Source organism: Quercus lobata, chromosome 7, assembly GCF_001633185.2.
Source record: "Quercus lobata isolate SW786 chromosome 7, ValleyOak3.0 Primary Assembly, whole genome shotgun sequence".
Taxonomy (NCBI): domain Eukaryota; kingdom Viridiplantae; phylum Streptophyta; class Magnoliopsida; order Fagales; family Fagaceae; genus Quercus; species Quercus lobata.
Genome location: NC_044910.1, coordinates 18,872,128 through 18,944,216, shown reverse-complemented (window position 1 = coordinate 18,944,216; position 72,089 = coordinate 18,872,128). Strand labels below are relative to the sequence as shown.

General features: G+C 37.6%; 2 protein-coding genes across 5 annotated transcripts; one reads left to right on the top strand and one right to left on the bottom strand.

Moving 5' to 3' along the window:
• The first annotated feature begins 1,262 nt into the window (after positions 1 to 1,262).
• LOC115952662 (protein EMBRYO SAC DEVELOPMENT ARREST 30) lies at positions 1,263 to 16,930 on the top strand. 3 transcript variants are annotated; one of them, XM_031069850.1, is made up of 11 exons: positions 1,263 to 1,374; positions 1,535 to 1,764; positions 1,849 to 1,945; positions 2,164 to 2,234; positions 2,316 to 2,404; positions 2,500 to 2,743; positions 5,323 to 5,435; positions 5,726 to 5,816; positions 6,088 to 6,216; positions 14,289 to 14,842; positions 15,862 to 16,930. In XM_031069850.1, exons 2-11 carry the CDS (start codon positions 1,588 to 1,590, stop codon positions 16,310 to 16,312), a joined length of 2,016 nt encoding a protein of 671 aa, XP_030925710.1. In that variant the 5' UTR covers positions 1,263 to 1,374; positions 1,535 to 1,587; the 3' UTR covers positions 16,313 to 16,930. The 3 variants fall into 3 exon arrangements, with proteins under 3 accessions (XP_030925710.1, XP_030925711.1, XP_030925709.1); XM_031069851.1 differs by having other exon boundaries at positions 1,512 to 1,764; XM_031069849.1 differs by having other exon boundaries at positions 1,470 to 1,764.
• Positions 16,931 to 38,635: 21,705 nt separating this feature from the next.
• Positions 38,636 to 52,887, bottom strand: LOC115953485 (syntaxin-132-like). Of its 2 annotated transcripts, none has more exons than XM_031071166.1 (14): positions 52,727 to 52,887; positions 52,589 to 52,634; positions 50,460 to 50,570; positions 50,220 to 50,276; positions 45,497 to 45,545; positions 44,593 to 44,681; positions 44,433 to 44,506; positions 41,745 to 41,787; positions 41,593 to 41,653; positions 41,457 to 41,482; positions 41,296 to 41,373; positions 41,110 to 41,190; positions 39,110 to 39,175; positions 38,636 to 38,970 (listed from the first exon to the last, which is right to left on the bottom strand). In XM_031071166.1, exons 2-14 carry the CDS (start codon positions 52,604 to 52,606, stop codon positions 38,797 to 38,799), a joined length of 927 nt encoding a protein of 308 aa, XP_030927026.1. In that variant the 5' UTR covers positions 52,607 to 52,634; positions 52,727 to 52,887; the 3' UTR covers positions 38,636 to 38,796. The 2 variants fall into 2 exon arrangements, with proteins under 2 accessions (XP_030927026.1, XP_030927027.1); XM_031071167.1 differs by having other exon boundaries at positions 52,842 to 52,875.
• Between the last annotated feature and the right edge of the window lie 19,202 nt (positions 52,888 to 72,089).

Below are 72,089 nucleotides of genomic sequence, written 5' to 3'. Positions count from 1 at the left end.
CATTAAAAGTTCTGACAACAGACTTAGTGTTTAAAGCCCTTTTTGTAAGGAATTTTGCTGCAATGGTATACTCCTTCACACTTTTATCTTCACTTAGTTGGAAATCTCCCCCTTCTCTATGATTTAGTGATAATTCGCCCCAATGTTTCATAAGGTTCTCCATGGCGGAGTGTGTGATAACCTAAAAAAACCTAAATGTGTTTCCCAAACCCCACGAAATAATCCCCACTAGCCTCCAAGTAAACTCTGTTACTTGAGGAACTACAACGCCTTACTAGAAGGAACAACATTTCTACTGCCTAAGGGAAAGAGGAGCACCACCTTTTCTTAATATGGTAATGAATAAGTGTGTAATACTCACTTAATGAGAATGGTAATTATTTAATTTTCTTCCCTAAAGCTCAAATGAGAATGATAATAAATAGGTGTGTTGACACATGTAATTATTATGGACTTTGACAGAAGGACACTTGTCATCACAACATGCATCCTAGTAATTCAAACTTTTATACAAACAATATAATAGATAGATGGTTGTATGAGTGCAATGACTAAACAAATGGAAAAAAGGAGAAGCAAAAGAAAAAGAAAGAAGGATTGGACAACCCTATATAGAAAAACAAAAATAGTGTTTTAAAGCTATGGATAATTTCTACATTTATAGTGACAGATGACTTTCATATTTGGTAAATCAAATTTATAATTTTCAAATGAATAGTAAATAGCAATATATATAGAGAAATATTATATCCACAATATTTTTACAACAAATTATAAGTGACAAGTTATTACAGTTTGTTATTGGTGTGGTAAAAAAATAATTTCGATAATAGGTTCAAATTAGAACCAATAACGATTAATCACCTATAATTTGTTGTGAAAATGTTGTGGACGTATTACTTCTCATATATATATATATATATATATATATAAACATTGGAATGCCTTTCTTCTTCTATAGATTTGTTTTGTTTTGTGTCATTTGGTGAGGGTGATGAGTGATGAGAGATTCAGCAGAGAGAGAGAGAGATTGAGAGTTGGGTTTAGTTTATATTTTTTGAGTTGGGCTTTGGATCATCTCAAAATAAGTTCAGTCCATTGGGCCCAATAAAAAAACGTGTTTGACTGAAATCAGTTTGAGAAATGAGAATAAATAATTACACAATTAATTAATAATAAATAATAAATGAGAAATGAGAATATGGATCTTGCTTTCTTCTTCTTCTTCTTGTTCTAGGCTTTTATATTTATTTACTATTATATATATATATATATATATATATATATTCACATCGACTTACACTAACACACACCCCCAAAACCAAAAAGAATTGAAAGGAAACAAAAAGAATCACATTTGATTTCAGTTTTCAGGTACTCTCTTCTCCTCTCCTCTCATATTATTATTGTTATGTTCTTGATCTTGTCTTTTTTTATTTATTTATTTATTTAATTATTATTAATGTTAGATAGAAGAAATATATATGATATGATATGATATGATATCATAGCTATTTGGGTCTGGGATTGATAGATGAGGGAGCTCAGAAGAAGAAAAAGAAGAAGAGGAAGAAGCAGAAGAAGAAGATGTTAATAAAATCGAAGAAGACGAAATGGGTTACCCTTTCCCTCCTCACTTTATCCGTCGTTTCTCTGTTGGCCCACCTTTCTGTCACCAAGTTTTCCACTGTCAATTTGGTCCAGTACAGTGCTATGGCCGCCTTGCGTGCCGATTTTGCTAATGTCTTAGGAACACCAACACAGGTGTGTATGTGTTTTCTTTTTCATTCATTCATTGCTTCCTTCCTACTCTGTCTCTCTTACTCATATATATATAAATATTTACAGATTATTAGAAATAAAAAGAAGATATGGGGGCTTGTCCAGTCCTTACAGCCTTTGCAACCTTATGCAAACCCCAGAAGCAGCAGCAGCAGCTATCCTGGTAATTTATTCTGCTCAAACACTCCCCTATTTCATCATAACTATCTTTTGTTTCATGACGATGGATAATCTAATTTAATTATACAATTGAAAATTTAGTGAATATAATAAAGTTGGATACTTCAAAGGCCATGATTTATTTATTTTTACTTGTGTCTAGAATCTAAGCTTCAACTTTACATCTCTAAATTGATTAATTATGTTTTCTTTTCTTTGCAGTTCCAAATGAGCAGAGTAATGGTTTCATTTATGCAAAAATTTTTGGTGGGTTTGCCCAGATTAGATCCTCGGTATGATTCATTCATTAATGTATAAAAATTTCTTCTAAAAATTTTCTATGAGGAGTTCGTAACATTTCTCTTATTTTCTAGATATGCGATCTGGTCACCATATCTAGGCTTCTAAATGCTACACTAGTCATTCCAGAGATTCAAGAAAGTACCCGCTCAAAAGGCATTAGGTATCCTGCATGCTTACTTGATCAGTTGTTTCAAAATTAATTTTCTATGCAATTCATTGTGTAGGTGCTTGATCTTACACTTTGTTTTCATACAGTTATAAATTCAAGAGTTTTTCATATCTCTATGATGAGGAAGAGTTTATAGCATCACTCAAAAATGATTTAATCATTGTGAAGAGCCTGCCTGACAATCTAAAAGCAGGAAGGAAAAGGAATGAATTTCCTAATTTTAGGCCCAAAAGTTCAGCTTCTCCAAACTATTATATTGAAGAAATTCTACCAAAGTTAAAGAAAGCCAATGTTATTGGATTGGTGCTTAAGGATGGTGGATGCCTGCAGGTATTTTAGATGTTGTTCAATAATCAATATTATCTTGAGTCAGTTTGCAATACATGTCTTCTTCTCACTTTGACTAGCTATTAGCTTACTTTTGTTTCACATTTTGATTAGTCATTTCTTCTTCATTGTGCTTGTCAAGTATGTGAGACATTAGGGCCAATTGTTATCAGGACACCATCATAAGAAAAAACTAGTTAAGATTCTATAAGGTGTCTGCCTGTTCTATCACTGAACTCATTTTGAAACAGGTCCATGGTCCACCTGTTCTATTCTTGAGGGTCATTTTTCTTCTTCTCTTTTTATTTTTTTATTAATATGTGGTCTGATAGCTGTAGTTGAGTAAATTTGAAATCTAGCATAGTCGGATGCTGTGTTAATTCTGGGATTTAAATTATGTTGAGATTGCTTTTAGTAATGGGGCAAATGATTTGTAAAGTGATTTCATGTTTTTATCTTATGGTTAGATACCATAGACTCTAGAATGAAGGGTTTGAATATCTAGCTGGCCTCACCTGTGATTTTGGTCATATCTTGAGCTTTCCCTGAGGTTTAAACATCATCTATTGACCTGCAAATTGATTTTATCTTTACCTTCCTTTCTCCCAAACTTTCTTAAGTGATCTTGATCTCCCAAGATATGTGACAAGCTACATGTTGACATGCATGAATGGCTTATGAAAAATATTGATATTCATGAATGGGTGGAGGATTGGTTGTGGGTTTGGAATCCACTGGCCGCATGAGTAACTTTCCAATGAAAAATGCTGATATTCTTGATGTTAGTGTAACTCTTCATTGATATCTAAATAGGGTAAATTTTGTTCTTTCACCATTTCTAGTTTAGTATGATAAAGACTGCAGGGACTTGCTGGGGAAAAGAAATGATCAATAAACTAGAGGGAAGGTTAGAGTGCAGCCTGTGTGTTCTTTTGCCAACTTGATTCAATAATCAGATTTTCCTGGAGTTTTCTCCCAGAAATATGGCCATCCTTGTCCCCTCACTTCAATCCCACGATACATTCTCATTTGATCATGGCAGGAGAGCAATTCAAAATAGAAAAACTTACATTGGGTCTTGGGATAACCAGGCTTGAATGGAACAAGTTTAAAAAGAAGCATTAGAACATGTCAATTACTTGAAATTATAGTTTTGGTTCGAGTTACCTGCTGTAACTCTACTTGTCTAAAAAACTTTAACTTGGATGATTTTTTTAACAAACCCACCATTGATTATATTGTCTCTTTGTACTCTTAATGATTACAAAATATCAAGATGGTAGATTAAGAACTATCTCATCTATAAAATGTTTAAATTTTAGTTTTATTTTAAAAAAATATATGAAACAAATTTTTTTTGATGTATGGGTTGCATGGTATATGACATCTGAGTAATATGAAGTTAGCTATGTGTGTTTTGTACAAAGAGAATGTGTGATCCAACGATAAGATTGTCAAAATATTGTAGCTAGAGAGTTGTGGGGCTTGGTGTTTTCTTTATTTGGGCCATTATTCCTCATTGCCTCATGTGGAGTATTTGGAGAGAAAGGAATGCTCGTACTTTTGAAGGAGATGAGAGATCAATTCATGACCTGAGGTGGCTCTTTCTCTAGACTCTTTTTGAGTGGACAAGTGCTTCGGGGCTTTTTATTATTGATTGTCTAGCTGCTTTGATTGGTTGTTGTAATTTTCAAGCACTCTAGGTTTTTTGTTCTGTCCTTAGAACACTGCCTGTGTGCTTTGGTTTTTTGTGTTACTTTCCTTTTTAATTAATAAAGTATTACTTATTTATAAAAAATAATATTGTCAAAATATTAATATAATTGCTAGCCATTTAGGGTTTAGTTACACCAATTGTATCTTGAACTATATATATAAGAGATGTAGAGAGGAGGCACCTAATGGCACTAATTGAATTTTTGACATCTAAGATGATGTTTTATGCTCCTCATGGCTGTTGATATTATGGAGAAAAAATGATAGAAATTGAAGTTATGTGATCGTTTAAGATAGAATTGATTTTCATGAACTTCAATGTTTTCCTCTCTCTATCTCTCAACACAGGTGATGCATTTTTTGGGCAATTTCCAGTATTTGATTAACCTTTTATTGTCTCTCTTGGATATTGCTTTAGCTGAACTAAAAAGATATAATGTTAAACTTGTAAAAATAAAAAGTGAATGAAAAGTCTCTCCTTCAGTTGGTTATGAGGATGTTGAATTCATTGCTTTGTCATAATCTTGTTTGATTATTTATCATTTTTACCTCTATTGAGTTTCACAGGTCCCTGGCCTTATGGTAAGTTATTTGTCGTTTGGCACTAGTGGTCCTCCAGTCCATCTATACTAGTTCTTTGAGTTATCATTTCTAGCATTTGTGATGGTTTCAATTTGTAATATGTCACGGCGATTGACCAATTTGGGTTAGGAAGTCAAGAATGCATGCCTCTTTTTTGGGGGGTGGGGTGGGGTTGTCTGAGAGCATGCTTTTAATGTTTTTCATTGCTATGTTGTTGGTTGTTTAACTGTCTTCATTATTGAGCTACAAGAATCTACTTCAAGCAATCTTCATCTTCTTTTCAGTCCATACTTCCACCTAGCATGGCTGAGTTTCAAAGGCTTAGGTGCAGGGTTGCCTTCCATGCACTTCAATTCCGGTCAGATATTCAGATTCTTGGACGTCAGATGGTGGAGAGGTATCTTGCCACCTTCAAAACTGCTTTGACTTTTATGCCTTGGAGTTAATATTGACCTATAGAAGACTGCAATTTTTTTACATTAAAACTTGTTCTGGCCTTTGCTGTTATGGGGAAATAACATGATAATGTTATGTGTGCGAAAAATGCATTAGCTTGCTAGCAGAGGGTTTTCAATCAAAGGTTGCTCAGAAATTATTATTGTGATTGTGCATATTCTCCCATAACTACACAGGTCTCAGAAATTATTTGCCTGCAGTTCAGGAATATGATTATGTACTTCTCCACAGGTTGCGAGGATGGGGCCAACCTTTCCTAGCTTTTCATCCTGGCTTACTAAGAGACACCTTAGCGTATCATGGTTGTGCCGAACTATTTCAGGTTAGCTGTTTTAGCCTTTTTCTCCTGGATTGGATGTTTCTTTTCTTATGTATCGTTGTTGAGAGTCAAAGTTCCATTTTCTACTCCCAAGTCTATGTATTGTTTAAAATTTTCCTTGTTCATAAATTAGATAAGAAATTCATTATTTGGACTTTTTTTATTTTATGGGAAAAATATTTTTATGTATTTCTTATGCATCTCTACCTTGTTTGTGATTCAGAAAAACTAAACATATTCCCATATTTATCTTGTTAACTTTGTACTCTTGTAGGATGTTCACACTGAATTGATTCAATATCGGAGGGCACAGATGATCAAGCGAGGAATTGTTAATGAGGAACTAAGCATGGACTCTCACTTGCGTAGAGAAAATGGTTCATGCCCCCTCATGCCTGAAGAGGTATGCTTTGTATTAAAAATACTCCTGATTATTCCAAGAACTCATTTTAGGTCCTTATTGAAGTTTCATAGCCTCTCAAAATAAGATTTGACTTTGGACTTAATCCAAAGTACAAGCTCACACATTATTTCATTGGTTTAAATTAGTGTTTGCACTTGACTTGTGTCCCGACAACCAATGTCCTTAAGCATCCTAGGCAAAGAAAGTTTCATAGATGATGATCTTTTTTTTTATTAAATTCCAGGCAGATGATAATTTTGAAATATTAGGCATATTGTAAATGTAACATGCAATGGATTAGCTTTTTGACATTTATTTATGGTAACCAATTAAGGGTTCTTGGATGTTTATGAAAATAAAATCATCCAGTTGTAAAAGGGTGGGTTTTTTGTGTGGACGGTAACTTGGGGAAACATTTTAACTGGGGCAATCTAATGTGGAGAGGAATAATGTTGGTGGATTGGAGTTGCATGCGTAAATGTAGTGGTGAAATTGTGGATCATTTATTATTGCATTGTGTTGTTTTCCAGGAGTTGAGAAAATTCCTGTTTTCAATGTTTGGGGTTTAGTGGGTGATGCCTAGGAGGGTTGTTGAGATATTAGTTGGATGGAGGAATAGGTTTGGTGAACATGGAAGCTCCATCACTTTGAATATGGTTCCCATATGTCTAATGTGGGCAATATGGTGAGGGAGGAACAATAACACCTTTAGGCCTGTTTTTTCGGCATAAAACATATTCTGGAATTTTTTATTTTTTATTCATTTTTGGGTGTGTGAGTTGGTTGAAAAACTTAGTCAAACCAAAATCATTTTCCATTAACTAGGAAAAACACTCTTTTTGGTACTAAAAATGATTTACGCTTTCAAAAGAGTATTAAACATTTTCAGCCTCAAGAGAACAGGAACCTCTGAAGTGACTGAAATATTACAAAATAATAATAAATAAAAAAACCCCCCAAGATGCCATTGAAACCTCTAGAAAGACCAAGAAATCCTTGAAACATCTAAAATGACCAAAAATACCCTAGAAATTTATAAAATGACAAAAATATTCTAAAAGTTTCCAAAATAATCAAATACCCTCAACCTCCTAGACGTCACCGGAACCTCCAAAAATCACCAAAATACCCTTGAAACATCTAAAATGACAAAAATGTCTTATGAAAGCCTCTATAATGACCAAATTACCCTAGAAAGGGAAGGTGATTTTGGTGGGGCCCAAGTGTTTTCTATCCAGGCCCAACAAAGTTCTATCTCCCCCAATTTGGAGATATTTTAGGAGAGAAAATAGGGAAGAGGAGGGGTCTTGCCAAAACTACCCATCCCTATTTGTTAACATTGTTGCTAATTTTTTCTTTTTAAATCAAGTGGCAAGGGTTTATTTATTTATTTTAAAATTAAATGGTGGCTAAATTTTATTTTTTTTATTTTTTAAATTTAATGATTACAAAATAAATGATTTATTATATTATGAAATAGGGGCATGGGAGTAAATTATACAAATCACATTTTTTATCCTTTTACTTTTCTTCTCAACCTAACAAAGGAGTTTTCCACCCCTCCATTTTTCCATCCTCCCAACCAAACACACTAAGAGAAAACTAAAATCTCTTCTATCCCCCCTACTTTTCCATCCTCTACCCATTTTCTATCCCCCCAATCAAATGAACCCTTAGGGAGAAGTGGAGGGGTTGCATTTTGTATTACAACTATTTTGGTTTACGATTCTAGTTAACGGAAGTCAGGGTAGTTTCTTTGGAAGTTCAAGGGGGTTTGTGACAAGGGGGTTTGAGACAAGGTGATCCTTTGTTGCCACTCTTATTTATGATTGTGATGGAGGTTCTTAGTAAACTGTTATATAAAGCTGTTGGGGGGCAGTATTTGTCGGTTTTAAAGTGGCTGGTACTACCAATGATGCTAGGACAATCTCTCATCTTCTTTTCACTGATGATTCTGTAATTTTTGTGGCACTAATCTGGCTGAAATTTTGCATTTGAAGTGTGTTTTACTTTGTTTCAAAGTTGTGTTGAGATTTAAAAAAAGAAAAGAAAAGAATAAGTCTGAAGGTGTAGTTCTAATTATGAATGAGCTGGCTGGTATTTTGGGGTGTAAGGTTTCACACTTGCCCATGAAGTAATTGGGTTTGCCATTGGGAGCTAAATTTAAATTGACAAAGGTTTGGAACCCTATTTTTGGGAAGATGGAAAAGAGATTGGTGGGATGGGAGAAGATGTATTCGCCTAAAGGGGCTATCTCACTCTAATTAAAAGCACTCTGACGCAGGATAACTAGAACAAAATTAAACAATAGGAAAATAAATGGATATGACCTAAGAGTTAGCATCTAAGTCTAGCTTGGAGTTAGCACCAAGCGGAAAAACCACTAGGAGTCAGCACCTAGGGTGGAACTAGAGCCAACACTAGACCAAAATGCCATTTTTTCATTAAATAAAATATCAACTATCTCCAAAAGAAGTACAATAGTTTGCTTGCTAAACCCTAGTTCTGATTGGCATAGGAAACCCTAATTGCCTTATTACGAAATAACCTTGTTTCCAAATTAAAATACTTTTTTGATAAGTAATAAGTAATAAGTTTTATTGAGATCAAAAAATTAAAACACTAATGGTCTAATAAACTACTAGGACCTAAAACATAAAAATACAATTGACTTGGAAACATAGATAATGCTATATAAAAATCTTCTTGCATCTCCTGTATCACACTCTCTCTAGTGTGCCTACTTCTTTTTGTTTTCTCTAGCCCATGTTAGCATTGCTCGGTGAATTGAGAAAATTCAGAGAGACTTCCTTTGGGGGTAAATGGGGTGAGGAATTTAGATTTCATCTTGTCAATTGGAAGATGATTTGCGTCCCTATCCAACAAGGTGGTTTGGGCATTAGAGATGTGGTTTTGTTTAACAGAGCTTTTTTGGGGAAGTGCTTTGGTGTTTTGCTACGGAGAAGGCTTTGTGGAGGAGTGTAGTGGCCTGTAAATATGGGTGTGTCAGTGGAAGTTCATTAGATCCGGCTGAGTGGTGTTTTCTAGATTCATTAGTTTTGAGGTAGGTCATGGAAACAAGGTCAGGTTTTGGAAGGATTGGTGGTGCAGTGATGGGGCTTTGATGGATTTGTTTCCTACTCTCTACAGTATTGCCCTAAATAAAGAGGCCGTGGTGGCTGATTACCTTTGTTGACATATGGGGTCGATGCATTGGGATATTATTTTTGTGTGGGCTGTTCATGATTGGGAGTTGGTGATGCTAGATGACTTTATGAATCTTATTTATTTTGTCAAGATTAGGCCAGAAGTTGAAGATCGTATATGTTGGAGAATTTGAGGTCAAGTCTTTCTATAGGCTGCTCTCTAATGGGGGCAGCAAGTCTTTCCCTTGGAAGTTTATTTGGAAGGTCAGAGTTCCTTTGAAACTTTCTTTCTTTGTGAGGACTGCAGTGTGGGGGAAAATTCTTATTATAGAGATAATCTTTGACGGTGTGGGATTATTGTGGTTGATTGGTGTTTCTTGTGCCTCAAAATTACCACGATATGCTTCAAAACTTGAGAATTGCAGCATGTGAGTGTGTAAATGTATTTGATAGTTTTTTTTTCCCCTTGGTGTTGCAATCTTATTTTAATTGTGCTTATTTTTTAGGTTGATTTTAGTTGCTCTGTGTTTATATTTTTAAAGTGGTATTTATCAAAAAAATTATATTTTTAAAGCAGAGAATTAAAGTTGCTATTTGATAATTATGCAAAAAAAAAAGAAGAGGATTTTTTATTTTTTATTTTATTATTATTTTTTTTTCCATATGAGACAAACGCCGTAAAATTATTTCTAGAGAATTTTCAAACACAACCAAAAACCTAAAAAATCAAGCAATTTTCCTTTATTTTTTATTTTTTTTGATAAGTAATAAGAATAGTATTAATCATGAAGAAAAAACGAATAATGCAAATACAAGGTGTTCATGATGGTGAACACAAGAAACAGCAACAAATAACAACAAAGATAGAAAAAGCAACTTATGGGACAATTCTAAGGGAGGTAAGAAACTCAATGATGGAAGAACAATTTAAGAACCCCAGCACCTGACCAATAAAAAATAGTACTCTAGCAAAGAGCTTGTAACTGAACAAGCGATTAGCCTTCAAAGAGTGTCAATTTCTTTCCATCCAAACAACCCACATCAAACAGCTAGGAACCATATTTCATATGTCCGAAGTAAATTTCCCTAGCCAATGACTCCAACAAAACACCAAACTCTCCACAGAACCTGGTATGACCCATTGGATCTCGAATACTTGTAACATTTGCACCCACAAAGAGTGAGCTACAGGGCAGTGTAGGAGAAGATGATCCACGGTTTCCTTGTTACAGCAGCACATTTCACCAAAGAGAGACCCCGGAGCATCAAACTATCCAAGGTAAGTATCCGATCATGAGCTGCTGTCCACATGAAGAAAGCCACCCTTTTAGGAACCTTAACTTTCCAAATACCCTTCCAAGGGAAACTAGGGATAGAAGCACCCCGGATCTTATTGTAATAGGACCGAATATCAAACTTACCATTCTCATTAAGACACCAATGGGAACTATCACACCCAACACCCCTAGGAATTTGAGATTGAATGAAATCAAGGAAAGAGAAGGCAGCTTCTAATTCCCTCTCGCGATAGTCCCTATAAAATCTCAAATTCCAAAATCTATCATTTCCACCCTCCTAATGACACAATACATTGGAAATGCAAGCTTCCTTGTCATTTGAACACGCATATAACTGAGGATAGAGCATTTTAAGTGAGATATCCCCAATTCACCTATCATGCCAAAAAAGAATACGAGAGCCATCACCCACCACTAGGGCCAAATGTTTGGAGAATCTCTCCTAACTGTCATTAATACTACGCCAAAGACCACACTTGTGGGCCCTTCTACATACTTTAGTATTCCACCCCCCTTGACCCTCTCCATATTTAGTGGCAACAACCCTTTGCCAGAGATGGGTTCCTTCCTGGCCAAACCTCCATAACCATTTTCCTAATAGGGCTTGATTGAAATGCACTAACTTCCTAATCCCCAAACCACCCATCTCTAAAGGTGAACACACCTTCTCCCAAGCCACCAAAGAATGTTTGAAACACTCCTTTGAAGGCCTCCATAAAAAATTTCTTTGAATACGTTCCAACCTATTAGCCACAACTACGAGGATGGTAAATAAGGATAGGTAGTATGTAGGAAGACTAGAAAGGGTACTCTTCAAAAGAGTAAGTCTACCACCTTTAGACAAATACAGACGCTTCCAACCTGATAGTTTCTTCTCCAACTTCTCCAAAATAGGATTCCAGATGGATGTTGTCTTATACGGAGTACCCAACGGCATTCCCAAATATTTCATAGGCAGGCCACCCACCCTACAACAGGGAATGTTAGCCAAAGCACCTATATTACCAACCTCCCCAACTAGGACAATCTCACTCTTCCCCACATTGACTTTCAAGCCAATGAAAGCTTGAAAGCAAGACAAAGCCAGCCTAATAGACAACAGCTGTTCTCTAGAAGCATCACAAAACAAAATGGTATCATCAGCAAATAACAAATGTGATATGCGTACCCCAATAGAGTTAATTGGTCCCACATGAAAACCACGAAGCAGACCACTATCCTCAGTTTTCTTCAGAATCCACCTTAATACTTCCATAATCAAAAAGAAAAGAAGAGGGGATAAAGACAGCTGGGTTGGATTTTGATTGTATTGGGGGGGATGAAAGGTTGTCCCTTGAGAGGGAGTTCTTGAAAGAAGAAGTTAGACAGGTTTTGACAGAGATGGACGGGGATAAAGCCCCTAGTCCGGATGGTTTCATCATGGCTTTTTCTCACAAATGTTGGAGGGTTGTACAGGTTGATGTTATGGCTGTATTTTAGTATTTTCACAGGTACTCTGTGTTTGAACGGTCTCTAAATGCTTCTTTTCTCTCTTTAATTCCCAAGAAAAATAATGCTATAAATATCAAGGATTTTCTGCCTATCAGCTTGGTGGGCAGTGTTTACAAGTTGCTGTCTAAGGTGTTGGTGAATAAGTTGAGGGTGGTGTTAGACAGTTTGATCTCGGAGTCTCAAAATTCCTTTGTTGGTGGTAGACAAATTTTGGACTCAATGCTTATGGCAAATGAGTGCCTAGACAACAGATTGAAGTGTCATTCACCGGGTGTAGTTTGCAAGTTGGACATAGAAAAAGCCTATGATCATGTAAATTGGGATGCCTTATTCTATTTGTTGAATAGTATGGGTTTTGGTTTGAAGTGGAGGGGGTGGATTAAGGCTTGCATATCTACTGTTCGCTTCTCTGTTCTTGTGAATGGATCCCTAGCATGTTTTTTTGGAAGTTCTCATGGTTTGAGGCAATTTTCCTTTATATCCGACATAAAACAGTTTACGTCGAAACGTGGAGACTTCAACCATTGAGCTTAAATCTCCATTTTGAGATCTTTATCTGAATGGTCTCATACTCTTAGATGTGGTAATGTACATTTGGTGTTGTATTTCTTAGATTCTCTTTCTTTTAGAGTGTGAACTCCTTTCATTTGAATCCTACAGGAGAGTTTAGTGTATACATCCTGGGTGTACTAAGCCTCTCCTCTGTTTTCAATAAATGTTATTTCTTATTAAAAACAGTAAAATCATCCAATTGTGCTTCATGTTGCATTTTGATGGTAAAGAAAAGAAAATAGTGGAGTCAATCCCATAATCACTAATATTAAAATGGTTAAGCTGGTATGAGTAACTCGTTAAAGTACTTGGTGTCCTCACTTATGTTGACATCAATCAACAAGCTCATTTAAATGTTATATAAAAAGAATTTCAACAATTATGTCAATATCTCCCCTTCGGTAATAACAATCCTGAGAATGGTTTGTTACATTACACTCATGCTTGCATGCATTTAGTGGCTATTAGAAACTTGTGGACAAGGAATTTACCTGAAAGAACCTAAAGAAGAAAGATCAGACACTTAGTACTTTACATAAAAGACCTAAATGAGAAGGACCAGACAATATTACCCTTACACCTTAACACTACTAAAAAAGATCTAGGCAATAAAAAAAATCTGATGCCAAAATGTGGCAAGATGGTTTTATGCGGTGTTGTGGATGCCAGTTTTCAAGCTTTCTCCATATTCTAGAAAAAAAAGGAAAAATCTCTTTATAATGTTACGAAGTGAATGTTCCTGCAGTTGTCAATTTAGGTGTGATTTGTTTTGTTCTTTCAGTTAGAGAGTGGAGCTATATTAATCAAATATTTTTCTTTTGCTTGTTTCAATATCCATTGTATTCATATCTTTTAATACTATCTGTTGTTCAAATATGTAGATCGCAGGCACAAATTTTCTTTTGGATTTGTTGGTTAACCAATTGTCTGACAAGCTTTAACTGTCAAGAAGGGCCCTGGCAATTTATATTAAGCACAAACTAACACCCTTAAGTGCAGGTCCAAAACTGCACGTTCACCCAAAAATGAAATGGAAATTGAGACAAATGGAGGACTCCACTCTAATAAAATCTTTTAAAAGGAACAAACAGGTGTAGGTATTTATCATAAATTCTTTCTAGATAAACAATGTTATGGTCTACCATTTGGTTTTGATGGCTAGAGAGAGAGAGAGAGAGAGAGAGGGAGGGAGGGAGGGAGGGAGAGTGGTTGGTTTATCTATTTTATACTGAACATGTAAAAGTACAAGACTCAGAAAAGCCAACGATTGCAACAATTTTTGTAGGCTGATGGGGTGAATAATCTATTAAAAAGTCGTACCCAGCGCACAAAGCTTCCACTTTTGCGGAGAGGCTGATTCCCGGACTTGAACTTGCAACTTATCACTTTGTTGGAAGGTGGCGAGAATAAATATATATTATGCATAAATTGTGGCTTTCATGGTTTTCAATTCTTCAAAAGTAACAGAGTAATAGAGTATCATTGCTCCCCATGTTATTGCAAACATACGCATTCTCTTTGCTTATCATAATTTAAGTAGGTTTTGTTAAAGCGCTTTAATATGTTGTTGACAAAACCTTTGCAGGTTGGAGTTCTCCTTCGTGCCATGGGCTACCCTCCTAAAACAATAATATACCTGGCAGGTTCTGAAACTTTTGGTGGTCAGCGTGTTCTGATCCCTCTGCATGGCATGTTTGCCAACTTAGTGGATCGTACTTCCCTTTGCAGCAAGAAAGAGTTATCTGACTTGATTGGACCTGAAACACCTCTTCCTCTAAATCTTTTCCAGATGCCTCCAGCCAAAAGTGAGAAAAAACTTAAAGAAGAATGGAAAAAGGCCGGTCCCAGGCCTCGGCCCCTTCCTCCACCTCCTGATAGACCTATCTATCGACATGAAAAAGAAGGCTGGTATGGTTGGATAACAGAGACTGACACAGAGCCAGACCCTTCACCCATGGATCTGAGACTGCAGGCACACAGGTTATTATGGGATGCTCTTGATTATATGGTCTCTGTGGAAGCAGATGCATTCTTTCCTGGTTTTAACAATGATGGCAGTGGATTGCCAGATTTCTCAAGCTTAGTCATGGGACAGCGATTGTACGAGACTGCTTCTTCTAGAACATACAGACCAGACAGGTAAGATCCACATGAACTAATATTGTGATTTGGTTAATGGGTTGATAAGGTGTTCCATGAAATAGCATCTTCACATGTGACCTAAAACAACATTGAGATTTTTTAAAAGCCCATTTTTATTTCTTACAAGAAGGTGGGGGGGGGGGGGGGGGAGAATTTGAACCCAGGTTCATATGGGAGATGGATTGTGCCATTAAGCCATAAGGCAAGTTGGCAAAAAGTCTGAGTTAACAGCATAAAATTGACTTGTTCAAATATTGAACGTCCATTGGTGTCATTTCCTGGTTTTTAATGCTCTGGGGTCACCCACCTTTTAACAGGAAAATTACAATACACTCTAAATGCCATGGACTCATGTAGGTTTTTGTGCTGTAACTTCAGTATTCAATTGAGATTTGACTAACGTTTATCTGTTTGCCTATATGGTATCTGCTTTGAAAATAATATTTCCGTAATTGATGATAAGGTTATATGCAAATCTGTGCTCCTTTTTGTAGTGTTTTGCATTGCATATAATATAATATATGTTTGCACATAAAACGGACATGTAAACTTTGTTATCAAATTTCATGGGCTATCTGCAACTCTGCATCACTATGTTTTCCAATTATATTTCTTTCATAGGGTGTTTGGGTCTTTTATCTGTTGGACTTCGCTGTTAATAAATCTTCCTCTTCAGATTGGCATGGAAAATTATATATAGTATTTTCTTTTAGAAAGAAAGTTCATTTTGTCTGGGCAAAAAGTCTTAGCTATTAGCTATCTGTGAGAAAAGGCTTATAGCAGTTTTAATCTTAACTCTCTACATATGAGAAATTTGTGTTTCTCTTTGGCCAATTTGTAGTTACTATTCTTTGTGTAAACCAATTGGCTTTCAAGCTATCTAAACTTTATGAAGCTGTTTTTTGCTTTTGATTGTTGTATCTTTCTTTCAATTATTTAGATTTCTATACAAAAAAAGTGGTTAGCTTTGTATGTGCTTTTAATTATTATCTGACACTATCTGGTTTGTGAAACAGGAAAGTTCTTGCAGAACTTTTCAACATTACACGTGACAATATGTACCATCCCAAGCATAATTGGACACGCCAAGTGCAGGAACATCTTAACAAAAGCTTGGGTGAGGAAGGTCTCATAAGGCAGTCCTCCTTGTCTAAACCAGCATTATTCCTCTCACACCCACTCCCGGAATGCTCTTGTAGAATATCTTCTTCTGAGGTTCCAACTCATGTAAAAGGCAATGATGGTCGAATTCTGTATGGAGGGGAAGATGAGTGCCCCAAATGGATGCAACATGGTGAAAAAACTGTTTCCCTTGAGTCAGCTGAGGAAGGAGGTAAATTGGATGAAAATGAATCCCTGGAATATGAAGATGATCTAGATAAACAACCAGAATCTTATGAAAGTGGTGGCAAAATTAATGTCACTCTGGCCTGGGATCAGGATGAGGAAATGGATCCAAATGACTAAAAAATTGGACATGCAGATGATTTAATCTTCCTTTTTACCATTTCTGATGCCATTCCCGGCGATTTCTTCTGGATATAAGTTTTGGAGGTAGAGGTTAACATGCAAAAGTGATTTTTTTTTTCTCTTTTTTCTTTTTCATTTCACTATTCCAGATAAAAACTTTTGAGGGAAATTAGCATTCAAATTATTCTTTTATGTAGATTCAATGGATCTCTTGCAACATGAAAACAAAAATATATGCATACCTTCATACATTAAAAATCTTTCAAAGTTGATGATTGGGTGAAGGATTGGTGAAGTTAGGGCAAGCTGATAACAACTTGTAGCTCAAACAAAATGTGTTACTTCTGAAGATCTTCACAGGGGAAGTTTGGGGGTTGGATAGTTCTGTAATAATTTTTGAAGCACAGAACAGAAGGGAAAACGGCATACTGATTTTCTTATTCCAGTTGTTACACACACACACACACACACACACACACACACACACACACTCTCTCTCTCTCCCAGTTGTGTTGATATGGGATTATGTCCAGTCAGTTTTATCTGAAAGTAACGTTGTGTATTTGTTGTATTGAAATTTTTATAATAGTTTTTATGGCATGACAATTTACAACAGTATAAAGCTCCCATTGTTGCTCAGCAAGTAGTCCAGGTTCAATGTATAACTTGTATTTGCAGCATAACTTTTTCAAGTACAAAATTTACGTCCCTAGAAAGTAGATACTGTAAAAACAAAAAACAGAAACAGAATAAAATCCAATCAACAGTAATATAACAGTTTTGGCCAAGCTGTGTTCTGACTTATTTGAGAGAGGAGTACTGCACTTGATGCAATTGGTATGAATGTTTGGGATGTAAAGTTGCAAAAAGCTACTTTAAATCTTAACCATTATATATAAAAAAATGAGTAAAAAAAAAAAAAAAAAATTATGAGGGAATTGGGGTGAATTACACGGTACAATTGCTAAAGCATTTAGCAATTGCATCGAATCTCAATCTAGAAGCCACAAGAGTCAGAGTATTGTTTTCTTTTAAAAGCCAGTTTTGATTTTAATACAAAAATTAAATGGTTGGAAGAAGAATAAGAGGAACAAAGAAGAAGAGTTTCAGATTATTAGGAAGATAATTCTTGACTTTGACCCTACTATAATTTAGCAACTGAAGAAACATAGCAATTGAAGAAACAAGAAAATAGAGGGAAAAAAAGAGGGGGGAAGGAGTGGGGGGCAGATTATGCTTTGTTCAATGTTTGGGACACATAAAATGACACAATTTTTGTCATAATTCACTACGTGGCAGGTTGTGTGTGGTAAATATGTGTTTCCATATGGACTTAGTATAAAATTAGCATCTTCTTGGATTAGTGGCTCTCCAATATAACCATAAATTGTTCTTTGATGATTTTTGTAATTCTATTAGAATATCACCAAATCCAAGAAAATTAGACAGTAAATTAGGTTTTTTTTTTCCCATGATTTATCCAGAAGGGTAGCTGCAATGTAATAATGTTTCTTTTGTCCAAGTATTTTTAAAATTGGACACTAAGATGGATAAGGAATCTCCCAACCATCTATTACTTTTATTTGATTTTTAAAAGATATGTTTGTAAGAGCAAGGTAGATTTTCATTAAAAAAAAAAAAAAAACAATAAGATCAAGGTAGATTTCATTTTGAAAAAACCATCTTGTCCCATTTGAAAGTTTTTTTTTTTTTTTTTTTTTTTTTTTTTTTTTTTTTTGCTCACAACAATAGAGGGGAGGGGGAAAATGGAACTCAACACCACATGCCAGTACAAAAATTGCATGCGGCAGTTTGTACCGTGGAGTGGTATATGAGCCCACAAACACACATCACCACAATCAATGTGAGACTAAGGTTTTTTTGATACTGTCCCATTTGAAGGTTATAAAATTAGGTGTCTATAATTTAGTTTATTTCTATTGTATTAAGTTAAAACTTGTGGGGTTAGAGAGTTTGTGAACCCAGTCCATTTCTTGTTAAGGCCCAAGGCCTGCGCTGAGGAGATATAGGGCCGAGTACGCATCATAAGAGTCATGGATGGCCTAAGGAAATGGTCGAGGACGGGCTCCTGCTCGGCATGCTATAAATGCCCCTAAAAGGAAAAGTGATCACAGTGCGGGAACAGCATAAGTAAAAGGCTGCCAGAATTGCAATAAAGCATTCTGCACCTGACAGAACCATGCTCTTCAACTTTTACAACCACTCCCAACCACTTTGGATATGGGCTGATGGGACAAGTATCAGTTTTGGAAAAGTCGATCCTACACGTGGACGAAGGATAAGGAATGCAGGCTAATATAAAAGGAGGAACAAGCAATCCAGGAAAAGGGGCTGGGAAAAATGGCCAAAAACCAGAGCCTCCCCGCCCGCCTCCAGGAGAGAGACTCCTAGAGCGAACACGATTTAATTATGTATGAACACCACGAAAAACTACTGTCTGGTGACCAAGGCCTAGTCTTTCAAACCCACGTTCTATAAATGATATTGTTTGGGCCTTTTTATGTGCGAACCCAACATTATTATGGGTCGTTACAAATTGTGTCCTTACAATTGGCGCCGTCTATGGGAATGGCTTGTGTCTTGGCACAGGTAGTGGGTTGGGACAATCCCTCACATCATTTCCAACAACCGGATGTAGTGTTCTAGCGTAAAGTTCCACTAGGCACTACGTTTCTTCATTCGGGACTGCATTTCGTAGCATCAGCAGCCCGGATGGTCCTAGGGGCTTGGCCGAGGAGCTAACCCCCCTAAACTAAGGTCCCACGCCACAGTCAAGGGGTTAATTCTCCCAACTACTTAGAAATCAAGTTTTGGACAGAATCAAGGTATTGCATGGTCCTCGGACTCAAACCTATGGGGAAACCAACTACTTAGAAATCAAGTTTTGGACAGAACCAAGATATTGCATGATCCTCGGACTCAAACCTGTGGGGAAACCAACTACTTAAAAATCAAGTTTTGGACAGAACCAAGGTATTGCATGGTCCTCGGACTCAAACCTATGGAAAAACCAACTACTTAAAAATCAAGTTTTGGACAGAACCAAGGTATTGCATGGTCTTTGGACTCAAACCTATGGGGAAACCAATTACTAAAATATCAAGTTTTGGACGGAACCAAGGTATTGCGTGGACCTCGAACTCGAACCTATGGAAAAGTCAGCTACTTAAGAAGAATTCTAAGTCGCTCAGTCCTCGGACCAAATACCAGAAAAGGTTAAGGCTATGAAAGTTATTAGGAAGATGGCAAAACGCCTTATTACTCAGCGACCTGCAGGGGCTGTTCATTTTTGGGTTATATATCCTCAGATAATTACTCCCTACACGGCATCGAGCATTCAGCCATCATCTCGTTCAAGTTTGGACTATACAACCCATTTTCAGGTTGGTCTTATTGTACGCGATATCTCCAATAAGTTCATAATAACATCTTTTTTCTTGGTAAGGGATTTCGGCCCTAAGTATTGTTTTCTCAGGTCGGCGTTATTATGCCAGACAGCTATAATAGGCTCGTCATAATATCTTTTTCTTTTCTTCTTAGTAAGGATTTCTGCCCTAAGTATCATTTGTTCGAATCGGCATTATTATGCCGGATAGTTTCAATAACCACAGAGCAAGGTCTTTTTATTAACTGGGATTTCGGCCCTAAGTATCGTTCATAGTATAAAAATAAAAAAGAAGTCACAGGGTAGTACGTCTATTCACGGCCTAACCATTTCAAAAAGAAGAGATAGAATATACGAAGCAAAGCAATGATGACTTTTATTAATATAAAGAGACATTACAGCGTACAATGAAGGGTTTAAACAAGCCTATATAGAAAACGAATTACAAAAGCAATGAAAAACAAAACAAACAAACAACCAAAAATCTTTTTAAGCTCTACTCCCAAGTCTTTCCAAATTCTGCCCCAGTGACACCCATATTGAGAGGAGGACCTTCCTTGGTGGAAGGGGAGAAGAAGAGGAAGAAGAAAAAACACCAGGATGGATCTGGTGATGGGAAAGAAGAAGAAGGGGAGGCAAAAGGAGGCACTAGTGAAGGAAGAGAGGAAGAAGCAGGGATACTTTGTCCCCGCGTCAGTCCTGACTCCTAACACGCTGGTGTCATGTTAGCTATGCTCATGAGAGAGCGACTGGTACTGATAATGGGTGGCCCCAGCTCAGTCGCACCAAAAGTTTGACGCGACGAGCCCCTGCTTCGGATTTTGGCTGAAAGGAGGATAAGAAGTATCTTGAGTCTCTGCCATCCCTGCCCTGACCGAGCCATTTTGTACTTCAGAAGAACATGGCATTTTTGGGAAGGGTATGATCCCTTCATTCCCGCTCCTATCTCGAACGTATCACAATTTAAGGTGTAAACTAGCGGATAAAGTAAACTCTGGAGGAGGCTAAGGGTTTCAGATTTCAGAAGGATTAAAAGGGTCTCTGTGTAAGAGAAGTAACCTCTTGCCTTTCTTCTTATATGAAGGGCAAAACGGGAGGCATTTAATCTATCCAAATTTCCAAGAAAATCTGTAAACGAAAATATACCCATTCCACTTCCCTACGCTGTCCATAACCGTCGAATTTAAATAGTCTCGTAAAGGGAAATCATTAAAGGCGCGTTTCGAATAATGAAACGGCAGAAACGCAGCGTGAATGAATTCAGAGGAATGTCTCGTAGTCCGGTGTGTTTCCTGAATAGATGAAGAGACACCCACATTGATGAAGGGCAGATCTAAGCAGACCGCAATAAAGGCGTGGCATCACCAAAACCCTCCTCTCCGACTAAGAGGTCGGACAACAGGATTTTGAGGGGCTATTGTGAGGCTAGAGAGTTTGTGACCCCAGCCCATTTCTTGTTAAGGCCCAAGGCTTGTGCCGAGGAGGTATAGGGCCGAGTACGCATCATAAAAGTCATGGATGGCCTAAGGAAATGGCCGAGGACGGGCTCCTGCTCGGCATGCCATAAATGCCCCTAAAAGGAAAAGTGATCACAGTGCGGGAACAACACAAGTAAAAGGCTGCCAGAATTGCAGTAAAGCATTCTGCACCTGACAGAGCCATGTTCTTCAACTTTTACAACCACTCCCAACAACTTTGGGTATGAGCTGATGAGACAAGTATCAGTCTTGGAAAAGTCGATCCTACACGTGGATGAAGGATAAGGAATGCAGGCTAATATAAAAGGAGGAACAAGCAATTCGGGAAAAGGGGCTGGGAAAAATGGCCAAAAACCAGAGCCTCCCAGCCCGCCTCCAGGAGAGAGACTCCTAGAGCAAACATGATTTAATTATGTATGAACACCATGAAAAACTACTGTCTAGTGAACAAGGTCTAGCCTTTCAAACCCACGGTCTATAAATGATATTGTTTGGGTCTTTTTACGTGCGAATCCAACATTATTATGGGTCGTTACAAATTGTGTCCTTACAATACTTTTAAGTGATCAAAAGGTTCTTTTGTTGAAAAATTGAAGCCCTATAATTCACAAAAAAGAATGTAAAAAGACAACCATACCTATTACTTTTGCAAACCTAAGTGATAATCCAATATAAGATAATTTTTTAGGAAAGTATTGCAGCACCGACTAAAAGCCATTCCATGATATGAAAATTTAGAATTTGTGACATGATAATCTAAATAAATTACAATTAGTCTCATTGCACTCTCTACATATATGCTCAAAGGTTTTTCTATTTTTTTTTTTAAACGTAAAAATTTCAAACAACAACAAAACTTTAATTTCAAAATTTAGGGTTGGCTATGGATCCTTGACAGATTAGATTGGGTTAACCACATGAATTTTTTTCCTCCATTTTATCATAATTTGGGATTTATGCATTTGTCAATGAGATATATACATTAGTTGATCAATAAAACAAATAGTAGTGTAATAAGATCTAGTCATCTAGCACACACACACACACACACACACACACACACACACACACACACACACAAATGAACATCCTCACACACAAAATAATGACTTTAATGCTATTTTAGTGTTTAATTTTTAGTGCTAGGTCTCAACACACTCCTATATATTTTAGTAACCGGTAAATACATAAATCTCACTGACAAACACATAAACCATATATTAGGATGAATAGAAAGTTTTGACATTAAATTTTTTTTTTTTTTAAGTGGATGTTGTTAGTTGTAATTAATGTAAAGTGAGATAAGGATTTTCTTTAGCGGCCAATAAATTTAATGTAAAATGAGAGAATTTACTAACTGTGGGGATCATTCGGTCGATAGGCCCATAGGATTCAGAATTGGTTGAGGATTGTTGGGCCAGTGGCCCATCCGAGGTCGTGCACCCGTCCGAGGACGCCATCCTCCTCGGCAGTATGCGTCCGAGGACGATCGCGTCCGAAGACGATCAGGACGTGGTATCACCACGATCAGACCTCAGAAGTAGGTCATCTCTGTGGGGATCATTCGGTCAATAGGCCCATAGGATTCAGAATTGGTTGAGGATTGTTGGGCCAGTGGCCCATCCGAGGTCGTGCACCCGTCCGAGGACGCCATCCTCCTCGGCAGTATGCGTCCGAGGACGATCGCGTCCGAAGACGATCAGGACGTGGTATCACCACGATCAGACCTCAGAAGTAGGTCATCTCAAGGGGTAGAGTAGCCGACTAAAGATGAAAGAGATAAGACCAACAAATATCTGAAACTATAGCTGCCTCCGCATTAATGACCTCTCAACCAACTCTCTGGCCGCATTAATGTGGAGGTGATACCTGAGCAGCAGGAAAGCAGCCTTACAGCTGCCCATAGGAAGTTCTAGGAGGCGCCAGATGGGACAGAAAGAAATCCCCCGGGCACAATCTACACGTGTTTGGTGAAGATGGATCACGAAGGGGAGTATATAAACTAAAAGAGGAACATGAAGAAGGGGATCGAGAAAAAAAGGAGAACACACATAAAACTGAAGAGAAAGAAGGAAGAAGAGGGGGAGAGAGAGTAACACTAGGGATTTAAGAAAAGACGTTGATTATACCAACAAAAGAGAAGGAAAACATGGTATGGGCTTGAAAGAAAATTTTGGAGGTAGATACCACCGTTAATCTAGCTCTTTACACCCACGCTCTACAAATCATATTGTCTGGGCCTTTTACGTACGAACCCAATACTGTTTAGGTTTGTCACCAAATCGTGTCCTTACAATTGGCGCCGTCTGTGGGGAGAGCTTGTGTTAGCTTGTACAACCTCCGACACAACGTTTTCGATGGAAGGAGTGGAATTGCCTCACCCCGCAGCGGGGCTGCATCAGGGTGATATCAGCCCGCATCAGGCGGAGTCAAGAGGCTCTCAGCATGATGGTCCTCGAAAAAGTCCCGAACGGAGGGAGGTCCAAGAGGGGAGCATACATACTACTCACACCACGAGAACCCGTACACGCGGGAAGAGTCACGTTTCCCACGTGAAGCATGATGGGGATCTGCAACGAGAAATTGCGGACTTGAAGAGAGAGTTACGTCATGCACGGCGGGAGCGTTCCCCACCTCGCTCCGAACTATCATCCGGGGAGTCGGATGGAACTAGTTACAGGCGGAGATTGAGAACTCCGCGGAGTGAGACTTTCTCCTACGAAGAGGAGCGTCGCCATAGGCGTAGGCGTAAAAGTCCAACCAGTAGGGGCGTGGGAAACGATGCCATGAACAAAGCCTTGAGTCAAATTTCCAGGTCACCCTTTACAAGAAGCATAGATGATGCTACCCATCCTCGGCGATTCAATCAACCTACGTTCTCTCTGTATGATGGCCATTCAGATCCGGTGGAACATGTAAGCTATTACAGCCAGAAGATGGCTATTCATTCCAGGGATGATGCCCTGATGTGCAAGATTTTTCCGTCGAGCTTGGGTCCGACGGCGATGAGGTGGTTCAATGGCTTAAGGGCCAACTCTATTGGATCTTTCAAAGCACTGACCCAGGCTTTTGGTGCTCGTTTTATTACATGCAGCAGGACTCCTTTGCCGCTGGGGTCCTTGTTAACCTTGTCTATGCGAGAGGGCGAGACTCTCAAGAGTTATTCGGATAGGTACTGGGAGATGTTCAACGAAATAGGAGGGAAGAATGACGCTGTGGCCATAACTACTTTCAAAGCCGGCCTCCCAGCTGATCACGACTTGAGGAAATCCTTGACGGGTAAACCTGTTACCAGTGTGCGCCAACTGATGGACAGAATAGAGAAGTACAAAAGGATAGAGGAGGATCAGTTTCAGGGGAAAGGAAAGGCCAAGATGATCACTCAGGAGAGGAGGGATTTCAGGTCGGATCGTTATAATAACAACCGACCAAGGCGGGACTTTGTTGGCCAGTCGGTCTCGGCAGATGCCCAGGTCGTTAATGCGGTATTTCGGGAGCCTGTTCAGCAGTTTTTGGAAAAGATAAAGGACGAGCCATTTTTCAAATGGCCTAACAGGATGGCAGGAGAGCCTACAAAACGTAACCCGAGTTTGTATTGCCATTACCATCAGGACCATGGACACACGACAGACAACTGCAGAAATTTATGGGACCATTTGGAGCAATTGGTCCGGGAAGGAAAATTAAGGCAGCTCTTGCATCACTCTAGTGGAAGGGTGAGCCAAGCAGGTTCCGAGGTGCGTGGGGATGCTTCATCAAGGCTCCCTCGGGGAACAATCAACGTCATCTTTGCGGCCCCAGGGAGGACTGGATCTTGCCCCACCAGAGTGTTATCGGTGTCCCGATCCCCGGCTGAGGATCGTTCTCAAGCATGGAAGAGAGCCAAGAAGCGTGTCCCCTTGGTTTTGGGTTTTTCAGACGAAGATTTGGAGGGAACCATACAACCCCATGAGGATGCCTTGGTGGTAACGCTGAGGATCAGTGGGTACGATGTCCGAAGGGTGATGGTTGATCAGGGAAGTGCAGCGGATGTGATGTATCCGGATTTGTACAAGGGGCTTGGTTTGAAGCAGCAGGACTTGACAACCTATAATTCCCCTCTTGTCAGTTTTGAGGGAAGGTTAGTCATTCCCATGGGACTAATCAGGTTGCCCGTGCAGTCAGGCACGGAGGTGGTGGAGGTGGATTTTATTGTCGTAGATGTTTTTTCTCCGTATACGGCTATCCTGGGCAGACCCTGGCTTCACACACTTAAAGCGGTTTCATCTACCCTGCATCAGAAGGTGAAGTATCCGTTCGGAGACCAAGTGCTGGAGATAGTAGGGAACCAAGCGGCTGCTCGGCAATGCCAGGTAGCGGCTATACTGCATCGGCCTGAGGAAGAAACCTCGGCTACAGCCGATAATGAGTCATAGCAATTAAAGACCCCAGCATCAGGTTTAGACGTACCAACCAATGGGGTAGAGTGTGAAGATCTGGAGAAGGTGACCGTTGCTGATGATCCAGAGAAATTCTTTCGGGTTGGGGCCAAGTTGCCTCTGGAAGAGAAAGCGAGTTTGCTGGAGTTCCTTCGAACTAATGTGGACGTCTTTGCATGGTTCCCGTATGAGGCTCCAGGAGTAGACCCAAATTTTATTTGTCATCGACTCAATGTAAACCCTGCCGTTCCCCCTAGAAGGCAAATTCCTCGGCGACCATCGAAAGAGCATGCCGAGGCAGTCCGAAGTGAAGTTGCCAAGCTCAAACAGGCTGGGGCTATCAAAGAAGTCTTTTACCCCCAATGGCTGGCCAATACGGTGGTAGTGAAGAAGAAGACGGGGAAGTGGCGAGTGTGCGTGGATTTCACGGATCTTAATAAGGCATGTCCCAAAGACCCATTTCCTATGCCAAAGATTGACCAGCTGGTGGACGCGACCGTGGGCCACCCTAGAATGAGCTTCTTGGATGCCTTTCAAGGGTATCACCAAATACCGTTAGCCACCGATGATCAAGAAAAGACTGCTTTCGTGACCCCGGTTGGGAACTACCATTACAAGGTGATGCCTTTCGGTCTGAAAAATGCTGGATCTACCTACCAACGCATGATGACGAAAATGTTCGAGCCACAGCTGGGCAGAAGTATTGAAGTTTATATTGATGACATGGTGGTGAAAAGCAATGTAGTGACTGAACATGTGGAGGACCTCACTAGCATCTTCGGGATACTGAGAGAACACAGGTTGCGCCTGAATGCTTCGAAGTGCTCCTTTGGAGTAGGCTCAGGAAAATTCTTGGGGTACATGGTGACCCATAGGGGAATTGAGGTTAATCCAGATCAGATTAGGGCTATTAACAGTTTGCAAGCGCCCCGGAATCCAAAGGAAGTGCAGAGGTTGACGGGGATGATAGCTGCGTTAAACCGATTCATTTCCAGGTCAGCCGAAAGGTGTCGTCCTTTCTTCCGTCTGTTACATAAGTGGCAGGGATTCGAATGGACCGAGGAGTGTGTTGAGGCGTTCCAGCAGTTGAAAAATTATTTATCCAAACCGCCGATCATGTCTAGCCCTGAAGTGGATGAGATATTGTATGCCTATCTGACGGTAGCTCCACACGCAGTCAGTTTTGTCTTGATGCGAGAAGACAATGGCGTCCAGAGGCCGGTATATTATGTAAGTAAATCCCTCCATGAAGCGGAGGTGAGATATCTGTCGTTGGAGAAGGCCATACTGGCGGTCGTCCATGCGACACGTAAACTCCCACACTATTTTCAAGCTCACACTGTAGTTGTTTTGACCCAATTACCTCTCAAATCCATACTTAGAAGTGCTGATTATACCGGCAGAATTACCAAGTGGGGAACGATTCTGGGTGCTTTTGACATCAAATACATGCCCCGCACTTCTGTGAAGGGTCAAGTACTCGCCGATCTAGTAGCGGAATTCGCTGAGTGCCCTGAGGAAGTTAGTAGGAGTCAAGACCACATGGATGAAAAATCGGTTGGCATAATATCCGCGCCAGGAGGGCCGGTATGGAGGGCATATGTGGATGGGGCCGCAAACCAACGGGGAGCTGGACTGGGATTGGTCCTGATATCTCCCGAAGAGGTCATCATTGAGAAGTCGCTAAGGCTGGGGTTCTCAGCTACTAACAATGAATCAGAGTACGAAGCTCTGATAATGGGAATGAGTATGGTCCGTAAAATGGGTGGAAAGGCAGTAAAACTGTTCTCGGACTCGAAGCTGGTCGTTGGCCAGGTGACTGGAGAGTTGGAGGCCAGAGACCCGAGAATGCAAGGGTATCTGAACCGGGTTAGGCATATACGAACAGAGTTCGAGTCGTTCGACGTATTACATATTCCACGAGGCGAGAATACCCACGCGGACTCCTTAGCGACCCTTGCCACCTCCTCAGCACGAAATTTCCCTCGGGTAATTATCGTGGAAGACTTGCATACTCCCACTTCACCAGAAAAGGAGATTTGCCAAGTTCGTCAAGCTAGTTTGACGCCGTGCTGGATTGACCCTATATTAAAATTTCTCGACAGTGATGTGCTGCCCGAAGATAAGGTAGAAGCTGAGAAAATACGAAGGAGTGCACCTCGGTACTGGTTATCCGAAGATAAAAAGCTATATAGACGGTCCTTCTCTGGGCCATACTTGCTCTGCGTGTCTCCCGAGGCAGCAGAATTAATCCTGGAAGAATTGCATGAGGGTATTTGTGGAAGCCACACAGGAGGAAGATCCCTGTCATCCCGAGCACTGACGCAAGGTTATTGGTGGCCGAATATGCAGAAAGAAGCGCAGGAGTACGTTAAGAAGTGCGATCAGTGTCAAAGATATGCTCCGAATATTCACCAACCTGGAGGAGTTCTTAACCCTCTCTCAAGTCCTTGGCCCTTTGCACAATGGGGGCTAGACATCGTCGGCCCTTTTCCTAAAGCTATAGGAAACAAGAAGTACCTGCTGGTCGGCACAGACTACTTCACCAAATGGGTTGAGGCTGAACCCTTGGCGAACATCCGGGACATAGATGTGAAGAAGTTTGTCTGGAAGAACATTGTTACGCGATTTGGAATCCCACGAGCTCTTGTTTCGGACAACGGGCTCCAGTTCGATAGCAATGCCTTTAGGAATTACTGTTCAGAACTGGGAATAAGAAACAGATATTCCACTCCAGTTTATCCGCAAGGCAATGGGCAGGCTGAAGCTGTTAACAAAGTCATTGTCCATGGGCTTAAGAAGAGACTAGACGACGCGAAAGGAAGATGGGTGGAGGAACTCCCACATGTGCTTTGGACGTATCGGACAACGCCCAGGCGTTCGACGGGAGAAACTCCTTTCTCCATGACCTATGGAGCCGAGGCCGTTATTCCGCTGGAAACTGGATTCCCAACATTAAAGACCAGTGCATTCTCTTCGAGTAATAATGATGCGATGTTGGAAAAAAGTTTAGACCTGATTGAAGAACGGAGGGAAAGCGCGATGGTTCGGCTAGCTTACTACCAGCACAAACTCAAGCAGTGCTACAATAGCAATGTGAGGATGAGGCCATTAGCCATAGGCGACCTGGTGCTAAGAAAGGTCCTGGGGGCCACTAAGAATCCAAGCTGGGGAAAACTGGGACCCAATTGGGAGGGACCGTATCGAATTACTTCTGTAGCTGGAATAGGGGCTTATTATCTAGAGGATCTAGACGAAAAACCTGTACTCCATCCTTGGAATGTAAATAATCTCAGAAGGTATTATTATTAGTAAAGAAGTTTTAATTCAAATATTCTCTTTTAACTTACGTCAAATATGCATTCTATGATTTCCGCATCCTGTCATATCATACTGAATTGTTAAACAGAAACTGAGTTATGCCAGGTCCTCGGATCGCAAACTTAGTGGAAATTAACATCCTATCATACTGAATTGTTAAACAGAAACTGAGTTATGCCAGGTCCTCGGATCGCAGACTTAGTGGAAATTAACATCCTATCATACTGAATTGTTAAACAGAAACTGAGTTATGCCGGGTCCTTGGATCGCAAAACTTAGTGGAAATTAAGATCCTATCATACTGAATTGTTAAACAGAAACTGAGTTATGCCGGGTCCTCGGATCGCAAAACTTAGTGGAAATTAACATCCTATCATACTGAATTGTTAAACAGAAGCTGAGTTATGCCGGGTCCTCGGATCGCAGACTTAGTGGAAATTAACATCCTATCATACTGAATTGTTAAACAGAAACTGAGTTATGCCGGTCCTCGGATCGCAGACTTAGTGGAAATTAACATCCTATCATTCATACTGACTTATTAAACAGAAACTGAGTTATGCCAGGTCCTTGGATCGCAAATTTAGTGGAAATTAACATCCTATCATTCATATTGAATTGTTAAACAGAAACTGAGTTATGCCAGGTCCTTGGATCGTAAACTTAGTGGAAATTAACATCCTATCATTCATACTTAATCGTTAAACAGAAACCGAGTTATGCCAGGTCCCAGGACCGCAAACTTAGTGGAAATTAACATCCTGTCATTCATACTGAATTGCTAAACAGAAACTATGTTATGTCAAATTCTTAGACCACTAATTCGGTAGAAACTTACCTGCTAAGTTGTGCATTGAATTATTAAACGGCAGAAAAAGTGGTGATGAGTTTTTCTAAATCATAATCCTAGTAAAAGTAATGCCTTATGAACATTCGTTAAGGAGTCAGAAAGAGAGAGCTTCAAATGCAAGATTGGCGTACAATGAAAGAGGCGTCTGAAATAAATCCATCCAAAATTACGACGACAAAGTAAGTAAGTGTAAAGATAACTTAGAACCATTAGAATGATAAGAAAGTAAGCAAGAAAGTCCTCTATTAAGTGTCTAAACTAAAATTACAAAGCAGTTTCTATCTTTTTACTTTTTGATGATGCCCCCAGCCGATTGAATTGTGGAGTCCAATTCTTGTTGAAAACCCTGTGAGATCGTATAGGTCTTCGAAGCAGTGATGGATTTGCTTGGGGAAGCTCCTGGAGAGGAGGTGCGAGGTAAAACCTCCTCGCTGGGGTTAATAGCTGGGGCTGGAATATCAGCTTGGTGTGGTTGAGGAGCGGAGGGGCGTATCGCTTCGGGGTAGTATACGTTCTCTGGCTTACGTAGTTCAGATGAGGCTTCAACCCCAGCGCGGTTAAGAGCCTCGCTCCAGGTTCTCGCACAGAAAATACGGCAAACCTCTGGAACTTCGGCTCTTAACGCTTTCTCAGTTTCAGCTATCCCGACTTCGTAGCCCCTCTGCTCGGCTTCATCCTTTGCCTTCTCAGACTCGATTTTTGCTTTCTCGGCTTGTTCTTTAAGTTTTTCAGCTGTCTCCCTTAACCTCTGAGTTTCTTCTAGATGCTTCTTAAGAACAAGAACTTGCTCCTGAGTCTTCTTCAGCTCGGCATTCGCCTCGCGCAGAAGCTTGGCCTGTTCCTCGGCCTGCTTCTGGTAGCCTTCTGATGACGATTCAGCACTCTTGCGAGCTTCTTCCTCGACCAGTAGCTTTTTCCTTGCGACGGTTAGATCCTGTTCAGATTTGGACAAGGTCTGAACAGCCATTACCCTTCTTTTCCTTTCACCATCTAGCTGGTTAGAACAAGCATTGAGCATCTCATCTAGCTTGAAGGTATTTTGGATGATCTGTAAAAAATAAAAAGGGGGGGGGTGAGTTAGTGTTATAGTTAATGAAAAGTACGCATTAGTGAGTAGCAGTCACAGAATGAAGCAGTATAAAAGATAGCTTCCCACCATGCCCAAATATCGTTTATTGTCAAGGATGAGTTGATTCTTCCTCACATTCTTTAGCTCGGCCATATCCTTTGGGAGCAACAAGGCCTCCTCTATGGCCGAGGCCACATGACACCCTATGCCGCCGTTATAATCCCTTACAGAGGCATCGTTTCGCAGGGGTTCCCCACCGAGCATAGGAACTGGCAGCCATGCTTGTGAATCGGGATGTGGGGAATCGGATTTCTCTTGGCCCCGCGTAGAAGATTGTCTGGTTTTCTGCTGTTTCGCCGCTCGTTGGACATCTTCCTCTCGAGTGGGGCGGGATCTGCTCGCATCTGCCACCCCCTTACTTTTTTGCTCTCTGCGCTTCTCTGGCTCGGCAATGCTTGGCGGTGCTGTTTGCGAGGATGATTGAGGAGGGTGGCGGGGGACTGGAGGAGGAGACCTGGCTGGAAGAGATGAAACCTGGGATGGTACTGTTTGGGCAGGTGCAGACTTTCCCTGTTGACCTCCTATCAGCTCCATTAGGCTTTTTTGGGGTATCCTTTTCACCCCCATCTCGTCAGAACTTTCCTTGGGGTTTGAGGGCTGATCGAAAATCTCAAAATCGTCCGTGGATTCCGATACTGTTACAACGGTTTGCTTACTTTTTTCCCTTTTCCTTCTCCTATTGGTGCCCTTTTTCTTGAGGGAAGGTGAGGGTAAAGAAAACCCCGCTGAGACGCTGGCCACGGAAAGAGGTTCTGTGAGAGGTGTGTGTTCGGGAAGTGGAATACCCTGGGGACAATGAATCCTTCGTAGGCAACACTGATACGGCGAAGCCGAGGATCGCGTGCCCTAATCACGCACTTCGGCGCCTGAAAGCCAAAAGAAAGGGGGGTATATCCGAGAATTAAATGTGCTGCTCGTAATTGACCATCAGCCTCGTTCACGTATATTTCAGCTCTCAATAATCTGTCTAGGCTTGCTTTATTGACCAATCTGAGATTGGGCTTTGTGTAGCGTCTATCTGCAAGACCGTTGATTTTAAAGTTAAAAGTTGCGAGACGCGAAAATAGTAAAGGTGATTAAAATGTGATTATGAGCTAAGTAGCATAGGTCTATAACTTCGCACCCACCTGGCGTTCCCTCCACAGTCGGGCAAGATAGACCATCATGCCATTCCCCAGAAAAAATGAGGAAATCTTCTTTTAGGTGCTTATTTGAAGTAGGAAGGCACTGAATCAACCTTACTTCAGGATATCTCGACTTGAGATAGTAGTCCTGGTCAGCTAAGCGGTGAAGGCTGTACACCCAATTCACGTCGTGATGGGATAGATCTAGACCCATTCTCTGATTCAGAGCGTCTATACTTCCCAGAATCCTAAACATATTGGGGGCGCATTGGGTGGGGGATAGCCTAAAGAAATTAAGGTAACCCCTGGTGATACTACCCATGGGGATGGTCATCCCTCCTTCAATAAAGGCGATCATGGGGATAACCACTTCCCCAGTTTGCCTGGCGTCAACCCACTCCCCTTGGGCCGCATACCTCATCCCTACCGTTGGTGGGATACTGTACTCCATGCGGAAGTTTCTAATACCCTCCTCGGAGTCGACGAGACACCGAAAGGGATTCCTCTGCTTCCCCATTTTTCTTTTTCTTTTTTCTAAAGAAACTTAGTAGAGAAAAAACTTTTTGATTTTGAATAAAAATGGTAAAAGTTTCGAGAGGACTTACAGGTTCAAAGGAAGGACCTCGGACAACGTACGATTATTTGTAGTCGCCAGGAGAACAGTGAAGACAGGAAGAAGGCAGGTTCAGTGTATAGGCCTTGGAACCGCGTAACCATTAAGGGTAAGGTACAGGTTTAATCTGGGAACGCCTTTATAGTCATGTGAAGATTGTGAGCGGCGAAATTCCCGCTCACAAAACAAGAGAAGCCCCCTACCGTTCGATTTGGATCTAACCGTCGAACGTGGGAGACAAGGGAGTTGTCAGAATTTAATGCTGCCAAAATCGGGGCGCTGAAGCGTCAGGGGCATGCCCCGAAACGCGCACAGGTGCAGGCTCATGACGTCAAAACCCACCTTTTCTCCTGAGGAGTCGAAAAGTAGGATTTTGAGGGGCTATTGTGGGGATCATTCGGTCGATAGGCCCATAGGATTCAGAATTGGTTGAGGATTGTTGGGCCAGTGGCCCATCCGAGGTCGTGCACCCGTCCGAGGACGCCATCCTCCTCGGCAGTATGCGTCCGAGGACGATCGCGTTCGAAGACGATCAGGACGTGGTATCACCACGATCAGACCTCAGAAGTAGGTCATCTCAAGGGGTAGAGTAGCCGACTAAAGATGAAAGAGATAAGGCCAACAAATATCTGAAACTATAGCTGCCTCCGCATTAATGACCTCTCAACCAACTCTCTGGCCGCATTAATGTGGAGATGATACCTGAGCAGCAGGAAAGCAGCCTTACAGCTGCCCATAGGAAGTTCCAGGAGGCGCCAGATGGGACAGAAAGAAATCCCCCGGGCACAATCTACACGTGTTCGGTGAAGATGGATCGCGAAGGGGAGTATATAAACTAAAAGAGGAACATGAAGAAGGGGATCGAGAAAAAAAGGAGAACACTCACAAAACTGAAGAGAAAGAAGGAAGAAGAGAGGGAGAGAGAGTAACACTAGGGATTTAAGAAAAGACGTTGATTATACCAACAAAAGAGAAGGAAAACATGGTATGGGCTTGAAAGAAAATTTTGGAGGTAGATACCACCGTTAATCTAGCTCTTTACACCCACGCTCTACAAATCATATTGTCTGGGCCTTTTACGTACAAACCCAATACTGTTTAGGTTCGTCACCAAATCGTGTCCTTACACTAACCAATAAAATTATTAAAGTTTTCTTTTTAAAAAAAATTGTTGAAGTAGTTTCTCAAATATCTTGTAGCCTAACTTTCATGATTAGGAATTTGAGAAAGAAAAAAAAAAAGGTGTAACAATTAAAAAGAAAAGGCTAAATTACAAATTGTACCCTCTAGTTTTGATCAAAATTCAAGTCTTTTTACTTGGCTTTAGTCCAATGGAATATTCTTTTCATTTGGTTGCTAAGAATTCCATATAGCAGCTCATTCTTTAGCTGTTGATGCTCAATCTATAACAGATTCGACACTATGAGTTACGGAGTTCCCTTCATATTTTATTACCCTATGCATAAGCTGTATAGTTTTTTCTATTTGAATGAGCTTCAACTGTTCTTATTCTTTAATTAATATAAGACTCTCACCATAATTATTATTGGTTTATGTTTGCAACTTTCTGAGCATTTCTTTTTCTTTCTTAGATTACAGCACCCACTTACGCCTAATGGCAGAAAGTTTTATGATTTTGATTGCAGTTAATCAATTGATTTAGTGGCACAATATCATGATTCATGGATACCAATGACTCACTCTAACTTAGTATGATATTTGATTTTGGCAGTGACATAAAAGATAGTGCAAATGCATTGTTTGATACTTTGATCGGTAAACATCAATAGATTTTGTTCAATAAAACCTATCTCTTGTTCTTATCAATCTTTTTCCTTTACTAGTTGCTCGGTTTTTTATTTATAAATTTTGTAAATATTATAAGTAGACAGTATTATAAAAACATTAATTATTATATAGAGAATTATTCGTTATTATTTCTTGTAATCCTATTTTAATACGTGGATGAATTTTTCTATCTCCTTGAAAATATAAGTTGTAAATGTCAAAATGCAAGAAATTATTAAGTGTACTTGAGGAGCAAGTCCGGGATGCTAAGTGGTTTTCTTACTTAATAGTATAGTGTAAAGTAATCAATACTATATTGGGTGTCATTTTAGTCTGGCTACAAAATGGAAAAAAAAAATGGTATTTATGTATGATGGCATGTCATTTTTATTTATTATTTTATTATTTTTAACGGAATGGTAAGTCATTTGTTGCTTTTTTAGATAGACATATATATTCGATTTATTATTGTCAAATTTTTCTTCATTTGAGCGTTGGATTTATTTATATTTTTTAAATTAGATATATAATAAAAGAATTTACTTTTATTTTTTTCTTATGCTATAGATATATAGTTTTCATCATTGTTTGTTCCACAATAGTTGGTTTGTTTAGTGCAATACTATGCTACAAATAAAAAAAAGTTGGCTCTTTTCACTGATCATCTTTCTACGTAACCAGGAAGGATTTGTGATGGTGTCACTATCTGAGCTCATTCAGCTATCATCCACGGTCATTGAAGTAGAAGCATTAGCAGCACGAAGGACCGTTGAACTATCGTTGGAGCTAGGGTTTGATAACATTGTCCTTGAGGGAGATTCAGAAATTTTAATCAAGGTTTTGAAGAACAGCAGCTACTCTTTGGCGCCTTTTGGACAGATTGTCAATGACATATTTTGTCTCGCTTCCAATGTAGTTAATACTGTACCGGTATTGGCCGGTATGTACCATACCGGTATGTATATCAATATTAAAACGCCAACATTTTATACCGGTTTAAATACTGGTCGTACTGGCCAATTTTGGGTAATACCGACCGGTACAGAAAAAGTTTATTTTTTATTTTATTTTATTTTTTTTTTAGTTTTGTAATTTTTGAATTTTTGTAAAGACAGAATGGTAACTTATTTGCATTAACTTATTAGTATTATTTGTTTTCTTAGTATGCAATGAACAATTAAGCTTTCTATTTTTTATATTGTTTTTTTTTTCTTTTTTTCTTTTAATTGAAGCTAAAGTCTAAAACTATAAATTTGTTCTGAATTGAGATAATGTTTTATGGTAAACTTTTATATTTGTTATAATATACACGCACATACATATATATATATATATATATATTTATAAATATAAAAAATAACGGTAAACCCGAAACGGTACACCGGTATTGACCGATATCGAAATATATTGTTCCACTGGTCAAATTGGTACAGCCTTTGGTACGAGATTGACTCCCTTACTTTCTTCGCATTTTTCATGTATCACTAGACATTTTATTTGTAATTCACGCTGATTTGAATAGCCTCCCTTAGAATAACTTTTCTTTCTTTCTAAGCCACTTATTTACAACATTGCACCCAAGAATTTAACAAAAGATGCAAATTATAGAGTGAGTGATTGTCTAAATCGAATAAAAACAAGTTTTCCCATTGAGAAGTGAGCTACAAGGAGGATATGTACCATTGCGTAATACGAAAGACCAAGAATTGATAGCTACTCTTCAGCTAGAAAATGTCTGACTAGATAAATAAAAATTGTGGCGTATATAGCATCATTCTAAAACAATTAACACAAATTCAGTTGTAATTCAAATCAAAGAATTATACCGTCTACTATTATACTTTTATATTGGATCAAACAATTATATAATTTTATCACGTGGTTTATTAATTATTACGATTGTTAATTTATTCTAAGTTTCTATGATACTAGTAAAATATTTTCTTAATTTACATTAATTATTATTTTTTATTCGATAGTTACATTGGGGAAGGGAGATTTGATTTGAACCTTGAAAAGTTCCAATTGAGCTATAAGATCCTTAACAATTATATTTATAATATAATTTAAATCACTTTGTACATCGAACAGGCATAAAACTAGTAATCTTGAAGAAAATTGCTATTCACTTCGTCCAAATTTGTTTGTCTTATTTCAAAAATCAAACTTTTTAAGGGAACATTATTTATTGTTTTGTCTGCCTTAAAAAAAATGTATAAATTTCCAAAACTACCATTGAATAAATTTATCAAAAAATTGGAATATTAAATTTGAAATTACAGGCACAAAAATTTGCTCCTTACTAGTATTAGCATTTTTGAAATTACACAACACAAATTGTAACTTATCCTCTTAATCAAATTTGAAAAATCTACAACTACCACAATACAAAAACCATTGGGTATTGGCTCCAAGCAGTTTTGGATTACTTCAAATACAAATTCTAGTTTGTCTTTTTAATCAAAATTTAAAAACCCAATATTTGTTGGTTTTCTTTTCAAATGGTTTTGGAAATAAAGTAGGGGCATAATAGAAACATTAGTAAATTAATGACTTTCAATTTTAGAAACATGACAATATTTTGGAACATCTCAAAATAGAATAGAGGACAAACAAACTGGAACGGAGGAAGTATTATATAAAACCGTTATCAAGACTCACCAATCATCGGGTTCAAACATGTCAAGTTGCATTGCAATGCATTGTCAACTAGGTTTGGGGATATTGAAGTGATAGAACGTATCCTATTTGTTGATTCAGCTTATTTCATCCAAGTATACCATAATAAAGCAGCACAACCAATTATTTAATAAGATTTCGGAATGGCAGTAAGCATTTACAGTTTTACACACACAATAAAATAAAAAGGAGATGGGGGCACACCACACAACAATGACTCGGTGGTCATACTTAGTGCACAAAATTTCAACTTTTGCAAAGTCTGAGAAATGTAATAATGATATACAATCTTACCTCTAATTTATTGAAAATGTTAATTCCCAAACTCAAACTTACCTATTACTTTTGGTAAAAGACACTTACCAAGGCTTTTGGTGACATACACTTGCCATTAGGGGTGTGCGTGGATCAAGTTGGGTCAGGTTGAGGGGATTTTTTGACCCAACCCATTATAGTGGGTCAAAAAAAATTCAACCCAACCCAACCCACATGGGTCGGGTTGAACCCATGGATTTGAAAATTTTATTATTATTATTATTATTATTAAATTGAGTAGAAAAAATATTAATATTAATATATTAAAAAAACCTAAAAATTAGTATCAATGTAACTTCTTAATGGCAATAAACACTAATGACTAAACAACAATAGTAATTTATTAGGATTTGTGTGAACTAATTGGCTTTTATATAATATAGAAAGAACCGATTATTTAAAATTTTTAATTAATGATATAATATTATATATATATATTAAATTAGTATTAGTAAGAGGAACCGAGGAAATGCTGCTCTACAACTGTTTTTTTTTTAAAAAAATTATTAAATATATATATATAAGTGCCCTACAATTGATTTTTTTTTTAATTATTAAATATATAATATATTTTAAATATATATTAAATATGGATGGGTCGGGTCGGGTCAGGTGTGACGGATTTGTAATTTAATGACCCAAATCCAATCCGACCCGCTATAAAAAATTTTTTTGTAACCCAACCCAACCCACCAACCCGGTAGATCAGGTTAGGTTAGGTCAAGTTTGGCAGGTCGGTGAATTTTCTACACACCCCTACTTGCCATCGCCTTTGGTTGTACCCAAAGGAAGCACGTGAGTTGTTGAGCTCACCAACTACGCAAAGAATTACAGAGACTTGGTAGTGTTAAAATATAAGACACCAATTCTCCATTAAGGATAAATAAACAATTTTCTTTTAATAAATTCATAGCAAAAATATCCCTAATTTTTGTTTTTTAAGGTCATAATTCAGCCAGCGCAATTCGTTCTAGCCCCTACTCAGTTCTCTTGCCCTGAAGCTAGGGATCATCCTAGTATTGTCACGTAAGTGGCAGGAATTTTATTTCTGTAGTCATGCCAAATTGAAACAACACAATACCTTTCACTGGACAAATAACCTATTTGACCTTAGGAAAGTCATCTTTTCACAATAAAAATCAATACTATATATATATATATATATATAGGGCATAACATTTTACATTTTTAATTAAAACTAATACACACTTGATCAATTATAAAATAGATGGATGACAAGAAGCAGGTTTGAAGCATGGACTGCAAATAATTAGATGAAAATGTTGGGTCGCCTGGGTGCTCTTCAAAAAGTTATCTATGGTATGCAACTCATACATTTATACATTCAAATGATAAAGCACTAAGCACCCTTGTTGCTACTCCACGGCTTGATTACGGCCACAACAATGATTGCAACAATGATAAGAAGGATGATAATTGCAATGCACATCCATTTCCTGGAGTTCTTCTGTAGCTTCTTGGCCTTTTGGAGGGCAGTATTCCCTTGCTGCACATGATCTACTGCACTTGAGACCTGAAAAGGAGAGTGAAGACATACATACACGGTTAATTATGTTATCTGCCCAAACAATGTCACTCCATGTTGCTTTAAACTGTCAACTCCTCAAAGAAATTCATGGAAGAATAATTTTTTGAGAGAATAATTCAATTACCTGTGACTCTATGTTGTCAAGCATTTCCCCTTGTGCATCCACCAAGACCGCCATATCCAGAAATATCTGTACTTCACAGAATTCAATAAACCTATCATCTGAAATTCTGCTACAAACCACAAACATAAACCATAATCGCTAAGCCCAACATAAGCACAAATAGACAGATTTTCTACATTTTATTGCATTTCAAAAGATGGTCCATATCTACTTATATTTAAAAACTGGCAATAATCTTTCCTCTCAACTAATCATAAAACTTGAGTTATCTCCCATTTAATTTAAAAATAAAAAAATAAAATCTTGAGTTGCCAACAAAGAAAGGAATAAATTAACATAAACTTTGAAGAAGATTGAGTATTGCTAAAAAGGATCACTACTCTTGGACTTGGACAAAAGCTCATTATCCATTACACAGCAGGTCTCATACTACAAAATACCCAAGAAAGCAATGAAAGCCTTTGCCAGATGACTTCAATACAAAAACATAATTTGTGTTTTAGTAAGCTATATGATTCCTTGACGAGACTGAGAATGAATTTGGACTCCAGTCTCCTATTTCATAAGCAAGTAGAGATGCGTAACAATACTGCTACGCACATTCCCCATGTGACTATAAGCTTGCACAACTTTATTATTGACTCTTTGACTCAGTCATTACTAACCTAGACAGCTAAAGTACACATGCCATTTTTTTGTTCCTCTCTCTCTCTCTCTCTCTCTCTCTCTCTCTGGTGGGTCTTGTGATGAAGGATCTTTAGGGATTCAGCACTAAATTAGATTTGTTGATGATATCTTGAGGCGTTTGAATAAGGTTTGATGTTTAAGGGTTTAGGTAAAGAAAAGATTGAATCTTGAATATATTTGATGGGTTTTTTGGTGTTAAAACAATAAATGGAATGTGAAATAAAGAAAGATAAAAATAACACTAGGCAGTCATTACGCAGATGGAGTATTCAACATGTACTACGAACTGGAAATAGGACAGCCCATGCCCTGCCTAGACATGCAAAAAAAATAGATGATATGATAGTGCCGCTCAAGGAAGTCCTAAGTTTTTTCACCCCTTAGTTTCAAGGTGATGTACCCACAAACATTGATAGTTATCAACAAAGACCCAAGTTAACTTTGCTTCCAAAAAAATAATTCTTAATACTAAGATTCAATAATAACTAACATAGCTTATGAAATGTGCCAAAAAGCATCATATCGAAATTAGACCACAGTTCTTAAATATTTTGGTATTTAATCTTGTGTTTTTTCAAACTCTATTGTCTGCACCACCTTGTTTGACTCTTCTCCTACCAGAGGGGCCTGAGCCATCAATGAGAAACCACTCTGGAAGAGCTAGATCCTTAATTGTGTCCATACCTATGGCCCTTGAGTGTATTGGCAAAAAGATTGATGTATCTCTTTTATGCCTAAGACACCAAGCCATTGAATCATGAATGAATAAAGGCATGAGACAAAGCCTATTAGCTAATGATTCTGAGGCCTTAATTCTAGACTGGAGGGGACACCCACAAGCCTTTGCTCTTGCTTGCTATCACTTGGACAACGGAATTTAAAATGTAGTATGTCTTTAATCAACTCAAGTCTCTTTAATGACTGTACATCCTGATTGATTGTTTTTAGGCCACTAACTTTGCCTAAAGAGCCTCTTTAACACTTTGGCTTCACAATCTAGTTTGACTGGAAAGTCAAATAAGGCTATATGACTGTTTTTGACCACCAGGTAGGGCTTGATGACAATATGACAAAACACTAAGCTCAAGAGCTACTTTGACTAAACTCAGGTTTGCATGAGCATAAGAAACTCATCATTGACAATGTAGAGATGGTAGAGAACCCCAATAAAGCAAAATTCAAAAAGTAAATTGTTATTTAGGTCACAAAAATTTTCCCATTTAACCATATTGGCATTGAAATCTGGGCTGCATGGCAGTGGAATAATATAAATTAATAGGCTGATACAGATCAATGCAAAAAATGAATAATACCTGTTGTAAGTCGAGAAGCTTCCTCTCCACTTCTCTAACTGCATCATGACGCTCATGAATTTCTGCCACTGTGGCCATTATCTGCAAACACAACCAAAGAATACAAAACAAGGCGTGGCCAATTTAAACGAATTTATCTTCACATAGAAACTTACTGTTAAATTTGAAGTAAAAGGAGTGACTAACCTGGCCTCGCCCTTGTTCCTGAATTGCCTTCTGGAAAATTTGTTCACTGTCTCCAGTCTCAATCAATCTCTCAATTGTCTGATCATTGTTCAAGTAATCAGGAAAAGACCTAAAAAGGTTATAGGTTTACTAGGAATTTTCAAGAATGGAACAAATGTCACCTCTTCATCAGCTCTTGTGCCCGTTACTGACAATCATGACACCAAGACATTCAAAGAGGTTAACTCCTTTTCATGGAAGATGCAAATCAAACAGCAGATATATGGCCATTGATCAGTAACAAATGAAGGTTCAAACCTGTAAAGACACGCCTCTCAACAACCTCGCAATATTCTTTATGGATAGCTTCCCGTAAAGTCTGCATACATTTTTAAGAACTGTAAATTTGAGATTGCATAAAAACAATAAAAGGGAAACATACCATCCAACGAAAATGTCTGATCACCAACCTGAAATTCAGCCATCTTATCCTTCAACTTCTTTTTCAAGGAACTGTAACAAAATATCACAGACAAGAAGTCATATTTGGTTGTCTTGATTAATAGAATCCATTGAGACAAGAAATTATATCAAAGATGGTGAATAAAAAGATTCCAACCCCATGAAAATAAATCATGCAAAATTCAAACAGAAAGACAACAAATGACTCTTTCATTGACTTATCCAACAGTTGCACATTATTTTATTCATATCATCTATAGGGTGGTCCTATTGGAATCAATTTAGGGATTCACATTTGGAATGTTCTTTTTCAATATTTATGTATCAAATTTACTAGTCAAACTCTAATAATTATCTTGTTACTTTTGTTTTACTGATCACAGTGTGTTTGGATGAGCTTAATTTTATTGGTTTTTTTTTTTTTTTTTTTTTTTTTTGGGATAGGTAATCAAAGTTTTATTGCATAAAAAGAACAGCATGTTCACGATGGCGAAAACTTTGTGCTTATAACAAATACAAGAGATACGAACAGAAGTAGAAAATCATAAATGGAGATACATTGTGTAAAACCCCAAATTCTAGACTACTGAACCAAAGTCCCAATTAGCAAAGACTTCAAAACATCTGCAAATCTCACAGTATCTTCAATAGTACGAGTATTCTATTCCTACCAAATTAACCGCATAAGACAAGTTGGAACCATATTCCAAATTTTAGAAAAGTGCTTCCCTAGCCAATTCCACCATCCAAAAAGAAGAGAGGCTACTATCTTCGATATCAACCATTGGATCCCAAACATCAAAAAAACTTCACACCACAAAGCAGAAGCATACTTACAATGGAGCAAAAAATGATCCACAGTTTCCTTATCACAATGACACAAGCAACACCAATTAGCCAAAGATAGACCTCTTAGAACAAGATTACCAATGGTAAGAATTCTACCCCAAGCAACCGTCCATTAAAAAAATAAAAAGACACTCTATTAGGTACCTTTATACTTCAAATGCTCTTCCAAGCGAAAGAAACAGTAGGAGGGCCAGACAAAATAGACAAAAAATTATAAAAAGAATGGACATAAAAAATCACCAGACCGATTCAACTTCCAAGTCAAGGTATCATCTCTGTCACCCCTTGGCATATTGGAGTAAAGATGCTCAAAGTAGAACACTCCAACTCCCAGTTGTGAAAAGCTAGGTAGAATTGTAAATTCTAGCTCCTATTACCCCCTTTTGTAGCAGAAACAACCAAATCAAAAATCCAAGCTTCTTTAGACAGAGCAGGCAAAAAGATCTGGATAGAGATCCGTTAGAGTAGGCCCACTCTAGGGGTTGTACCAAAAACAAATATGATGGCCGTTCCCCACTACATACACCTGCCAAAGAAACTCTCAGCACCTACTCTAATATTCTTCCACATACCACAACCATGGGTTCCTCTAACATCCCTAGTACACTAGCTCCCACGACCCACTCCATATTTGGTTGCTATAACTTGACACCATAACCTGTTAACTTCCTTCCCAAAACACCATAACCACTTATAGAGCAAGGCTTGGTTAAACAACCCAACCCTCCGTATCCCAAGCCAACTACCTCCACTGGTAAACAAACCTTGTCCCACTCAACTAAAGAATGTTTAAAAATTTCCTTAATAGTCCCCCAAAGGAAATTCTTCTAAATCCTTTCCAATCTAGCCGTCACTGCTTGAGGAATAGTGAACAAGGATAATAAAAAGGTAGGAAGGCTCGAAAGAGTACTCTTTAACAAAGTAAGTTTGCCACCCTTATTATTAAAAAAAAAAAGTTGTGTAAAAGTACAGCAGTGCCTATAACAAGTTAAGCATAAAAAAGTTGTTCATAAGCTGGCAGTATAAATAAGTTGGCATTTTAAGCTAAAACAAATAGAAACAAAAAGGATAGTTTTTCTCCAAATCAGGTTGGAAGTATCTCCTCCAACCCATTACATGGCAGTTCATAAGACCATCCACATGTATTTTAATCACATGACTTATTAAATCATTTAAAGAAGTAACAAAACTATTAAATAGATCATGTGATTAACAGCTTATGTGAATGCTCATTTGATTTGACACAGTGCATTGTAAGAACTTTCATCCAGACCAGTTCAGACTTCAGAGCAAAATTCTATTGAAACCAAAAACACATTTTTATTTTGAATAAAAACTGCAGAAAGTAAGAGAGATCCAACCATAGAATAAGAATCTTGGTATGGACATCCAATTTAACTTAAAAGGATTTGTTTTTTGGAGAGGAGTAGGAGGGGTTAAGTTCATACAACAGATTTAAAAAAACCAAAAACACTTCACAAACAGAACAAGCAAAACCTATGTCCTTGGTTTAATAATTGAAACTTAAGGTATTTTATCTGTTGAGACTTGAGAGATCCCTAAGAATAACCTACCAATCAGATGATTTCAACTACCTGCAGGTGTCATAAAGTTGCAAGACCTGTACCTTGCATAATATAAAAATAATGAAAAAAAAAAAAGCCAATTAAACATAACTGTCTCTACCAAGCATGTTTTGGGGGCAAACATTGGTGATCTCCTAACAATGCAGTTCAAAATTGTTTTCCCCTTTTTGACAAGTCTCATCATAGCATAGCTCACAAAGAAAAAGAAACGAGAGAGAGAGAGAGAGAGAGAGAGAGAGGCTAAATTTGAGTGTAACTTACATAGTTGTTGCCATTCTCGTTCGGTCTACAGCTGTTCCTTTTCCACAACCAGGCTTCTGCCTATTTGTTAAATTCTGGACCACAAAGAAAGAGGAGGCGTGAGGACATCACATGAGCAACCCATGCACTTAAAACCAACAAAAGCAACAAACAGTGTAACCTCTTTGTCAAGTCCTTCAATTTTTGATTTTATGTAACGGGAAACTTTTCCAACTTCATCAATATCTTTCTCCATTCGCTGCTTGATTGCTACACATAAGGACAGGAACCATCATAATTATTGAGTTAAGAAAAACAAAAATAAAAGATAAGTAGGTTAAGGAAAAAATGGATTCTCAAAAACAATAAATCCCCTTTTTATAAGTAAATCAATTATTCCATATTTCCTCAAACTAAGAATCGCTAACTTCAAATAATTTCCGCCTTGACTTCAAAAAACATAGTAGATAATGCTTGAAAATCATTAATAAAATAATGAAAAATATGATCTTTCTGATAAGTAAAATCAATGCACACCACAAACCTGACTTCACATTGCTAGTTTATCAATTAACTTGGGCTTTGTGCTAACCACAATAAAGTATCCAAACATAGCTTATTCTAAGCAACAAGGGAAAAACACAAAAAGATCCCCTAGGGTTAAGGTAAATATCAAATAGACCTCTAGTATCACTTTTTTTTTTTTTTTTTGGGGGGGGGGGGGGGGGATAAATAACGTAAGAACTTTTTATTAAAGAATAGCACTGGAAATGTACTACAGCGGCAAAAATTAAGTACCCAAATTACAATGATCAACTAGAACAGGGAGGGATAAGGAAGAGAAAGAAGGTAAGAATAAGCTCCATTCAAGGAGAGTATGGAAGAAAAAGGACTTTATGTTAAGGATCCACCGTTCAGAGTCCTCAAATAATGACTAGTCCATTAGGTATCAAAAATCCTAATCATGACTAGTCCTTTGGGGTATAGCATAGATGTGGCAAGTAAAAATAAAACAATGCATACCTAATTATGAAACACTCAAACTTTGCATGAATATCAACAAAAATGCAACAAGTAGAGATTACCTTTCATCGCAGGAGCCTTAGTCACAGCCTTGGACTCTTCATGTGCATCCTGCAGACAAGATTTGCAAGAATATAAGAGCATAAGCACATTTTACCTGACATTTTTCTTTTGTCATGAAAGAAAACATTTTCAGAATGTAGCACCATCTAATCATCTAAGCATTCTTTTGGATAAGATACGATGCTCATCAGATATTACAACTAATGCTGATTCAAATTTTCTCAATAATGCCCTACCCCTACGTAACTTCTATTATCATGTGCTATAAAACTATAAAATGATAATTTACTATTTTAAACATTAGGCTCAGTTAAACCGCATACAATTTTCTATTATGTGAAGAGGAAATTACAATGCAATACAAGATTTTGTTTACTTTTGAAATACCTCCATTTGTCTTTTATAAAAGAATACATACATACACAGAAAGAACCATTGTATCAAACTTTTCTTCCTCATGGCCCATGGAGGATTGGTTAGTCGCATATGCATCAAACTCAATTTTCACATCACATGTATCCTTTAATTGTTTTCTCTCTTGGATAAATTTCTTTTCATCAAGTAGTGACTCCCCAATAGGCTATGTCCACTACACACAATTCAAATGTCCCATCTTGTTGTTTTAGAGTTTGTGGTATACTCTTTATGTTGCTATAGCATTACAGAAACATCTGTCAGCATGTGTACTTCTCCAGCTTATGTTTTGGTGGTAGGCACTTGATGTTCCTTCATCACCAAGTTCTCATTACCAGAGTTGTCTCCTGTGTGGGAATCAGTAATTTAATTGTTACCTATTGTCCTTTGGGAGGATCTTTGCAGACAAGTCTTGGACAGCTTTAGTAAATTCCCTAGGGTTGGTTCCATGGTAGACTAAGACTTAGAACTAGAAACTATGCAAACACTGATTTTATCTTATTCAAATTGTGCTACTAACTATTTGTTCCCTTGTCTCTGACTGTTTCTTTTATCTAAAAAATCAGCTTGATGAGATTGGGAGTATATTTCATTTGATAAGACTGGTAGATATTCCACTTTAAGTTTTTCTTTTATTTCTTCCCGATAAGTAAGAGCAGGCTTGTCCAAAAGGCAAAGGTTCTCAATCTCGTTCCGGTAATCCATTGCGTTTTATTTTGGCAAACCCAATCCTCTTGTTATTTGATAAATCTATTTGTTCAAAGAATTGGTCCGTCTCATGTAACCAAATGTTGAAAATCCATAACCACCAAGCAAAGGTGCCTCTCATATCACCATTGTGTACTAGTATAATGAACTCCAACAAAGAATTGTTATCAATACCTGAACTTGTTGATGTGGGCTATAGACTGGATGTTGCTAGGTGCAGTCCTGAATCATGCCTGCTGGACTAATCATCTTGCGATTGGACTTCTTGGGCATACACATGTCAAAATAATGGGTTGTGTATACAGAATGTCATATGGGCATACCAAGATCACTTGTCGTCCAGTTGGGCCTTTGGGCCTTCCTATTTGTTATTTATTTATTATTGTTTAAAAGAAATCAAGCAGCAGAAGATTGGTGTTGATGTGATAGTCACAGGTCCTTTGCGATGGACCTCAATACAAGCTATGCTTGAATTGGCACAGGTGGAAATTAAAGGCTATGGCTAGCAAGGCAGCTGCCAAAACACTACCTGAAGAGCGATTGATGAGACCGATAGATTTGTGCCGTGGTGAACCTTGCAATGGCGCATTGTGGTAGTTTCAACACAACTCGACAATGACACATGAGAAGATTTTCCGGTATAAATATTGGTGTTGACATGGCAGTTGGGCCAGGGGAGTCAACCATGACTTCAGAAATCTTGAACCACCAGTGACTGTGGGGTTCCGTCTTTGTCTGAGAATCAGACCGAATTGGCGATAAAAGTAAGGCCAGAGTTTTGGTGTGGCATGGGTGGGTTGTCAGTTTTGGGCAAGGTGAGATGTGGTCTGTGGGTATGGGTACTGGTTTAGAGTTGATGTGGGTCAGTTTGCTTTTGGTTGTTGATTGATATTTTCTTTTTGTTTTTTTCTTTTTCAAGATGATCAAAGAAAAATTGTTAGTAAGTACTATAATTTTTCTTTAATCAAGGGAAAATTATTGACAAACCAGCAGTTAACCAACAACAATGAAATTATGTCGAAAAATAATTAAATAGCAAATTGAGTCATGCCCACAAGAGAAAGGAAAGATCAGACCTGACCTGGGTGGTTTGGGCTTTACATCTTAAGACTTCCTATGGGCAAAGGGCAACTTTGTATGAATAACTAATTTAAGAGAGTTGTCCACAGCCAGACGATGCAATGCCCTCAACAAGACTTGGGCAGCAGCACAGTGCATGGGACAAGGGTGGTGAGTGTAGCAGCACAGAAGAATTGACAAATTGGAACCGCCAGGGCTTGCTGTTGACAATAGTGCAGTTCTGGGTCATTCCTGGCTCATGGGGACAACAGTTGAGGATCTTGACAATCAAATTGTGGGCTTGAATGATGGTTGGATTCTCAATCCAGGTCGATTATGACAATGATAGGTTATGGCAGCAACGATGGGTCCTTAGGAAACTAGATGGGACTGTAAGCATGGCTGGGCATCGTTTTTTTCATTTTACCTTTTTCTTCTGCTTTTTATTTTATTTTTTTTTTTATTTATTTTTTTTTTTTATAGTTCTTTTTACGGTTAAGGGATTGGGTTGGATAACACCCCCAACATCTTGGTGTCTAGCAAATAGGAATATCTACTCCATAGTCTACTCATAATAAAACCAGACAAACATAAAGTGAGTGAAAAGTTCGGTACAATGGAAGGATAAAAAGCCTTGACATGTTAAGCGAGATGAAGCCCCCGCGTAAGTAAAATATTGCAGTCACACAAATTACAGAACTCTTATGAGCAATGCATTGGCAGAGTATTGGAGTCCAACCAAGCTACAGATTATGGTTATTCTAGAACTACAAGCCCTCCACCATATCGCAGAGCACATGGCAGGGAATTTCTCTGTGTACCTGCCCCTTCGGCTCTAAGGGTGTCTCATCCTAATTTTTCCTCTTACAGTCATATGTGTAATGGGACACACATACCCCCCTACCCTCAAACTATTTTATAACTATGTTTCCCTTTTATTCACATTATATTTTGTAAGATTTTTCTAAAGCATATATCTAGAAAAATAAGTTCCAAGTGGCTATATAGGTATCTTTGAGATTTTAGTGGCTGTGTAAAATTGACTCAAATAGAAAGAGTCACCCTAATCAAAAGCACCCTATCTAATTTACCCACTTATTTTTTATCTTTATTTCTTATACCTGCTAGTGTGGCTAACCGAATTGAGAGGCTCCAGCGGAATTTCTTATGGGGCAGTTTTAAAGATGATCCTAAAATTCATTTGGTTAAATGGGCTACTGTTTGTGCTCCTATTTCTTCGGGTGGTTTAGGGATAAGGAAGATAAGACTTTTCAATGAAGCTTTACTTGGGAAGTGGCTTTGGAGATTTGGGATTGAGGAAGATGCCCTTTGGAGACAAGTGATAGAAATGAAATATAGATGTGTGTAGGGGGGGGCTGGTGTACCAGATCTGCGATTGACCCTTATGGTGTTGGTTTATGGAAAAATATCAGTCAGAGATGGCCTTCTTTCTCTCGCCATATTCTGTATGATATTGGTGATGGGTCTAGAGTGAAGTTTTGGCAAGACCGGTGGTGTGGAGAGACATCTCTTGTTGTTAGATATCCAGACTTGTCCAGATTTTGCAGGAATAAGGAAGCTAGTGTGGCTAAGCTTATGATGTCCACCAATGGTGTCCTCTTTTGGGATGTGAAATTCTTTAGGGGTGTGCATGCTTGGGATCTAGAGGCTATGTCAGACTTCATGGAAACCATATATGGTTCTCCTATAAGGGGGCTAGGTGAGGATAAAATGTGTTGGATTCCTAGCAAAGATAAGGGTTTCTTGGTTAGTGATTATTATAGAATTTTAGTTGGCACCACTTTCTATGGTTTTCCTTGGAAAAGTATTTGGAAGCAGAAGTTTCCCTCTAGAGTAGCTTTCTTTGTTTGGACTGCTGCCTTAGGGAAATGCTTGACGATTGATAATTTACGAAAAAGGAAGGTGTGGATTTTGGATTGGTGCTACATGTGTAAGAGAAATGGTGAATCGGTTGACCATCAATTCCTTCATTGTCCTTTTGCTATGGATCTATGGTCTATGGTTTTAGGTCTTCTTGGAGTAACTTGGGTTATGCCGCACACTGTTTTGGGGCTGTTACGGTGTTGGCAAGGCAGCTTTGGTCGTCATCGAAATGGTTATATTTGGTCCATCATTCCTCATTGCTTATTGTGGTGTCTTTGGAGGGAGAGAAATAGTAGATGTTTTGAAGATATTGAGAGATCTATTCTGGACCTCAAGCTTCTCTTTTTTAGAACTTTAAGGGATTGGTTGTTTGCTTTGCAAAATCAATCATTCCCTTCTTTTATTGCTTTCCTAGACTCTTGCAATTTTTGTATTTGATTTCTTTTCCCTTGTTCACTCCCTGTGCACTAGGGTGTTCCTTTTTTATCAATATATCTTATTACTTATCAAAAAAAAAAAAAAAAAAAGAAATTCAAATTATCCAATTCAATAGTAGTATAGATCTTAAAAACATGGTTTGCTAAAACAGTTATGGCAGGCTGGTAAATGACATAATAACCTTGGCCAGCTCGGAATGTGGAATATGTAAATCCTTACCTGGAGCTTTTTTAGTAGATTGTCCAGCTTCCCATATTGTTTCTCAATCTCTGTAACCTGGAGACACCAAGATATGGTATAAAAGTCATAGACATAAGATGGAAATACCATGGATATGAGTTTGATAAAGCCCATATACAGATGGATTATAAGATAAATACAAAAAGAGAAAGAAGAAAATGACATTGATCTTTTATCTTCCCAAGAAGTTCAGGGCAAACAAAAATCTAGCCAAAGCACCTGCTTAAAGAAACTCTCCAAACCCAGCTCTCCTGAATTCATTGAAGCCTGTGCACCTAGCTCTATATCTCCACCTCTAGAAGCTTGACCCTGGGGGATCTCAAATGAGTCCTGCAACATCAAGTCAACAGAAACCCAACAAGCCTTAATCCTGAAACTTCAGTCAGCTACATAAATGCTTCTTTTTTTTTCTTTTAAACCATTCAGATCCATTGAAAGGATATACATGAAAATGGTCTAGACTGAAGAAAAAAATACAAAAATAAATAAATAAAAGACATTGACAAAAATTTGAAGTTTGTAACACGTGCTAGGGGAGGAAATGTGCTCTTTTCAGCCTATCTATGAATTTATTAGATTCTCAAAAAATTTGTAGTACCTAAAAGAAGTACTGGAATCATCTATTATTCTCATATACACTAAGGATTCCAAATTAAAATGGTAATTTGGTCCTTGTGAGGAAACCATGCTGAAAAGATTCAACCTTGTAAACCTAAATAGAGAACATTTCTGTGAATGCTTTACCAATTTGCTCCTTAGATATAGGTGTACATTATTGAGCATCCAAAATTTATACACGAAAAGCATTCTGGGCCCTATAGAGATCACTACCAGCAGATCCCGAAAAGGATGCAACCAATATTCCAAAATCCCACCACTGGAAGTTGAGATGAAATTGAAGACTTCTTGAAAAAAATAAATAAATAATTTAAAAAAAAATTGATGCAACCAAAATTCCAAAAGCCCACCACTGGAAGTTGAGATGAAAGTGAAAGACTTCTTGGAAAAAAAAAAAAATATATATATATATATATATATATATATCTGGCTAAATCTATGATGATGCCCCATTCCCCCATTAGAAGATATTGCTAGTTAGCGACCTATTCAAAATGACAATATGTATCACCTGGCACCAATACACAGGAAACTGACATCAAGGTGAGAGAACTAAAATCTAAATATAGGAAGGTAGCTACATCCATTGCTCTAAGAATGAAAAAGGATTTCCAAGCATTTAGCTGATTTATGAGTGACGGACAGACTTACCAAAAAAGTATGGTGACAAAAAGTTGAAGTGACTTCACCTCTTCATTTTTTATTTTTTCTTTCTTTTGTTTATTTTTTAACTCATAGAACACACTTCATTACATCAAACTTTTTCTTTTTCTTTTGGTTACTCTCCTGAATGTTGAAAATATTTGCAAATGAATTAATGAAGTACATTTCACAACCAAAACTTGGTGGCTTAGAATTCATTTGAGTAATGCTAAATGGAGCAACGCTTACATGTACATAAATTGGACACTGCTAGACATTTGAGACCCCAAAATAAACTAAAACTCTCAAGAGAAAAATAAATAAATAAATAACCACACTAGGATTTCAATGAAATCACAAGTATGCTAGTATTTTTTTAAACCTTTCAAAAAACACACACAACAATATACCATTAGACTGCTGAGAGAACCTTAGGGAAATGCGAAAGTTAAGAGCTCTAGATCTTCAAATTTAAGGACCCCATGAAACTAAGATCTCCACTTTAACTGAGCCTAATACAAGTAATTAGCTTAGTTAGGTAAATCATCTTCTTTTTCTTTTCTTTTTTTTTTTTACCTTACAATAATATAAAATATATGATTCATATTCTTATTAAATGCCCTAAAATTTTCAGAAAAAAAAACATTCATATATCTTAATCAATATTATTTTATATCTCACCACATTACCAACAAAAACAAGATCCATGAAAATTTTTCACATAATTATTCAAAAAAATAAAAATGTTATAGTAATTCTCAGTATCTGACTCATCTTTTATTTATTCATAATTTTATTGGATTCAATTATCAAACTCAACTTAATTCAAACTAAAAAAAAAAGGGGTCCCCATTTGGTTGCTGAGAAAAATGAAAAAGAAAGTACAAGAATTCTGCAGTCACACTAAACAAGCTCATTGAAGATTTGAATCCAAGCAAACATAAAATATTATATTCCATTAATTAAAACACGATCCAATGAAACAAGAAGCTCCCAAACAAACTAGCCAACCAAATCACACAGATTTCGTCAAATAATTAAATTCGGAATTAAAATATTAAATATTAATAATAATAATAAGGTATTACCGTTAAGAGGTCGTTCATTGTCGAAGTGGAGCTGAGAAATTTGAAACTGGAATATAAAAAAAAAAAAAATCCAAAAATATTTGTGGAATTAAAAAAAAAAAAAAAAAAAAGTAAAATGGAGCTAGGTGAGGTTAAGACCTGGTTTAAGAAAAAGCCAGGTCTGAAGGGTTTGGAAGAGAGAGAAAGAGAGAACGAGAATAATGTTAATGTATGGGTTTGAGAAAGTTGCCAGCAGAACAGATCAGTGACAAACCGTGAAGGCAGGCTTTGCTTGCAATTTTTTGTCTTTTCCTTTTCGTCTTATTTATTGCGTAATAACGAAGTTTCAAGTTTATAATAAATTTTGAATGAAATAGAGGGTATTTGCGTCATAAATACATTTTTAAACATGTTTTTTTTTTTTTTTGTGGGGGGGGGGGGGTGTTAAGGATTTGAAGCACACCACACAACTTTTAAAGAGATTTAGAGCATGTTCGGAAGAGAAAAATTGGAAAATAACACGAGGTCCAAAAAATTTCGTTAGTTAGCAACGTTTCCAAACTATTTAGAAAACTAACATCTCGAGTATAGGAAACCTGATTTTGCTCTTTGAATTCGAGCCACAAAACTTCGAGTATGAAACACTTGAGTTCCTACTCTGCACATTTAAAGAAAAAAGATAGAGGAAAACCAAACAAATGAGGAAGAAGAAAAGCTCTGCAACAAATCCTTCGCTTGAAACCCTTGCTGCTATTGCTTGGAGCCTTCGCCGTTCAGTCCGAGCTGGCTGCTGTCGCCTGGATTCAATCTGAGCCGAAGGGTGGTTAGGGAGATTTGGGTTCGTGGTGGAGCCGAGGGCGATCTGGGTTCAAGCATGGTTAGGTAGATTTGGGTTCATTGTTTTTGTTAGGGGTTTGGGTTTGTTGTTTTTGATCTGCCTTCTTCTTCTTTGTTGATCCGCATCTGCTTCTTTTTTAGTTAATCTCTGCCTTCTTTGTTACATTCTTTCTTCTTCGAATTTCTTTGTTCTCAAGCTTCTTTGCTACCTTGTTCTTCTTTGCCGTTTCAATATGGAACTCGATTGTTTCATACTTGAGTTCCAACATGAAACTCGAGGCTTTATAGCTTGAGTTCAAAGAGCAAAATCAAGTTTCTAAGCCTCAAGATGTTAGTTTCCTAAATAGTTTGGAAACATTGCTAACTAACAAAATTGTTTGGGGTTTGGTGTTAGTTTCCAATTTTTTCTGGTTTGGTGTTGATGGCCATTTCGGAAGCCCAAGTGGAAGGGAGAAGCCTAGCAACACGGACAGAAAGGAGTTGGCAAACGGATAGAAAATCCATTAAGCCCAAGCGGCAGAAATAATTGATCACAAGCCCATGAGATAAACAAACGGGTCTTGAAGAGGTAAATGGGCTTAAAGGAGCCCGAAAAGAGAGAAAAAGTAGACCATGGGCAATATATAATGTGGAAAAGTGAGAATAGGCCGCGGCAGGTCCAAAGTAATGAAAGCAAAGAAAGTAAGGGGTTGATGGCAAGCCTATGAACCTCAAGGATGATAAATAATGTAATTGGGCCGGGGAAGCCCAAAGAATTCAGTAAAAACCCATGGTAATGTGAAGTTAGGAAAAGGACCAAGGAAGCCCAAGGAAAGCAAACGAGCCTAGGATGCCCAAGGGAAAACAAATGGGACACAGGAGCCTGCTAGTAATGTAACACAAGAACCAATGGTCTTGCTGGGCCATTAAGGGAAGAATAAGCGGCAGGCCCAAAGGGACCCAGCCAGATTGAAACAAAACAATTTCGCAGTAGGAATGATAGAGTGGTATGGTAGGAGATAGTAGCAAGAAGAAGGGTGGGCTAAGGAAAAAACAAAGCCCACCATCAAGCAAGGCCCAGCCTTGACTAGGGCAAGCCATAAAGGAAAGGGAAACCAGAAAATGGTCAAGAACGGATGGCAGGCTGTGCAGACCAACCACGACAGGCGCATGAGCAGTATGCAGATTTTGGACATACATGGAAGAGAGGTATGCGCAAGGCCCAGACCTCACCAGCCTGTACCTAGCCAATACAAGACATGGTAAGGTCATGGGTCAGAGATAAGAGGGCATGGTTTGGTGGTAGGGAGAGGGAAAAACCTATTTTGAGGTTCCTACTAAGGCTATTTTGGGGGAAGTGTCCTGTTGGGATGACATACCACCCAAATGGATATAGCTGAGCTAGAACCACTAGGTGCATGCCATGAGGGATAGGGAGAGAGAAGACACCCACATCGTAGCAAGAAAGGGTGCCACGGCAGACAAACAGACAAAATAGCTTTCTTTTGTCTGGCGATGAGGAGTGGTACACAATCAGACTAGTGATGGTCGGCAGGTACACCCAAACCAAACAAAGATGGTTAAGGGCTAGAATAGTAAAATCCAGTCACGGCAAGCACTATAAAGAGACCCTTGCCGTTTACAGGAAGGGACATAACAACAACAGTAAGCACTGTGGTGTTGAAGACTTGAAAACCAGGAAATAGAAACAAGGATTAAGAAAAGAAAAAAGATAAGAAAAAAGGGGAATATTAGAAAAGAATGAGAGAAAAAAAAAAGATAGAGAGTAAGAATGGCAGGCATGCACCAATAGGTTGATTCCCTCTCTCCCTTTCAAAATCTTGTTCTCTGTCGAAAACGAAAGGTGTTCTTGTGTGCCGACCATTCAAGTTCACTTCCCTCAAAGTGATTAATTTCCGCAGCAGGATCTCCCTGAGAGATTATTCACTTTGAGAAGAGGTGTTCTTCCTTCTCTGGTTTTGGTCCTGCGGATCAAACGTGATCTAATTTATTTACTCTCTCAATCAACTCACATACTACCCACTTGTTTCCCTTTACTTTTCTTATAAAATAATTGTTGTTAAAACTGTGATTATCTTTTTCTTTAAGTAAGGTTTATCTGTTTACCTTAATAAAAATCTCAAAGTCTTTGATTTTATTATTATTATCATATATGTCTGCCGCAACCCATTTGAAACAGTTCCACCCGTCGTACACTTGCTCCTGGCAGACAAGGCATAGTTTGTGCACAAACCAAGCCAAGTTGAATTGTAGTTGGACCGATCTTAACTCCCTTACTCAGAACAATCGGGCCCAATACCGCAGGAGGCAGCCCAACCCACTTTAACCACAAAAAGACCCACTACATTTGGAATGTGAGTTCAAATAATAGTTTTCAAAATGATGTGATAATTTAAAAAGTATTCTGAAACACATGTTTAAAATACTCATAATGCAAAACAAAGTGTTTGGTACAATGTTTCTAATAACATATTTTCAAAAGTGAAATAATATAATTGTGTGTTTTGTATGAGTATATATACACATAATTATGTTTTTTTACTTTTGAAAATATGTAAAGTGAGTTCTTATTTGGCATATACAATATATTTACTATTACTTTATTTTAAAAAGAACTATTACTTTATTTTATGAGAGAGAAATTCTCTCTTGGCCTCTCTCTTTTCTCCCCATCTCTTCTTTGAAATCCTTTAAAGACCCACAAATTTTACAAAGAAATCGCAACAAAATGGTTATTCACATACTCAAATGAATAAAGTTTATCTCCAAACTACTTTAGAGGGAAACTCTACAAACTCCTCGTGTATCTTTCTATTGAGTGAAAATTTTGAAAATCTAACTGTTGAATTGCATGTTCTTATTTTATTCTTCATGCTTGCAAAATTTCAATAAGATCAAAGATCAATTGCTATGTCATCAAATAAATGTTAAAATTTCAAGTTTTTATAATCTAAACTTGTGTATAAAAAAATTAGTTTATTGGTCGAATAGTAAATAACATTCGATTTAAACAAAATTTGATATGCATTTTAAGAATATAAGGAACATGAAATTCAACAGTTAGATTTTCAAAATTCACACAAAAAAGAGATATATGAGAAGTTTGAAGAGTTTATCTCCAAATTAGTTTGGAAATAAACTTTGTTTTACTCAAATCACACCATCATTATTTCCACTCAACCACTTTAAGCCAAATTCACTATCAACTTAAATGAAACATGTCTCTCCATCCATACCATTATTTTTTTCCTCCAGCCCAATCCCATCCACCTTCATTATCAAGTGACAGATCAATTCACAGGTTTTCTCATTCCATACCCTCAACCTCAACTTTCTAGCCAAACTATTCTTTTTTCTCCTTCAATTTGATAGACCTATATCCATCTACAAAATCAAATCTACCCTCTCTTGGTTATCAAGAAAAGGAAATAGAAATAAGATCAACATAAGGAATTAAATGAAATATATACTACAATATCAAATCTAGCCATGAAATTATCAACCCATGCCAAAAAGATGAAGAAAAAAAAAAAGAATCAAGGAGATCTTTGCTTTGACATTGTCAACAATATCATTGCTGGCAATCACGAAGAAAGAAGAAGAGAGAGAGAGATGACTGGAACTAGCGATTAAAACCATTGGCGGTCGTGCATCAAGGAACAATAGAGAGAGAACCAAGTGAGAGAGAGATCCGAGTTTGTATCTTTGTTAAAGAGAGAAAGAGAAGCATGAAAGAAAGAAAGAGAGAGAAATGGTTTATGTGTTGCAGGTTTCATGTTTTTCAAAATATTTACAACAATATTATCTAGTATTGTTACATAAAAACTAAAAACTACTTCAGAGGTATTCTCAAAATACAGTGTTTAAACACTAAATAGAGAACTGTAACTCAAAAGGCCAAAAAAAAAATCCTACCAAATACTTTTTTTTTTTGCCTCATAGTTTTCAATATTTAAATACTAAAAACTATTGTTTGAACTTGCATTCTAGACAAGCATGATGATTTTGTATTTTTGGGGACTGGGATTTACTTTCAAAATTTTAAATTAATCAAGGCTTCCTTGGCTCCCTTTGACTCATGAGATAAAATGAGTGGACACGTTAGGGCCTGCTTGGTAGTAGTGTTTAAGTATTAATGTGAAAAATATGGTTTAAAAAGTGTTGTAAAAACTTGTGTTTAAAGTATTCATAATGCAAAAAATATGTTTGGTACCATATTTCAAATAAGATATTTTAATATGTAAAAAAACATAATTATGTGTTTAGTATGTGTATGTGTTTTTTTTTTTTAAGTAATACTGTATAGTAAAATAATACTATTTTATATAAGAAGAGAGAAAATTATATAAAAAAAAACAAAGGAAGAGAGAAGGACAAAGAGGTGGGCCCATGGGAGAAAAAGAAAAATAAAGAGTTCAATCTTGTTAATAGGCCCCACAATTTTCAAGTTATTGGTCTTGTCAATGGGCTTTACGATTTTTACAAAAATACATGTTTTAAATACCCTAATTTAAGAACAGTAATTCAAACACCCATAATAAAAATATTGCTACGAAACACTGAAAACTGTTGTTTGAACATTGCTACCAAATAGGTTGATGTCAGATAAGGGCCGAACCGTGATAAATAAAATATAAAATAAATATTTTAAATTAATAAAAATAGAAAAATTAGCTAAAATAAACAAACATATAACAAAATCATAATTGGTTTTCCTGATTAAAAAAAAAATAGTTGATTTATTGAAACCACTATTGAAGTAAACAAAATGTAAACCACTATAATCAAATTTAAATCTAACATAAAATATAAAAATATTATTAAATTTAAAGGAGAGCTGATAAAAATAAAAGCTTTGAATGCTCTAATACATGAATATCTATCAACACAGGCAAAATTTGCTAAATAGCACATTTTTAGGGAAATATAAGGTGAATAGCATGCGGTTGAAGTTATTTAGTTAGATTGTTTTTAGAACTCGAGTTCCAACCCAAAATCGACTTTACTAAACCGAGGTCCAACTAGTATAACTTTGATGTGGAATTTTAATAATAATAATAAAAAACACATGGAACTCAAGTTTAGTAAACTCGAGTTCCATGTTGTTAAAAACATTTACCCAGATGGAGCTAAATTCAAGTTCCAATATTTTTTTAAAATGGAAATCGAGTGTAGTAAACTCGAGTTTTAGGGCAGTATACATCTTGTGATTTTTTATTTTTCCCAAGTCCCAGCGTCCCTCTCTCTCTCTCTCTGGTCTCTCTCAGTCACACAGTTGTAGACACTGCATTTTAAACCCTTACGACTTGGGCTCCCGTTCCGTAATGATGCTCGAATTCTAAGGCCTAAGGCTAGTTTAGAGCCAATCCGATATCAAATTGACTTAAGGAGTGTTAAAATGGAAAATATGACATTTTAAATGAGTAAAAATCTATTTTTGGAAATAAAATGACCAAAGTGGCCCTCGGCCTACGTACGTGGGTCGCGGCCTGCGTACGCGGGCCAAAGCATGCGTACGCAAGCACATTCCTGTGCACACAGCTAGGGTTTCAAAAGTATAAGAAATGCAAGTTTTCTGTAATAATGACTGAGATTTGGAATGAATCTCACATCGTCTAGGAGTCACTCTAAACCCATTTTTTCAACTATAAAAAGCCTTACATGGTACATTTTCAAAACATATAAAAATCCCATGGGAAAAACCTAAAATTTACTAAAAAATAGTGAATCAAAAAGGAGTTTTTCACAAAACACCCTCAAGTCTTTTTTATTTGATTGAAACCTTTTTTTGGCCCCAGTCCTTTTAGTTTAATGTTGCTAATCACTTTCTTATTGGTTTGTGAATGGACTTGACTGAGGGGAATGGTCAAAATCAAGCTTGGAAAGCTTTTGTTTAAGGTATTGAGTCCAACCTTTTCTTTATGTGTTTTTGATCTTATTTTTTGTTTTATTATGTTATAACATGTTTGTTTAGGTTTTATTTTTTTTTATTTTTTTTTTTTCATGTTTTATGCATGTTAGGTTGTTAGATTTTCGTTTTAGGTTCTACTCTATTTTTGTATTTTTAGGTTTTTCTGGGCAAGGACTTGCGTACACATAATCTTGCTTGTGCATGAAGGCTTGTTATTCATACGTAGGCCTGTTCTAGCGTGCATGATGTCGTTGTCAAGAAACCCTAATTTTTGTTTTGTTTGCTTTGTTTCTGCCTTCACATGTTTAATTGCTTGGTTTACTATCACATATTAGAGTTAGGATTTGTTTAGTGTTTTCCTTCTATTGATGACATGAACATGCATTCACATGCTTACGCATAAATGTCATAGGTGTTGAGTTGTTGCAAGGTAAGACATGCATTGGAAATGTCATAGGGATGAATATGAATATTTGGATGAATCACATGTTACTTGAATCTTTCCTTATGCTTATGCTTCTGCCTTGATTTGATTATATATGTTGCTGCCTTGAATATGCTTTAATGCCATGTTAGATGAATGCTAGGGTTTTCTTATGTGTTGTTTGACTCTCCTTTCACTTTGTGGATAGATAAGTATGTTTGTTTAAGGACAAAGATGCCATGTTGGTTGTTAGATGCATGATTAGTGTGTGTGTGAGTTTAGAACACAAATGTTGTATTTGTTTTTAATAAGGTTAGGGTTTAAGACACAACAATGGGAGGCCAACCTTAGGGTTAGGCAATTTTGGGTGCTTAACACCTTCCTAAGAGCGTACCTAAACTCCGAACCCATACTCTGGTAGTAAGATCAAAAGGTCCTTTCTCAAAGGGACGATATATATATGGTTCCTAGACCATTGCAAAAACTAGATGGCGACTTGTGTCCACAACAGTATAGCGTCTTCCTCGATCCTTAGTTTAAATACACCAATTTTGACCCAATTTCACATTCCTAACCTTGGTTGTGCCTACAAGATTTGTCTCATTCTCACTTCTCTATTTTTCTTATCTGAGATTTTTTTTTCTTTACTTTTCAGTGTTATTGGCCTATTTGCTATGACTTCAAGATATTTTGGATCGTTTTAAACGGTCAAGAAAACAAAACCCATTACTTCAAATAGAGCAAAATGTGAAAATGATTTGCTACTTTTTTCTTTTTTCTTTTTCTTTTTCTTTTAGGGTTAAATTTATTTACTTTTGTTAGGGTTGCTGAGAGAATGTACACAAGTCTTGGAAAGAAAGTTTAGATGTTTTTGTTTTTTACCTTGCTTCCTTTTTGATTTTATAGAAAAGAATATGAGAAATGGTTGTATTAGGTTCACTGCAATACATCTTTTGCTAAAATCAAATTTTTTGCACAGATATAAAAAAATAGAATTTCTCCTATTTTTGGTTTTGAGGTCTTTAGATTGTTTATTCCTTTTCTATTTATTTGTTGTTGTAAATTGTAATTGACCATGTTCATGATCTTTTGCTTATGTGATATCTAGACTGTGATCAATTTTTTTTGTGGTGACCACCCAAGCATGAATTATATTTATATATATATATATATATATATATAAAATAAAAAAAACAAAAAAAAAACGATGCTTACAATTCTAATTGAAAGTGTCATTATCCAGCATCACTTATAGTAGTTATGGAGGACCTATTGCATAAGTATCATTAGAATAACTCAAATACAACACTAGAGAATAAGTTTAGGATTTTAGCATATAGGTTTGTGGGGTTCTTGTATTTCATCTTCCATTTATTTTTCTTTTGTTGGATCTGCTATGGATCCTTAAAAGATTATGCAATGTCAGCCATATGCATTATTTTTTATTATTACTTTGATTATTGAATGTTGTAAATTTAAAGGATTTTAGTCGATATTTTATATTGTATGGTTTAAATTAAATCCTATCTTCTCTTTTTCCTTTCATGCTTGGCTCATTTATGCATATATCTTGTGTCTTCTCTTTTTCCTCTTTTTCCTCTCTTTTATTTCTATTTGATATGACGTAAAAACTTTTTGCAGCATGACGGTAGATCCTGGACCCATTGATTGTAGCGTTTTGACAGTACAAGTGAATTATTGATTTGAGTTACTTTGGAACCATGGAGGCTAAGTAAAATTTTTTGCATAATGCTATTTGGTGATTTATTAACTTTTTTGTGAAGTGATAGAAGAAACTTGATATGGATAACCTATAGGAGATTTAATTTTATCTTCTTTATGACTTTAAAATTATATTTTACATTGTTTTTCTATTATTTTGCTATTTTGTTTGGCGCCCGGGATTTTAATTGAAATTGATTTGAAAATAAACTTATAAATTATACTATTGCTTTTGGATGTTAAGTTGTACTCGGTCGAAGTATAAGATATTTATTTATTGTTATAACATTTGCAGGATCCTCCTAGCATGCTAAATTGTTGATGTTACCATTAAGAGTTGACACGTCGAGATCCTATGGTAGATGAGCGTGTGATTGCCATAGTGAGGTTACTTGGTTTAGAGCGTCTACACATGGTCCCATCTATAAAGCTTGATCATGCATTGATCATTGCATTTGTAGAGCAATGGCACCCAGAGACCCATTCTTTCCACCTTCCACATGGTGAGATGATGATCACATTGCAAGATGTGAAAGTTATAATGGGGATGCCCATCGAGGGTGAGGCAATGGTTAGGTTCACGAAAAGAACTTGGAAAACTGTATGTGATGAAATACTTGGAATTCAAATTCCAGCTGAAAATAAAACCGTGCTAGATGGTCAAAGGATTAAAATAAAAGTGCTCGTTGATCGAATTGCACAACCGTTGCCTCCGGATGCCAATGAGATGCTGGTTTATCAGTATGCTTGCTGGCGATCACATTGTAAGATGTGGAAGTTATAATGGGGATGCCCATTGAGGGTGAGGCAATGGTTAGGTTCACGAAAATAACTTGGAAAACTATGTGTGATGAAATGCTTGGAATTCAAATTCTAGCTAAAAATAAAACCGTGCTAGATGGTCAAAGGATTAAAATAAAATTGCTCGTTGATCGAATTGCACAACCGCTGTCTCTGGTTGCCAATGAGATGTAGGTTTATCAGTATGATCACTATTATGTACTAGCCCTACTAGGGGATATGGTATTTGTTGACAAGTCTGGAGATAGGGTTCATCTCATGTGGTTGGAGTTTATGCAAAACCTTCGTAACCCACCTAAGTATAGTTAGGTTAGTGCAGCCCTATCATGATTGTACAGACAATTGTGCAAGGCAACCAAAAAGACGGCAAAGAAAATTGGTCGAGCATTGATTTTGGTCCAATTATGGATATATGCCAGGTTCCCTCATATGTCCCCATAGAAGGTGCCCCCACCAGATGGTGTTTATGGTCCACCACCACCACCACCACCAATTCCTCTTGCTATGAAGTAAGTATATATTGCATAATTACTGTGCTATCATTAGGTTTTATGCCACAATCGTTTTAATGTTTGAGTTTTACATAAACGACTAATGACCACACTATGTTACGTGCTTGTAGGTGGGTAAGGACTAAGTGTACAAAGAACACTCCAACACACGTGCTTTCTGCATATTGCAATCAAATTGCCACGACACAACCCAACCCGGTATAATACTTGTTTTTATACAACGTTTATATCAATTTATGTCTTCGAAATTACACCCATCATATGAAAATCATAAAAAGTATTTCATTGCCCACTATTGTACTAGTTATGCAAATTATGAGAAAATTGCTTAACGTGGTTGCTTTTATTGTTGGCTACTGTGGGTTAAGTGGGAGCCATATGCAGATGAATTGAGCCACCTTTCTCCTAACATTCGCATCAAGGGAAGTAATGTGTGGAGGTTGAAAATTCCACTTATATGTTTTTGGCTTGTAGAGTTCCACCTACCTGATCTTGCCCTCCAACAATTTGGGCTAAAGCAGGAACAACCTGAAGATTTTGATACTGATCGTGAATTGCATAAAATAAATGCAAGGGGCAAGGTAGAAAAAAATTGGAGGGTGGATCTTGCAGTCCATATTCAGAAATGGAATGATTGTTTCAAGTATGTCTATCATGCAGAGAGGATATAGGAGGTGATGTCACGTCATCATCCATGTATGGTGTGGTATTGTAGGATCACTCAACTGTATATCGACTATGATAGCCCTAAAATGGAAATTTTGGTAATGTGCACAAATTTATTTTGTTTTGCAAGTTGTGTTTGATTGCATGTCTGTAACCTACTTAATAATGCTAGTGATTTAATGACAAATTGCCAAACAACTGGCTATCCTTAGCTGGTTCAATGAAGACTCTAAAGAATACAAATTCATCAAGAAAGCCTTTAAGGATATGGATGAGGTTGATCGCATAGATGTGCTAGCCAATGATGAAGCATCAATTCGCACTAAAACACTAGATGTAGGGCCTAATACGAGCTCAGCTGCTCTAGTGCATACATGTTGTCCATGTGCCCCTACTCCTCATCTTGCTACTAAGACCCTTGATCCACCCTTGTTCACCCCTCATGACACAACTGGGCCTCCCATACCACTCATCCCTCCCATTGACACTAGATCTCCCTTGTGGTTTACCCATGCCAAATTCGAGTCCTCCCCACACACCACCTTCATTGACCATAACTCGCCTATGCCTCATCCTATAGCTCTCTCCCCCCCCCCCCCCCCCCGAGACAGTTATACCCACTCCTAGCCTTCAAACACCCCAAATTGAGCTCATGTCTACCAACTCGAGTCATACACAATTGCCTCCTACCTCCTCCTCTCCTTTAATACATGTTGCACAAGTGACGCAACCACATGATGGACACGTTAAGCAGGGGCAACGTGATCAAGCTAAGCAACCACATGATGCAAACGATCACACTCCACCTAAACAGAAATCGACTCATAACATCCAACCAAAGAGATGCGGCATAGGTTCTCACCTGGTATTCCAAGTGCTTTAATGTTATTTTAATTTCATCTATTTTTCGTGGTTCTATGTGTATGAATTTGTTTGTTTGTATAAGCTTACAAATAGTTTTATGAGTAGGTTATAGCTCCAAATGAGTCATTAGACCATGTTGCGGTTCCAACTAATAGAAACGCACCCTACAACCAAACAGTACACTAGATGTGACCAGAAAAGAAGTAAATGCGGGGAGGGTGCAGCCTAAAGAAGATATTTTTTGAAAAGGTGTGGTTTTTACCTTTTCCTTGATTTGGTAAAGTTGAGTTGGTTTTCTGTTTGCTGTTTGAATACTGAATATACTAGCCCACTAAATCTTTTGAATCCTGTTCCTTATTTGCCAACTAAACAAATGTATTGGGTGCAAAATCCATGGCAATTTACCATCCTCGTTGCTCGAGTGGGATCCACATGGAGTTGTGGATAATGGAAATTCTGGGTCTTTGAATTTAGGAAGTTGAGGGACTAAAACTGCCAGTCCTTATTCTCCCAAAATTCTATAATATGATAGCAAGGACGGTAAATTGATCAATTTATTAGAAATGGTGGCCTTGGTAATTGAAAAATGTTAAGAGGCTGTGTTTGTGTTTCCATGAATCAAATAACAATGACTGTCTATATTTATGACTTGTTTCAGGAGGATAAGTTGCCCCATTCTTTCTATATATCAGATAAGGAGTTTGTTGTGCCTCTTGGCACTTAAAAGAAAAACAACGGTTAGTCAAATGAGATTGGCAGTAGAAGTGTCATACTTTAGCTGTTGCAATAGGATTTTAGTCATTGCTCTTGTTTTTTGAATGAGGCATTTAAAGGCTGAATTATGAGGCTTTGCTATTGTTTGTTTATTTTTTAATTTTGACGTAAGGGCCTACAGGTTCTTTGAGGAATTTAGTGAATAACTATGGCTTTGGATTGGTACAATATTTTCCCTTTTATGATTGGACCTACTTGGTTATTGGATCATTTTGTAGTTGTTGTCTATTTCATGTTTTTTCATGGTAAAATATTATCTTTATCATTGAAAAAGTATGTGTTTTAAAATGTTGACTTGATTGATTTGAAATGATAGTTTCAGTTTTTAAAATTCATGTTTTTTTTTTTTTTTAAATTTCTATCTGATATTACAATTTTTAGCTGTCATGTGTTTGCTTTATCTGTCTTGTTCTATGTTTCTCAGGATCATAGTTTTAAAACCTTAGGTTCGGTTAATTTGCAAAGCCAAGCAACTGCATATGCTAGATTGGTTGAATCTGAAGCCATAAGGACTGCTTCTGTGAAGTGTAATGCAGAATCTGGTCTCTTCACTATCCTCCCAATTCAAGCACAATAAAATGAGCAATCTGGACTGGAAATTCCCTTGCCATATTAAATAAGAAATTAAGACACTTTGGGAAGATTACTTTTATATTTTTATTTATAATTGTGTCTTCGCAAACAAACACATAAAATGGGATGGGGGAAGTTTTATAATTGCTTCTTTTTTGAACTTAAACTAAAAAGTCATAGGAAAATTTTTGAGTCATAACTTAAACTAAAATGTCATGGGAAAATTTATGAGTCATTTCCTATGAACAATTTCACCGTTAGCATTGTTAGTGTCTGCATCTTTAACTATTGCTGTAAACATTTGTTCTGGCATTTGCACCAACTGGTTACATTTTTTTACAAAGATCATTGGACATGCATTTTTTTTTTCCTGAATAGATTTTGCAAGGAGTTTCTTTATATGCATGTCAAATATTTTATATTTATATCCAAATAATTATCCTGTGGATGTGGTGGCAGAAAGTGTGAAAGGATTAGGTCTAACAAAGAACAAATAACACATTACTCATAAACACTATAAAAGTGGTATGTGTATATATATCTACCAAATGAAAACTTAATTAACCAGGTCTAACAAAAAAAATCTTGAAAAAGGTTTAGATATTTACCTACAAATTGATGAAGAATGAAAATTTTATTTTTGTAGAATGATCAATGAAAGTTGCAGGGTTTGAAGTAAAAAAAGAGAGTTTGGGTGTGGAAGAGAGTTGGCAAAGCTGTGATCTGTGTGTGTAATCTGATATATATTTGTGAGTTATGAAAGCTGAGACAATTGGGGTGGTTCCTGAAATTAATTGGAACTCGAGTTTAGCAAACTTAAGTTCCATGTGTTTTTATTTTTATTTATAAATCCACATTGGATGACTAAACCAAGAGGAAATCAAGTTTGTTAAACACAATTTTGGGTTGGAACTCGAATTTACTAAACTCGAGTTCCAAAAACAGTCTAACTTACTAAATAAATTCAGCTACATGCTATTCACCTAATATTTCCCTAAAAAGGTGCTATTCAACAAATTTTGCCATAAACACAGCTAAAAAGTAGGAAAACTAAATATAATAGTTAACAACAAAAAATATCTGGTTGTGTTGTGGTATGTGCTTTCATTTCATAAAGTAAGGAATATAAAGGTAGGTGCAATTTTTAGGGTTTTTTTTTTTTTTTTTTCAAAATAACTTCAATTTTCAAACAATTTTTTTAGTTAGCACGTTTTCAAAACTATTTAGGAAACTAACATCTCGAATGCAACAGACTCAATTTTGGAGTGCTGAACTCGAGTCAATTGAACTCGGTTTCATTTAAATTGAAATCGAGGACTCGATTTCTCAGCTATGCTCTCGCTGTCTCTCACGTCCGCTGGCAACATCAAGAGAGAAACATCAAAAATCAAGAAATGAGTTCCCTCAAAACCCAACAAACATCAAGAATCAAGAAACCCAAAGACCCAGAGAGAATCAAGAAACCCACCCAAAGATCCAAAGAGAAACATCAACAAACCCCGTCACCGTTGCCTAGAGCCTTCACCACCTGGGTTCAATCGCCACTGCCTCCTTTGTTGTCGACGCCTATCTGGTTTGTTTTTTTTTTGTCTTCATGGTTTGGGTTTTGTTCTTCGTGGGTTTCTGTCTTCATTGATTTCTTCTTTTTCTTGATTTCTTGTTCGTTGATTTCTTTTGAGTGAGAGACGGAGTGTAACGGAAAAAGCATGGATAAGAAATCGAGTCTGCAAGGCTCGATTTCAATTTAAATGAAATCGAGTTCTACAAACTTGATTTTTATGCCAGATCCTGAAATCGAGTTTAGTGAACTCAATTTAGCACTCCCAAAATCGAGTCTATTACACTTGAGATGTTAGTTTCCTAAATAGTTTTGAAAACGTGCTAACTAACAAAATTGTTTGAAAATTAATGTTATTTTGAAAAAAAATCCCAATTTTTAAGGCAAGTGCAATTTAATAAACTTTCAAACAAAAACTATACATTTCCTAAGATACTCCTTATTAGTCATGTGGTCCTTCGTAATTGTTGAGTACTCCGGGAGTACCGTAAATACGTACTTCTCCCTCTCACATAACTGTAAGTTACATTAATTAAATTTATGGTAGGGCCCATAATTCATGTGAGAGAGGAGTACTCTTAGAGTATTTAATAATTTTCCATAGTCTTTACAATATTTTCTTAAATAAATAAATAAATCCAGGGGCGGAGTCTCTCTCTACTCTTTTCTCTTTCGTTCTCCCAAGGGCAAGGAAGCAGCTCTATCTTCCCATGATTTATTAGGCAAACACTTGAGCTGGTGGTGAAGAAAATAATTCTCCACTTTCACTTTCACTTTCAGCAAAGTAAGCACTTTATTTTCTAAGAAAATTTGAGTAAAAATCTGATGAAGGGTTTATGATTGATGGTTTGGAAGCAAGAAAATATATGGGTTTTAAAGATCTCTTATGCTTTATTTATTTATTTGCTTCACAATAACATCTATTTTGGGACTTTCCTTACTTTTCCTTTGATTTCTAAATGCCAATGCATGGTGATTCTTTAATAGTATTGATTAGATTGAATGTTCTCATAACCTTGTTCCTTTCCATATGCACTTAACTTGTTTGATAAAATGTTTCAATAGAAGAACTTAGTGATTCTTTATGAACATGGACATGAGTCCTTGGGACATGTTACTTTTCATGAGAAAAATTTGATTTTTTATTTATTTATTTTTTATAATTTTGATGGTGTACCAAAAATTGAACCATCTCTAGTTTGTCCATAGTGTCAACTAAGTCTAGAAAGATCGTTCAAGTATAAGAAGGTCGTCCAGCATGGAAGCACCTGGATGACCTCCCAATACTTAGAAATTATCAGAATAAATTTATGTTCAAGAACTTATAATTCGGATCATGTTCTACTATTCTGAAGTATGAGCAAAATCCTTGTTCATCACTATAATTTCTCATTAAGTTCTTAACTTCCATAGCGGTTGTGGAAGATGAGTCTGACCTTTCTAACTTTCATAGCAGTTGTCTGAACATTCTAATTTCCATCCACATTGAGGAAGTTACTAAACAAGTAACCACTTCAAAACTCACTATAAAAGGACTTATCCATATTAAATGAAAGTAAGTTTCCACCACTCTTAAAGTTGGAATTCTTGAGTTCTAGAGAGAAATAAGCATCAGAGGGTTTTTGGTTGGTTCACCCTGGTCACCTTTGATCTTGTGTTTCTTTCTTTTCAGGCCTTCTAAGTAACCACAAGCCCATTGAAGCTTGGAGCATTCAGCCTATTGATTTTCTATGCATCATTAGTTGGCGCCGTTTATAGGAAAGATTAAATTTGTGTTTTGCAATTTATCTTTCTTTGACAAAAGATTGTTTTATTTGGACAAGATCAATGGCCATTAGTCCAGGCCATCAGCAGAGTAGAAACGCTTCCAGCCACCCTAATCGCGCTCACCAGTCAGCACTTGTTATGCAACTGCCTTCCGTCCAATAAATGCAGTCCATAGTAGCCACCATGACAGAGCTAATCCGTCAGAATTAGAAGTTGACTTAAAAGATCAACCAAAGGCAATGTCATGAATGGTGTGTGGAAGGGCAAGCTCAAAGTCAAGAAGTTAGAGAAGGAGAAAATGTTGAGAGTGAGAATCATTCAAGGGGTACAGCTTCGCGTAGGGTGCCACACTTGGAGAAGGAGATGGATTAAATGAGGAGGGCCAAGGATGAGATGAGGGAAAATATGAGAAGGACAAATCATGTAGATGATTTAGTTCATCGAACTGATTCCCCTTTCATAACTTCTATCAATAGTCATCCCATGCCTTCCAAGTTTAAGATGCCTTCATTGGACTCGTATGATGGAATGCGTGACCCATGTGATCACATTGCGACCTTTAAGACCACAATGCACTTTCAAGGGGTTCCAGATGAAATAAAGTATAGAGCCTTCCTAACCACCCTTAAAGGGCCAGCATGAATGTGGTTTAGTAAGATACCTCCGAACACTATTAGTTCTTTCGAGGAGTTGAGTAAGTTATTCGTTAATAACTTCATTAGAGGTTAAAGGCATAAGCGTTCCTCGTCCAGCCTGCTAATTATAGAGCAAGGAGATAATGAAAGTTTGCGATCCTTCATCACTCATTTCAATAGGGAAGTCTTAACAATAGATGAGATGGATGACAAGCTGTTGTTAGCAGCCTTCCATAATGGAGTTAGCTTAGATTTATTCATCCATAAGCCTTATGATCAAGAATCGCAGACCATGGTTGAACTCATCCATTCAGCCAAAAGCTTCATGAATGCAGAAGATGCGACATTGCCAAGAAGAGGAAGAGAGTAGAGTGGATGGAAGCGGAGCTCCCACGTCATCCTGAACAAGGCCCTTATTCAAAGAAGGCTCGGATGGGGGAGAAGAAGGATAAAGGCAACAGGAAGGAAGTTTTGTCTTTAGGATGAAATTTGCATTACATGCCTTTGAACATTCTGCTTGATCAAGTACTTATGCAGATCAAAGATGATCCATCCTTGAAGTGGCCAGAGAAGATGAAGGGAGATCCAAACAAGCGCAATAAGAACAAGTATTGCCGTTTCCATAGAGATCATGAGCATGATACAGATAAATGTTATGACTTGAATTAGCAGATTGAGAATCTCATTAGGAAAGGAAAGTTGAGGAATTTTCTTGAATGAGATCATAAGGATGAGAAGTTAAAGGGAAAGGTAGAAGAGCCATCACGGCCCCCACTTGGAGAAATAAGAGTGATTGTAGGAGGAACTTCAACAGGATGATCTTCCAAGTCAAGGAAGACCTATTTGAAGGTGGTGCAAAATGTCCAACTCTCTGGACGACCACCAAGGATGAAGGGGGCAGACAGGCAGGCTATTACCTTCATGGATGAAGATGCTAGAAGGATCCATCATCCACATGACAATGCGATTGTCATAACTTTACTTATTGCAAACTACACGACTAGAAGGGTGTTGATAGATAATGGAAGTTCAGTAGATATCTTATATTATCATGCCTTCCAGCAGATGAGGCTTGGATACGACCAACTTTGTCCAGTAAATTCACCCTTAGTTGGATCTGAAGGAATGAAGGTACAACCAGTGGGCACTATTGCTCTACCCGTCGTAGTAAGGGAGAGAAGTGAATTTCCTCGTCATAGATTGTTTGTCTTCCTACAATGCCATCATTGGACGACCAACTTTGAATAATTGGAAGGCAGTAACATCTACCTACCACCTATCTATCAAGTTTCCAACAAATTATGGAATAAGGCAAGTGCAAGGAGATCAGTTAGCCTCTAGAGAATGTTACTTAGCCATGTTGGCTATGGACGAGCATGTGCAGATGATGAATATAGAGGAGAGAAGGGTTGCTGCAGAGCCCATTGAAGTACTGGAAGATGTTCCTCTGGACGAAGGTAACCCTGGGAGTTTTATTAGAATTGGAACAAGTATGGAAAGAGAAGACGAAGCAAGATCTCGTCTAGTTCTTAAGAAAGTGCATTGATGTTTTTGCATGGAGCCATGAAGACATGCTAGGAATTGACCTAAGTGTCATTACCCATCGTTTAAACGTATATCCTTCCTCCAAGCCTGTCTGTTGGAAGAAGAGGGTTTTTGCTCCTGAATGAGATAATGCTATCAAGGAAAAGATCCAGAAGTTAACCACAACAGAATTTATTCGGGAAGTTTATTATCCAGATTGGTTAGCTAATGTAGTGATGGTCAAGAAGGCTAATGGCAAGTGGAGAATGTGTGTAGACTTCACTAATTTGAACAAGACTTGCCCTAAGGATAGCTATCCGTTGCCATGCATTAACCAGTTGGTAGACTCAACAATGAGTCATCAATTGCTAAGCTTCATGTACGCCTTCTTAGGTTATAATCAGATAAAGATGGACGAGACAGATCAAGAAAAGACATCCTTCGTTACCAGTTAAGGCCTATTTTGCTACAAAGTGATGTCTTTCAGTCTAAAGAATGCAGGGGCAACATATCAGAGGTTGGCCAATCAAATGTTTCGTCCACAGATAGGATGGAATGTGGAAGTATACGTGGATGACATGTTGGTGAAAAGCTTGGACGAGAAGAAACATCTAGACAACCTACAAGAGACCTTTGACACGCTTAGACGATATAACATGAAGATGAAGCCAAACAAGTGTGCTTTCGGGGTTTCGTCAGGGAAGTTCCTAGGATTTATGGTTTCACAGAGGGGAATTGAAGCAAATCCTGATAAAATCCAAGCGATGCTGAACATGGAGCCACCAAGAAATGTCAAGGAAGTCTAGTCCCTCATTGGATGAGTTGCAGCCCTTAACAAGTTTGTTTCGAAAGCTACTGACAAATGTTTGCCATTTTTTAAGGTTCTTAAGAAGGCATTTGAATGGACGGACGAGTGTCAAAAGGCCTTCCAAGATCTTAAGGTCTATCTTACCA

Bases quoted from the DNA above. Each gene is read 5' to 3' on its own strand.
- LOC115952662 (XM_031069850.1), top strand. From the start codon at position 1,588: ATGTTAATAAAATCGAAGAAGACGAAATGGGTTACCCTTTCCCTCCTC. The intron at 2,235-2,315 runs GTATGATTCATT...CTTATTTTCTAG, and splicing joins TTGCCCAGATTAGATCCTCG to ATATGCGATCTGGTCACCAT. The intron at 2,405-2,499 runs GTATCCTGCATG...GTTTTCATACAG, and splicing joins ACCCGCTCAAAAGGCATTAG to TTATAAATTCAAGAGTTTTT.
- LOC115953485 (XM_031071166.1), bottom strand. The intron at 44,682-45,496 runs GTAATCTCTACT...CCTTATGTGTAG, and splicing joins TAAGGCTCCTGCGATGAAAG to CAATCAAGCAGCGAATGGAG. The intron at 41,654-41,744 runs GTTGGTGATCAG...AAATGTATGCAG, and splicing joins ATAAGATGGCTGAATTTCAG to ACTTTACGGGAAGCTATCCA.